The 70,161-nt window shown below is 55.4% G+C and overlaps 1 protein-coding gene across 11 annotated transcripts; it reads left to right on the forward strand.

Moving 5' to 3' along the window:
- Positions 1-7,793: 7,793 nt before the first annotated feature.
- On the forward strand, positions 7,794-52,428 carry KCNJ12 (potassium inwardly rectifying channel subfamily J member 12). Of its 11 annotated transcripts, none has more exons than XM_042966099.1 (4): positions 7,794-8,067; positions 40,157-40,278; positions 44,788-45,072; positions 47,266-52,428. In XM_042966099.1, the coding sequence occupies exons 3-4, from the start codon at positions 44,823-44,825 to the stop codon at positions 48,612-48,614; spliced, it is 1,599 nt and encodes a 532-aa protein (XP_042822033.1). In that variant the 5' UTR covers positions 7,794-8,067; positions 40,157-40,278; positions 44,788-44,822; the 3' UTR covers positions 48,615-52,428. The 11 variants fall into 11 exon arrangements, with proteins under 11 accessions (XP_042822033.1, XP_042822039.1, XP_042822034.1 ...); XM_042966100.1 differs by lacking the exons at positions 7,794-8,067; positions 40,157-40,278 and adding exons at positions 42,662-43,830; positions 44,578-44,625; XM_042966105.1 differs by lacking the exon at positions 44,788-45,072.
- The last annotated feature ends 17,733 nt before the right edge of the window (positions 52,429-70,161 follow it).

Raw genomic sequence — 70,161 nt, forward strand, 5'->3', positions numbered from 1 at the left:
TCTGGACCAGTCTCGCAGGGCAACGGGGAGCCCCAGAAGGGGGAAGCCTCCCTTTTCCCTCAGCTTTGGGCTATTTTAAAAATTGATTAATCTGGGGAGCCACAGGGACTCTTTGAGCATGGTATAAAGAAAGATACAACAGACTTACGGAGAACAGTTCACCTCCTTCCTGATGTCTCTTTCCAGAACATTCTACGAAACACCTGTGTGTGTGTGTGTGTGTGTGTGTGTGTGTGTGTGTACGTGTGTGCACGTATGTGTCTCCTGCTTAAAAATAAAAATTCCAGTGATGGCATCCATCCCCTCTCTTCTGCATCATGCTTTTCCACTCTGTCTTAAAGAACTTTCCCCGTTAGATTCAATCGACAAATATTTCTTGAGCGTCTTCTAAGTGCTTTCAGACCTCTGTCCTCATGGAGTCTGGGTCCTTGCTCTCCCATAGCTGTGCGCTGCCCCCCCAACCCCCCGCCACTGATGTGCTACCTTGTGTTTTCCTTCCCTGGGGATACCGTGCAGCCTGTTGCTATCGCAAGGTGAGTAACTTTGGAAGTACATTTGGGCACCCGCGTGCAAGCATATCAGTGGGATAAATTCCAAGATGTGGAATTCCTGGGATAAAGGGGTGTATCCGCTGAACTTGGCCAGCTGTCACCAGACTGTGGTTGAAATGTCAGGGTTTAGGTTGCAGCCAGGGAAGTGGTGCTGATGTGGATCGAGAGGGAGACTCGGGGGTCAGAAGTGGGACTCGCCTGGGGAGAGAGAGAGAAGCCCCTTCTGCCCCCGAGGAGCCCCCGATCTGAGGGAGAGGCAGGATTGGAGAGGCACAATGGCTCAGGAGAGGTGTGGGGGGGGGGGAGCCCAGGAGGCTGTGGATGCCTGGAGGAGGTGTGGGACCTGGTTTAAGAGGGTGGGGCATCCAGGGAGCAGGTCTCTTCATGAGCATCTGCTGTGTGTCTGTTGCTGTGCTGGGTGCTTTTGGGGAGCTGTCCCCCTGGAGATCTGCATCGTCCATCACTTAGCCAATGAATAACTGGGGGCCTCCTAGGCGCTGGGCACGTTACTAGGCGAGTGTCATGCCCATTGTGCAGCTGAGGAAACCAAGGCTTGGAGGGAGAAGCCAAGAGCTGAGGCTCCAGGAATCCAGTCTCCTCACCCCTCTCCCCATCCCTGAGAACGGCCCAGGATGTGGGTGCTCTTTAAATAGGAACTTCTGGCCCCGGTTGACTCCTGGGAATGGACCTCAGGATCCCGGGAAGCCTTGTCCATCCCGTTGCTGGGTTGTCAGGCTTTATTACACTGACAAGATAATTTAACTTAAAAAAAAATTGTTGAAGCAATAAATGCTTTCTATACAAAATTCCAACAAAACAGCCCTGACGAGGTACCATGAGCCCTTGTGTCCCACACTTGTAAACTACTGTCTTTCCTCAGAACAGAGGCTGAGCTCCTGCTGCAGGGAGGGACTCCCCCCCCCCCCAGGTGGGTCTGAGTCCAGAGCACTCAGGAAGCCGGTGTAGACATTTGCCTCCCCACAAAAGCGAATGCGGAAAAAGGCCCCCCTCCTAGGACACACGAGCAGCAGTTTCATTTCCAAGGTTTCAGATTTTTTTTTTTTTTTGCTTTGCAGATGCAAAAATATCTGTCGTTTTTCTTAACATAAATAGGATCATGTAATAGACCCTATTCTGCCTCTTGGTTCTTTTTGTGGCAGGGTGGGAGGGGACACTTGGCCAATAAACTCTCCATTGTCAGGCCTGACAGATCTCTTTCTGTTTCAGAGTCAGGCCCAATTCAGAGAAGAGGAAACTGAGTCGGAGGCCTCAAGCCGGGCTCCCTTGCTGAGGGTAAGGGGGGCTAGTCATGGGGGCAGGGAGAGATGGCCCCACGTGGTGACCGCAATGGGGGGGGTGCACAGAGAGGAGGCTGGCAGTGCCCACCAGGGTGGAGGGGGCCTGGGTAATTGGCCGGATTATCCCAGCAGGGAGGCCTCCTTGGGGGAAGCTATTTTTAACTCTGAGAGGCTGAAGCGACTTCCCTCCCTCCCTTTATTGCCCTTTATTCTTGTCATACTGGGGCCTGCAGGCCTTGTCCACCTTCTGTCCCTTTAGGGGAGAGAGAAAACACCCTGGCCTGCACCTCAGGGTTTATGCCCCATGTGGCAGAGCTGTGGCTCGGAAGGACCCAATGTTAGAGAGGAGGAAAGAGCTTCAGAAAGTTTGAGGGACATTTTGGAGGCCTTGCTGGTCTTCCACCCACCATGTCCACAGGCAGCCCCTCCAGGGCAAGGAGAGGAGTATTAGGCTCCATCTCAAAAATCTCTTAAATCAGAAGAGGGATTATTCAGAACTCAAAATTCCAGGGGTGGATCTAAGAGCCTCAAAGAAGCCTGTCTGGAATCTTTTTTCGCTCAATAGATCAGCTCTGGTTTCCTCCGGGTGGGTCCCCTCTCAGGTGGCTCGGCCACATAGGGGCAAAGGGGTCCCCAGGGGCCCCAGGGAGCTAGAGCTCCTTTTCCAGCTTATCCAGCCAAAGTCCTAGGGTCAGTTCTCATTGGCTGACTTCAATCACATGTCTCTCCTCAACCAATCACAGTAAAGCTCACAGCCAGGCCTGGGTGGCTTGCTCACCTCGGGCCCTGGGGATGGTCCCAGCCTCCAAGAAGAAGCACGTGGCAGAGAGGTGGGGGTTTGGGTGGGCGGGTCCCCCAAGAGAAAGGTTCCCAGAAGAGGGGCCCCAACCACGGGAGGACGTGGACCACCGATGCCTCTAAAGTCTGGTAGCCGGGACAGAAACGGCCCGATGCCCAGAAGACGCCGGACAAGCGTGGCCCAGAGTCACGGGCTCTACCTCCCTGGCCTCCATTAGCGCGTTCTCCTGACGGCTGCAGCTCCATGGAAGGCAGAGAGGAGGGACCGGGGTGACCAGGGCCAGTGTCACAGCCTGTGCAAGAGGGGAATAAGTCAGCCAGGCTGAGCGGATCAATGCCTGCTTCCTGACGGGTGGGAGGGACTCAGTGTCCTGTTTGCAGGGCCGCCACCCGTTCGTTGCTGAAGCTCTGCTTTCCTCAAATCAATGCTGCAGGGTCAGCCTGGGGCCCGACCGGCGTGTGGCTGCGAGGGCGCAGGGTAGTCACTTCCTTGACCTCCCTGGCAGGCATCACCACCCCTCCCTAGCGCCCCAGAGGAAGGGCCACCTGTCTTGGCTTGCACACCTCTGCACACGAGCAGCTCACAACCACCCCAGGCGATCCCTTCCTTTGACCTGTCTGGGCATCATGTCTTCCTCTGCCAACTGGAGTGGCATCTATCTGCTTAGAAACTGGAGTAATAACACCATGGTCCTTCATGATAAGTTCACGCAGGTGGGCATTTAACCCAAAGCATAGCACAGGCCAAATGTATAGTCAGTGGCAGCCATTGTTACCATCATTGTTATTATCATTTTGTCTTGGGGATTAAAGGCACTGAGGGAGGAGACCGAGCTGAAGGTAGGACTCCCAGGTCCAGGCTCTGCTCTGCTGCTCACTGCCCAGGTGGTCGGGGCTCTCTCCTCCCTTGGCCCCAGCAGAATGCAATCCTGTGCCTCTTGACTTCCAGTCAAGGGCTTTATGCATCCCACAAGAAATGCATATCCTGGATCAGCTAGGCACAGGTCTCTCTCCCTTCTCAGGGGTTGCAGTGAGAGGCAGGGTGAGCCCTGGACCCTGGCCACCTGCCTGGAGGAGGAGGCAAGGCTTCTGCTGAGAGGCAACCTGTGATTGTCTGGGTCTTTCCATCCTGTGTCCATTCATTCTCATTTTGCAGGCACTTACTGCACACCCACTGTGTGCCAGGCCCTGGGCCGTGAACGCTCCGGGCAGACGTAGTCCCTGCCCTCGTGAACTGACAAGCCTCGGAGGAGACCAGTAGTAAACAAGAAGTCTCAGAGAGTGGCCAGACACGAGGAAGGTAAAACGGGGGATGGTGGTAAACAGGAGACGGGAGACTCTGCTGGGCCCCCCCCCCGCCCCCGAGCTGCCTCTGAAGGAAGAGCGGCTTGGGGAAGGGAGCCTAGGGACAGAATCAAGCTGGTGGGTGGCATCCAAGAGCCCGGCTGGCTGGCTGGTGTGTCTGGAACCGGGAAGCCGTGGAGCGTAGGTGAGGTGCGGGTGGCAGGTCGTGGGCCTCTGGGGCTTTGGTTCTCACACCTGCCCTGGGCAGGGTTAAACGAGGCAGCCCGTGAGCCCATTTTATGTTTCAAGGGTCTCCTGACGTGGGGCTTGGGGCTGGGCTGAGGTCTAGGTGTGGCAGGAGAAAGCTGGGCAGGCTCGTGGGAGGAGGCAGCCCCCAGGAGGATTCTGGGGAGCCCTGGTGCAGCTGAACTGGTGAGGGACAGTCTGTTTTTCACATCTCAACCAATGATCAATTTATGCCTGACGCAAATGCATCGGCGTTGGTATATGAAGACGTGAATATTAAAAGAACTGTCAGTTCTGTGCCTGCTGCCCACCCCGACCAGCAAACCCCAGCCTGGGGGGGTGCCTCCTGCTCTCGCCACCCCCTTCCATGGTTTTGTGGCCTTGGAATCGACCTCACCTCTCTGGCTCTCACTTTTCTCAAATGAAGGAGTGGTTCCAGATGGGCCGGGGGGCTTTTTGGCCTCCTGGCTGTGGCTCTGAGGATGCTGAGATGAGCAAATATTAGTTGAACAGCTATTATGTGCCATGCCCCAGGTGGGGAGGGACTGCCCCACTCCTCAGAAAGAAAGCACTTCAGACTGAGGGAAAGCCGGGAACACTCAAAGCGTGTTACCTAAGTTGCTAAAACTCCTACTGTGTGCAGGGCACTGAACTCCCGTTCATCTCATTGGCTTCTCTCACGGCCGTGTGACAGGGGCTTATTTTACAGAGACCTCAGCAAGGGCTGTGTCCACATCTCTATGCAGCCCTGCTTGGCCCCCTTCAACCCTAGAGGGAGGCATGATCCCCACCCCCTACGGGCAGTGCCCTTATAGGGCCATGGGAGGCTCTGCCTACAGACCAGGAAGCCTTGGAGCCAGGTATGTGAGCTGGTTAGAGCAAGAGCCCCGTATGTCCCTGTCCCTCTCTGCCTTGGTCCCTGCATCTGGAACATGGTTGTGTTCACCAAAGGGAGGCTGGTGCCCCAAGTTGCCCAGCAAATGCCTGGGTGTCAGGGTGCTAACAGCCGCTTCTAGGATATGATTAAGAACTGAATTCCATTCCAGCAGGTAGGGGGGTGGGATAGGGGAGCCTAAAAGCAGTGGCCTGGGGAGTCAGGCTTTCACCTTTGCCAGATATTCTTTGCCTTGCCGGAAGTCCTGGGGCAAAAGACACCTGCTGTCTCTGTGAAATGGGTCCGATAATGGCTCTGGGGGAGGCCTGGGGCCCAGGGATAAGACCTGGCTTGGTGAGGATCTAGGTGGGGACTCTGTGTAGGGAACATTCTAGGGTTGCAGATACCTTGGGAGTTACCCTTGTCCCAGGAACTGTCAGAATCCTAGGCACAGAGATGCCCCAAGGTGTTCCTGTCCATTCCCCAGCTATGAGCTTTGGATGGAACTATCTCCCAGCTGACGGGCATCCGGGGTCCTCTGGGGACCCGCGGCGGAGCCTGGGAGGAGTGCCTTGGGGCCGGTTCCACCTGGGGCAGGACTGTGGCCTCCTGGGGCGGGACTGTGGCCTCTCTGTCTTCCGGGAAACTGGGCGGGGGACGGTGGGGAGCTGAATCAATTCCCTCCTGGGTCACTTGGAGGGAGAAGGAGGAAAAGTTTCCTGAGAGCTTTTGGTCCTCTGGGAGGCTGGTCTCCGAGGAGGAGGAGAAAACCAGGGCACGGTGTACCAGTTAGGGGCAGAGTGGGGCATTGGGCCGGACTCTCTTGGGGTGGCCCTTCTCTCCACTGCAGCCCTTAGCAGCTGTCAAGGCAAGGGGGCAGGGGCTCTTGTTCTGGGGACAGATCGGGCCCTGAGTCCTGGTACTACCTTCAACAGCCCTGTGACAGACAATGGGCCTCCCTGTGCCTCTGCTCCTTTACTTGTAAAATAGGGTCAGTGAGTGTATTTACCCTGTTGCAGTGACAGCAAAATAATTCCAGCCAGGTCTTTAGCACAGAGCCTCACACGTCTTGAGTGCTCACTCGGTGTTAGCTGTTTCACCCAGCCAGGAGCCGTATCAACTGTTGAGGTATATTTTACACGCATTTAATCCTCACTGCGGCTCCATGAGGCAGGAATGGTTACTCTCCCCACTTGATGACAGGGATAGTGAGGCACGGAGAGATGAAATGACTTGCCTCCACAGCTGGTCAATAGAGTTGGCGCAATCCAAACCCTGGACAGCCTGAGGTCGGTGAGTTCTCTGGGTGGGTTGGGCCAGGTGGTACCTACCAGCTGCCAGCGGCCTGGAGCCTGGGGCTGGGAGCCTGGGGCTGGTGGGGCCTGCAGACCGCTCTGTCTCAGCCGCCAGCAATCTGGGCGGTGGCCAGAGAGCCATCCTCCTTGGTTAGAATCCTGCAGCCAGTCTCCCTGCTGTGCAGACACATAATTATATTTCACATTAAAGGGGAAGCTGGAAGCCAAGGGGGCCAGGAAGCCCTTTGAGGCTTGTGCTCCGGGCACAGACCTGCCTCCTTGGCCCAATTCTGTGGCCCCAAGGCTGAACAAGGGGTCAGACTGGTGATAAAATGGGGTCTTCCTGGGCCAAGGCCCAGTCGGGCAGGTCTGTCTGCCAGGATGAAAGGCCTGGGCCCGGCGGGAGGCTGAGAGATCTGAGGCCCAGACAATAGGCCCCAGGAGGCTGGGAGGGTAGGGCGAGTGGGGACAGGCTGGGAAGAGAGCCTGAGCCTTGCTGGGGTGGCAAGAGAAGAGGGTCACATGGGGGTCAAGTCAGCAGAGAGAGAGAGAGAGAGAGAGAGAGAGAGGGAGTAGGGGGGAGGAGCACGGAGGAGAAAGAAGGAGATGGGAGAAGCCAAACAGAGCACAAGATGGGGAGGAGAGAGATGCTATTAAAGAGGGGGAAATGATGTATGTATATGAGTGTGCATAGAGTGTATGCCTGGTGTGCAAAAAGAAAGGATTCCATGGGAATGATGTACAAGCTAGGATCTGTGTGCACGTATGCACATGTGCAGATACCCCCCTGCATGCACACGTGTGAGTGTGTATGCACCTGTGCACTTGGAACCATCATGCATGTCAGGACATGCATTTTGCATGCTTGTATGCTGGCACCTGAGCTGTGTACCAAGGCTGTGTGGACGCGTGTGTGCAAGATTCCCTTGCCTGTCTGTGCGCTGGCCATGCACCTGTGTGTGCGCGTGTCCCTGGAGGACATGCCTCTGTGTGTGTGTGTGTGTGTGTGTGTGTCTGTGTGTGCGCGCGCGCGCCCCATTGCGCAAGTGGCTGGCGGTGTGTGTGTGGGGGGCGGCCCGGGGCTGGGGGCGCTCTGGGCCAGGCTAGGGCCCCGGTGGGCGGGGGCAGCGGCGGCGCGGCGCGGGGCGGGCGTGCTCTCGGCGGAGAGTTAGAGGAGTTGCCGAGCCCGGTTCTGGTGGCAGCGGGGCGCGGAGCTGGGTGCGCGCCGAGCCTCTGCCTCCCGCCGCCTCCTCGCCCTCCATTCCGCTCTCCCCGCCTTCCCCGGGCCTTGCCGCTGCCATCGCCTCCCTGGGAACGGTAGCCGGGGGCGAGGGGCTGGCGCGGCCGGAGCGGGCGGGGAGGCGCGGGGCGCCGGGGCGTAGAGACGAGCGCGCCCGGCCCTGCCCGGGATCAGATAACAGCCGGCGGGGGAGGGGGTGGGCCGGCCGCGCTCCCAGCCGGACGGAGGGACGGACGCCAGCCGCGCCGGCCAGAGCGAGCGCCCCGCGGCCGGGGGCGCCGTCCAGGCGCGCGCCCCCGACCCGTGGCTGAACCGGGGAGATCGGCGCCCCACACTGACGCGCCCCTTGGCATGGAGCGCCCGCGGGGGCTGCCCTGAGGCGGCGGCGGCGATGCAGGCAGCGCGGCGGCTGCCGGGGCCAGGAACGGCCGCCCGGAGCTCGGAGGACGCGGAGCGCGCCGCGCCCGGGGCACTGACCGAGGTAAGTGCGCGGCCGCCCGGCGCTCGGCCCCCCGGGGGCCCGACTCCGGCATCCCGAAGGCCCCCTCCCCGGCCCGGAGCGAGCACGAGGTGGTGCTGCAACAGGGAAGGTGGGGCGGGAGGTTTTTTTCTTCCTCTCGTTTCTGTTTTTTTTCCTCCCTTGGTGAGCCATCGGAGGAAATGCTGACTGCGAGCTTTTCTTCCCCTGCCATGTCTCCGGCTACTGCCACCAGGGAACTTTGCTCCTTGCTAACCTTCGTCCTGGGGGCGCTCCGGGAAACTTTGAGGCGCCCTCGGCCCCCCTCTGGCCAACTCGCACATGGGGGCTCGGGAGGGAGCGTGGGGAGGCACTTTCGCGCGCGGCATCAATCCTATGCGTGACCTTCCCGGAGACCCCGGGATTAAAGTGGGGGTGCAGAGGGGGCGCAGTCTACCAGCGCCCGAAAATGCCTCCAGGCCCTAGATCTGCGGGTCCTCGGAGTCCTTTCTCACTCCCACCTCCCGTGCTCTAATGGAGTAAAAATATTCTGGAAATGGTGTTTTCCGCTAGCCAGCCGGCAACTCCAGCCGCACCTTTTTGCTTTTAGAAGTCGGCCTTGATCCCAGAGGCGATGACCCCTCAGCTGAGAAGCCCCCAGGGTTTCATGGCAGGAGTGGCTCCTAGGTGCTCACCTCTGCTCCCGATGCCCTATGGGGAAGCGGCGTGGGGACCCAGGGGGCTCACTGGAGTGGCACCTGGGGTGGGGAGCTCCTGTGTGTTGGGGGGGGGTGCTTCACATGGGAGTTGAGGCCCCAGCGCATGTCTCTGCTGCCGCTCCTGATTGAGTGTGCACTGGTCATGTGAATATTTTAAAACCTGTGTTTAGAATGGGAGGTCACAGGAAAGTGTTTCTTTAGAGATGGTCTTCTGTTCTGGGAGGTTCTCCTGGCCCCTCACCCTGCTGCCCATTTCCTAGGGGGCGTACCCATCTGGGAGTGCTGCACTGCCTGTGATCCGTTCTACTTTATTCTTTGCTCCCTGTGCCCAGGTTGGAGCCCTGGGGTAAAGTGCTGGGGACCTCCTGCCCCCGCCCCCATACCTACCTTCCGGAACCCAGGTTCACAGGCTCTGTCTTCCAGGAGCACGGAGGTGCCCACATGCCGCTGAAATCAGTAGCCACCTCTGGAAGGTAGAACCTACAAGGCGTTAGCCTCCGGCCTTATCCCTGACCCCCTCCCTTAGGTGCCGAGTAAGCCCAGTCCCGCTGCCTCGGCGTGACCCCAGGCTCACTTTCTGCTAGGTTGTTCCTTTGTGGCCCCTCAACAGGGACTTCCTCCCTAGGCTGCTGTCATATGGCCAAAGGGTTAGGGAGGAGGTCCCAGTCTTGGGCCCACTGGAGGCTTATGGTCTTTTTTTTTTTTTGTGAAGTCCCCGCTCCTCTGTTCTCAGAAAATCACCCCACTCCTCGTGCTCAGAGCCCAAAGAGAATCTTCAGTAAAGTCTGCCATCAGCTTTCTGGTGGTCCCTTCTCTCCGGCCAGGGGACTAGAGGTTGGCAGCTCTAAGAAGGAGACGTTGGACGGGATCCCTTCAGGTGGGGTCAAGACTCCTTAGGGGCAATAGGGTGCAAGGAGGAGGGACTTGCTTGAGCATTCCTGGGGACAAGAACGGGCGCTCCAGTGTGCCAGATGACAGGGGTCCCCTCTTCTCCACTGGTGCGCTGCTGAATGCATATAGGTAGGGGGTGCTCTGTAAATGCTGGGTGTTGGCACAGCTCTGGGTTTATTGGCCCGCCCCTGGACCTCTGTCCCCATCATGGCCACCTGCCCCGTTAGGCCCCCGTAGGGCTTCCAGGCTGCTCAGGAAGGGATGTGGTGGAGGCTGCTGCCCGATCCAGGGATGTTCAGTGAGCTGTGCTGTGCTGCGAGAAAGATATGCCCAGAGAGGGACAAGGTCTTGCCCAAAGCCACACAGCGAGTCAGGGGTTTGAGCAGAATCATCTAGCTCTTCCCAGGCCAGGGGGCTGCCCCTGTCAAGCTTCTTGTCCCAGGGCCACAGTGTCCCTCCCCTCAAGTCTTCCTGAAGCAGAACGAGGTAACATTGGTGGCCCTGCAGCAGTGAAATAATAGTGACAACAATGAAGATAGTAATAACAGTAACAATGACAGCAGTTCCCTGCAGTTATGCGGTACTGGGACGGGTTCTGCTTGTGAACAGTTCCCTCTGGTGCCCTGGGCCACAGTTGGCAGCACCGGGCATGGCACCCGGCGGCCTTGGCACACGTCTGGGGCAGAAGCAACTGCGTCGTCACTCCCGGCAACCCCTGCGGCCCTCGCCCAGCCCCAGGCTGAAGGCTGCTGGTGCTCCCTCAGAGCCCACCCGATGGCCACTCTTGGTCTCGCTGCCTCTTGGCTCTGGGCTGGGCCGTCCTTCGACAGGTGCACCTGGTGTGCGGTGCTGGGCCCCCGCCAGGGCTTTGCTGTGAGTGACACATGGGCACACCTGCCCCTCCCCTGGGGCCTGCAGCTGGAGCCCTGCCATAGGCTGGCACAGAGAAGAGGCTGAGAGGGAGGCAGCTCGTGGGCAGCGGGAGGGTGGAGGCTGGGCCGGCCACTCCAAGGTGTGGTGGGTGTGGGCTCGGGCCCACAGGCTGGCTGTACCAGGGGAATTGGCTGCGTGATAGGAAGACAGCAAAGGCCGAAGATAAAAGAAAGAAAGCCGGCTTGAAACTGGGCCGCAGGCGGGGCAGGGAGGTTGGAGGCTTCAGAGGAGCCTTGGGGGTGGGGTGGGGGCGGGGCTGGACGAGGCAGGCGGATTTTCCAGAGGAGCCGGGCCGCAGGCGGGACTGGAGCCCTCGCCGGGCACTGGCGGAGGGCCCAGCACTCTGCCACCTGATTTAATTTCCTAATGGTCTGCCAGTACCTAGGGTGGCATTAGCTCCATTGTACAGACAGGAGATCTGAGGCCCAAGGAGGCACCGGGAGGGACAGGAACCTGTGTCCCTCTGGTCCAGAGCCCTGGCGCTCTCCCGGGGACGGAGTTGCACCCTCCTCTGTTCCCCAGACACCCTGCCCGGCTGCGTTTGTGTGCCAGGCTGGCTGCAGGGTGCCTGCTCGGCATCCCAGTGCCCAGGTGGCGGTATCCCTGGGACCTAGGGAAGGCCTGGCGTGCCCTGTAAATGTTTGGTGGGTCTGTGTCTAGGCTGCTTTCTCTGGCCGCAGAGGCCTCGCTGTGATGATGGGAGCTGTGGCGGGCCGTGAGCTCTAGTGGTGGAGACCCTGGCACCCTCAGCCGTGGTCCCAGTGTAGTGCCCGGCATACAGGAGATGCTTAATAAACTGGTGGTGAATGAATGGAGACCCAGCCCCTTCCCTCGAGAATCTCACTGTTTGGGAGGAGGCTTCAGGGCACACAGCCAAGGTGAGCGGGGCTGAGTCACTTCTCCTCGTGGTCTTCAGTTTATCATCTGTGAAGTGGGATCAAAGTCGCAGCTGGGGGGACCCCTGAGAACACCTGGGAGGGGGGGAGTAGAAACGTGAGCTTCCGTGTGTGCTTCTGGGTAGGGGGGATCTGAGCAGAAATGGGGGTGTGGAAAGGGAGCTGCACGAAGGGGGGGAATGTGGCACCAGAGCCTTGAGAATCTGTCCTTCCAGTGCAGCCTGTCCTTGGACATGTGGGGAAACTGAGGCCCAGAGAGGCTAAGTGGTTTGCTGCAGCGGGAGAGGGCCTCAGACACAGGCCTCCTGCTCCTGCTGTGTGTCTTGTACCCCCTCCCCTTCTCCACCCCTTCTCTCCACCCACCCCCACTGATGTTCCGTAGCGCAGGTCTTCCTGCCCAGCTGCTGAAGTGGCAGCTGCAGAGGCAGCGTGAGGCTGAGGGGACCTTGGGGACCCCTGGTCCAGCCCCCTAATTGGCCTTCGGCCCTGTAGCATCAGACAGAGTTCCATTTACACGGCCAGATAGGAGCGGGGGCCCCTTTCTCAGTGATCCTGGGGAGCAGGTCTACCCCGGCTGTGCATTGATGCTGCCCCAGAGTCAGTGGGAGCAGCCTCCTGGATCCTGCCAGGGACCCGTCCCCCTTCAACCAGCCTGGACTGAGCACTCCCACCACTTGGGCAACTGAAGCCTCCCCCTCCTTCCATCAGCTGTGGTCTGGGTCTCTTTGGGGGACTCAGGCTTGGGGAAGGGCCAGGGAACAAAGATAAAGCCTTCAGAGTGGCCATGCTTGCTTGAGCACCTACTGTGTACTTGACACACTCTGGGTGCTTTCGTCTTGGTCTTGGGCTCAGGATCCTCCCGTGTCCCCCCCCCCCCTTTTGTCCTCAACTCAGAATAAAAGCCACACTCCTCACTGTGGTCCACAGGGCCCTGCACAGTCTGGTCTTCAGTACTACCCTCTCTGCCCCCCACTGTCTCCCTCTCCTCAGGCCGCCCTGCCTTTCTCCTTGCTGTGCCTCCAACACCTGAGGCCTGCTCCTGCCCCAGGCCATTTGCACTTGCTGCTCCCTCTGCTTGAAACACTCTTCCCCAGATCCCCACAAAGCCTCCTCCTTCACCACCTTCAGGTCTTGTCAAAGGCCACCTCCTCCATGACGCATCTCCTGGATGACACCATGGGCTCCCTTTGCCCACATTCCCTCTCTTGCTTTTTTCGACTCGTCGAATTTAATGCCATCCACCATGTTATGTTTTATTTGCTTATCTTGTTTATTGTCTGTCTCCCCCACTGGGATATAAGTGCCTTAAGTGCAGAGGTTTTGGTCTTATTTGTTCCCAGCTACGTCCCCAGCACCTACAGCAGTACCCTGTGTGTAGTAGATGCTTGATAAACATGTGGGGGCATGAATGGGTTGGTTCCTCCATGTGCGGTGCTTGATAGATAGTGTGCTCAGTAGCAGTGGTAGCCACAGTTATCATCCCACTCTTCAGATCAGAAAACCGAGCTTCGGAGAAGTGACAACACTGTCCCCAAACTGAGGAGCTTGTCGGGGGCAGAGCCAGCTTTCAGACCTCTCCTCTGAGCCCTTGGCCTGCCATCTGTCTGTGAGGGGGAGAGAAGTGGCATTTATTTCAGGCCCCAACTCTGCATTGAGCTCTTTTTGTCTGTGACCTTATCTGCTTCAAGCTCTGAACCTTGCCGTGTTCCTGGCCTTTGGCTTGCTTGCAGCTTAGGGCGTCCCCCATCCCCACCCTGTGAGGGGCAGAAACCACATTCCCATTGCAGATCTAAGCAAACTGAGGTGCAGGGGGTCAGGGCCGCTCGGTCCTCAGCGCTTCTCTTCACGTTTATAAATCTTTGGGCCTTCAGTAGAATGTGTGGAGGCCGGCTGCAGGGGCTGGGGGTGGCAGAGGGGACAGCGTCTCCATTTCTTGCCCAATTAAACACTTTCACACGCCCATCGGCCTTTTGTTTTGTGTCGGTGTGTTTTACCTCCTCTGCACAGTCTCTGTTTTTGAGCACCACACCCAGGTTGAAACATTTTATGTTTCAAGATTGGCCATTACCAACTTCAGCAGCTTTCCAGCTGTAAAAAGAACCTATAAGCCTTCTAGCTGGCAAAGCACAGCCCCTTGGCTTCCCCAGATCACCCCATCGCCTCTGCCAACCTAAGGCTTACACTCCTTCTGTGGATGTCCAGACAGGTTCCCGAGGGGCTGGGCCTTGGCCAGGGCTGCTCGGCAACCCCAGGTGCCCAGCGGCCATTTAGCCAGATGTGCCCCAGGGCAGGGCACTGTCTCTTGAGGCCCACCCTCCGGGCAGAAAAGGGATCAGGTCATAATGAAAACCAGAGCTATCTCCAGATTGCCTGTGACTGTCATCAGCCTCTGACCTGTGAGTGGGTGTCCTGGAGGAAGGGTGAATATGACATCCCAAGGTGGGAGTGGGCCGGCTGAGGCCAGAGAGGGACAGCCCCAGCCAGAAGTGGTGAAATGTCTCAGAAGCAAGGTGGGGGGTCGTGGTCGAGACTCTCTGCCCCCTAGAGCCTCCTTGCAGCTGTTCTGAGACTTACTTAGGAGAGCTGGGGCGGGGAGGAGGGAGCGTGTGGAGATAGGGAGGTCCTGAGCTCTGTGTGTGTGTGTGTGTGTGTGCGCGCGCGCGCGTGTGTGCGTGCGTGCGTGCGTGTGTGTGTGTGTGTGTGTGTGTCATGGAGACTCTGAGAGGCTGAGGGCAAGAGAGGTCAGGGAGGGGCTGTGCGGCCCCCACCTCCTGCCCACCTCCCTCTCCTTCCAGCTGCAGCCTGAGCCCCCTGAGCTGGCGGCTGCAGCCCTGCAATTCTCCAGCACTTAAAGCAAAAATAAATCACTGCCAGCAGCTGGCGTTCTGGGTGGTAGCAGCCGCCTGCCTCCTGCCCCCGACCCTATGCCTCTGGGCTCTTGGTTCCGGGCCAAGGCCAGGCCAGGCTTCCACTCGGGCCTGTGGGGGCCTGAGGAGGACTGGGGATGGCCGGGGGGAGCTGGCCCCATCCCTTCACGCCCCATCCCTTCACGGGACTAGAGCTTGGCAAGGCCCAGAGAGTGTGAGGCCTGTCTGGGTCACGTGGAGGGCAGAGGTGGTTGCAGGGCGTGGGGATCTGGGGGCAGGTAGGGAGCTCAAAAGCGGGATTTCCTAGCGGCCTTGACTGTGGCCTCGTGGAAGCAGGGTGCGACAGGACCTGGGAATCCCGGTGCCACCCCATCCTCAGGACCAGCCCCTGGCATCTCTTTTCTCCCAGGCCCCTCCCTTCCCTTCTCGGAGAGGTCTCACCGGTCAAGTATTAGTGTGCAGGCTCTGGGGATGTCAGGATTTCGGCGCCATTCATGCTTTCCACGATTAGCTCTTGAGCGAGTACGGTGAGCTGTGCCCTGTGCCTTGGGATCGCGGCTGATGTCTTGGTGGGTGGAAGAGGATTAAAGAAACAAGCGAACAAACACATAAGGAAGCATAGACTTTGTCATGCCTTTTTTTTTTTCATGAATCATTATCGTTTTTAATTATAAGAGTGTTACATGCTCATGGTAAAGTATTAAACAAGTGTAGGGATAGAAGGTGAATCTCTCCTTCTCAGACTCTGTCTTCCGCCTCACCCCAGCCCAAAGCTTTATGTTCTTGAGGTGACCATTATTAGAGAACTTTCTGGATTGTCTGAGTGCTTACGCAAACATGTGAATGTAGTTATATAAACATGCCAACATCTATAGTTCCCTTTCCCCTTTCTTCCTTTCTTGCTTTCTGGTTTTTTTTTTTTTTTTTTCCCCCGTGGGATCATTCCATACGCGCTGTCCCTGCTGGTGCCCCAGGGCTCCAGACCCAGGGACTTCATCCTTTCTCCTTTGATGGGCATTGGCTTGAGGGCTGAGTCACAGAGTCCAGATCATAGAGTCTTAGCCGTGGAGTCTTTGAATATCCAGAGCCACCCAAGCGTACGGGTCATGGATTCTTTGAGATGGGAAGTTGTAACCTCTTTGAGACCGAGATTACAGAGGTGCAGAATTGGCGCATCTTAGCCGTGGGAGAGGTGCCGAATCCTGCACGGGGTACCTCCTTCCTCAGACCTCTCTGGGAGCATGCTCCATCCCCAGAGATTCTGGTTCGGAGGGTCTGGGGTAGAGCCCGGGAACCTGCACTTTTCAATCTTCCGAACCTCGGAGCCCCCAGCCCAGCCCCCTTCGGTCCCCATGCCACCGCGAAGCTCCCTGCCCCGGCAGATCCCACCCGCTCTGGGCCTTAGTGACCCACAGCTCATGCACCACGGGGAAGGTGCTCGCTGCCATCGTTTACTTCTTCATGGTCTTCAGAGCTGCGGTGGGGGGAAGGGGCTCTGGGGAATCGGTCACCCCTGATTCATCTCTGAGCTTCTCCATCTCAGGTGTCTACCACCTGCTTGGCGAGCCCATCATTCCCATAACCTGGTTTGAGCCTGAATCTGAAAGACACTGCCCGCCTCGGTCCACTGAGGGCCCCTGGTGGAGAGGATCTGCTAGCCTAAGTCCGAGAGGGGTGTGAGTCACCCCCACTGCTCCTGGACCCCAAGTCTCAGTTTCCCCATTTACGAAATGGGTGTGGACACCAGGCCCACATCTGGGCACCCACTTTTTCATCCCTCTTGGCTTTGGCTCTGCGGTCAAGGCAGGGCAGGGCAGGGCAGGGCAGGGCAGGGCAGTTTCCTCTCTCTCTCTGCTCCCCCGCCCTCTGCCATTCGGGCCGGAGGCTCAACCGTGCCCATATTCTTGGCCTGCTGAGCTTCAAGCTGTCGGCAGCACCTGCCTGGCTGGGGCGGCCAGGCCCCCTCCTGGGCCCTGGGGAGCCTTCAGGACCACTGGAAGGGGTGCCCCCAGCAGACCCTGGGGCAGCTCCGGAATGGTCCAGCCCCTCCCTGGGGGCTGCATAAGGAGGAGCCCCTGGCTGCCTTCCTCCTTTCCTCTGTGGACCCTGCCAGCCGCAGCCTCACAGGCACCCCTGGGGCCTGGCCCTCATCCTGCAGCAGATGCCCTAGTTCTGAAGCTCCAGGGCCAGGTGACCAGGCTTTGGGCCCTGTCCCGACCCAGCTACCTTCCTGGTGGTCGCAGGACCAGCCGTGGCTGGGCAGGCTCCAGGGGTCCTCTGGAGCAGCGATCCGAGCCAGTGGTATCAGTTTCTTCATCTGTGAAATGGGAACACTAGGGAAAATGGGTTGAATGAACACATACACTTGAAATTGTGTCCGGGTGGTGGAAGGAGCACGGAGGCAGCAGTCCAGGGGGGACAGTCAGCCAGGTCCCAGAAAGGAAAACAGACGCAGGGACAGTGGGGAGCAAACTGCACCCTGTATTAGTTTCCCGTGGCTGCCATAACAAATTACCACAAACAGAGTGGCTTAGAACGACACAGATTTATTATATCCCAATTCTGGGGGCCAGAAGTCTGAAATCAAGAGGTCGGCAGGCTTGCTTCCTGCTGAGGCTCTGAGGGAGAATCATTCCATGCCTCTCTCCCAGCTTCTGTAGCTGCCACCAAAACTTGGTGTTCCTTGCCGTATAGACACATCCCTCCAATCTCTGCCCGTTTCTTCACCCAGCCTTCTTCTGTCTGTGTCTTGTCGTGTCCTGTCTGGTCTTCTCTTTTCTTCTCTTCTAAAGACACTTGTCATTGGACGGAGGGCCCATCCTAATCTAGAATGATCTCATCTCCAGATCCTTGGGTTAATTTTATTTGCAAATACCTTTTATCTAAATAATGTCACTTTCACAGGTTCTGGGTGGATATATCTTTGGCGGGGTGGGGGGGGGGGCTTTCATTCAACCCACTACACATGGTCAACCTGGATACGCTGTCCTTTCTTTTTTAAGAAACATATTCTATTTTAGCGATGTATTTTGGAGACATACAGCATTGGGGTTACATGCCTGATCTTTGCTACTGTGCCAGCTGTGTGTCCTTGGACAAATTATTCAGCTGTTCTGTGTCTCAGTTTGCTCATTGGCAAAATGGGGATACTAGGGTCCTTTGTCTATTAGGCTGTTGGGAGCAGTCAGATGAAACACGCAGCCCTGGGATGGGGTGTGTGTGACACCTTTTGTTAGTATACCAACCAGTGAAATGGTTTTAAAATCTAGCTGGCATTTCCCATGCGAGGCTGAGTTTCCATTTAGTCAGCCCGCCTCATTCTGATACGCTTCTGTGTCTCCGCCCACCCCTGGGCTGTTCCTGCCCGGACTTAGGTCCCCATGCCTGGGTTGCCCAAGCCAAACGTTCCAGAAATGGCCCTGTGGGGTCAGAGGGCCTGTGCCTCTGTGACGTCGAGAGCTGTCACTGCTGTGCCCTCCTCCGGGTCATCCCGGCGTCCTCACCTCTCAGCAGAGCCGAGCGAGCCTGCGCCCTCGCACCCACGGCCGCCAGTGTCGCTGGCCACCCAGCCCCTGCCAGTCCTGGCTGTGACGGTGGCCCTTGCATTTCCGTTGCTTCATCTGCCCGTCTCTTGTTCTGGAGTCAGGTGGGGCAGCTCTTTACATCCAGACACCTTCCCATAGCTTTTCTGGCCGCAGCCAGCTCCTGCAAGGACCTTGTTTTCCTGACCTTCATCCTTCCCCCAGGCTCAGGTCACTGGGAGTCAGGTGGCATGCCCCTGCCCTTTCTCATCGCAGTGGGTCTTCGTGACTAACGCCAGGGACAGGAAGCGGCTGCCTCGTCTTGCAGATGCCCAAACGGAGTCTCAGAGAGGCCGCGCGCAGCCCATCGTGTCTCTGAACAGCCCAGTCTGCGCCCGGGGCCTGAGGGGTGGGCTCCTCAGGGGTCTGGGTTTCCCTGAGAGCTCGAAGTTGCCAGAGGGAGGGGGCTGGGTTTTATTCCCGCCGTCGCCCCCGCTTCGGGCCACCACGGATGAGCCGCTGCGATGCCCTGGCCTGATGCCACGTGGCCAGGAGAGCCTGGGTGTCCTCAGCCCCTCCCTTGGCTTCCGGTGGCCGTCAGGACGTTTTGGGGGCTTTAGCAAAATGCATGCCCTGGTGGTGAAATCAGCAGCCCGTGGTGGTACTGGGTGCCTTTATTTCTCAGGAAGTGACGTGACGTTTCGCTGAGACTTGGCACCCAAAAATAATAATGAAAATGACTGTTTACCCAGTGTCTTCTGGTGCCAGGTGCTGTGCTCAGTGCTTTCCCGAACATTATCTCATTTAATTCTCAAAACGTCCTGGCCAGGCGGGGCGTAGGGCTTGAGAGAGGAGCCACTGAGGGACACAGGTGGCCAAAACAGCGTTTGAACCCAGATTGACAGGCCCTATGAGCGGGCCTCAGTTTCTCTCCAAAGGCATGAAAGCCACAGGCCCTGCCGTGTTCTCCCTCGAGGGGGCAGAGATGCCCTGGCCAAGGATCCGGGAAATGCGATGTTGGGCAGGAGCCAGGTCGGCCTGGATTCCAATGGGGCTGTCGCCCTCTGCTAGCTGTGTGTCTTGAGGCAAGCAGCTTCACCTCTCTGAGCCTCACTCCCTTATTCTGAGAAATGGGGCTAAGTCAACACCCTGTTTAAACTGCGATCGTGTGTGCCAAGTGTTAGCACTATCACAGAGCTCTAGACGATGGAGGGCTCCCAGAGTTCTGTCCATTTTGCAGGGGGAGAAATTGAAGCCCCGAGAGGGAGGGACCGGCAGAGCTGATGCCCACATTGAATGACCTGCTGTCCTCTGTCCCCTGAGACCTCGGCCACCGAACACGGCGTCCATCCAATCTCCCTCATTCTTACCCCCACAGGACTAGAGCAGAAAGGTCATCGCTTGAGCACCTACTGTGTGTTGGGAGGCTCATGCAGGGGAAAGATTTAGGTCGAGGTCTTGCTAAAGCTCTCAGGGTCGGGGTTCCTCCCCTTCATCCATTTCTCACGTCTGTTTATTGGTCCCACGTCCCTGGAGCCCCAACCCCACCCACAGCTGAGTTCTGTGGGTCTGTGGATATGGGGTGGGGGCACAGCACGCTGCCTGTAGACCTGGCCACGAATGTTATTTGATGCCCCGGGATGTGATGGCAGCCGCTCTGGTGCCTGTGCAGACAGAGGAGCCGTTGATCACTTCTTCCTTCACTCACTGATTCCTTTAATTATGGACTTAAATTAACCCATGGCCTGAGGAGAAGTTTCTGCAGAGGATGGTGGGAATGGCAGAGCAGAGAAGGCACCCTCAGGAGGTGTCTCTACACCAGTGCCTCCCAGGGTGAGTTTCCAGCCAGTGGAGACCTTAGAGAGTCCTTCAGAGCCATCCCTGGGGCCCTGGGCAGGGCCCGGGGCAGAGAGGTTTCTTGCCACCTGCCTCTTGGGCACACCCTGACCCTCCTAGACACCAGGGAGAAAGACGTAAGGGACACGAACCCCTGAGTCTGTTGCCTGGGGTGGCCAGGACACTGCTGATCCCAGGCCTGTCCCCTCCCTGCCTGTTCCAGAACCTTTTCCCTCAGTTCTGGGGCCCTGCCCTTCACTTCAAGGTCCTGGACCCTTAGCTGACAGTGTGGCCTCCTCTTTCACTGAGAAAATCAAAGAAGAGGACTTCTACTTCCTCCCACCACAGCCACCCATGTCCTGGCACCTGTGCCCCTCAGCGTGCCTTCTTCTCTTTGCTGCGGATGGAATGATCTCCTGCCTTGCCCACTGGACCCCCATCCCTCGCACCTACCCAAGATCATCACTGTGGTGAGTCTCCCTCTCTCTGCTAGACACTTCTCTACACTACACTCTGCACCTGTTTCTTCCAAAGGTGGGCATTAAGGGCTCACCGTAGGCCAGCACTTTCTGCAAGTACCAGGACTCTCCAGGGAACAAAACAAAGCCCTGACAGCACCCATTCATTGTCAAAACTCCCAGCAAACTAGGACTAGAGGGGAACTTTCCTGCCTTGATAAAGACTATCTACAAAAAACCCTATAGCTAACATCGTATTTAATGACGGGAAACTTTAAGCTTTCCCACCTAGATCAGGTACAAGGCAAGGATGTCCCCTCTCACCACTCTTTCTTAGCATTATACTGGAAGTCCTTGCTAATGCAATTAGGCGAGAAAAGGAAATAAAAGATATACAAACTGGGAAGAAAGATAAAAGTGTCGTTGTTCACAGATGACATGCTTGTCTATGTAGGAACGTCTGAAAGAATTGACAGAAAACAAATAAGCCCTGGAGCAAATAAGCAATTTTAGCAATGTTGCAGGATACAAGGTTAATATACAAAAGTCAATTGCTTTCTTATATACCAGCAACGAACAAGTGGAATTTGAGATTAAAAACAATACCGTTGATATTAGCACTCCCTGGAATGAAGTGCTTAGGTTCAAGTCTAACAAGATATATGCAAGATCTTTAAGAGGGAAACTCCAACACTCTGATGAAGGAAATCAAAGAAGAACTAAATAAATGGAGAGATATTCCATGTTTATGGATAGGAAGACTCAATATTGCCGAGATGTTAGTTCTTCCCTGTCTGATCTATGGACTCAATGGAATCCCGATCAAAATACGAGTTAATTTATGAATATCAACAAACTGATTAAAGTCATATGGAGAGGCAAAAGACTCAGATGAGCCCAACATACTATTGGAGAAGAACAAAGTCGGAGGACTGACACCACGTGACTTCAAGATTCGCTATAAAGCTACAGGTATCAAGACAGTGTGGTATTGACACAGGAATAGACAAATGGATCAAAGGAATGGAGTGGAGAACCCAGAAATGGACCCCTATAAGTATTGTCAACCAGCTCTGACAATGGAGCAAAGATAGTCTTTTCAACAAAAGGGGCTGGAAGAGCTGGACATTCATAAGGAAAAAAAAAAACCTAGACAAAGACGTTGCACCCTCCATAAAAGTTAACTCATATTGGATCATAGATCTAAATGTAAAATGCAGAAGTATTAAACTCCTGGCAGATAACATAGAAGAAAACCTAGATGGCCTTGGATCTGGTGATGCCTTTTTAGCCACACCAAGGACACGATCCGTGAATGAAATGATTGACAAGCTGGACTTCATTAAAATTAAGAACTTCTGCTCCGGGAAAGGCAGTACTAAGACAATTAGAAGACAAGCCATGGACTTGGGGAGAATATTTGCAAAAGACACATTTGATAAAAGGCTGTTATCCAAAATATACAAAGAAGTCTTACAACTCAACAATAGGAAGCAAGCAACCTAATTGGAAAATGGGTCAAAGACCTGAATGGACGTGTCAGCAAAGAAGATACACGGATGGCAGGTAACATGGGAAAAGACTCCACGTTATATGTCATCGGGGAAATGCAAATGAAAACGAGATGCCACTGCACACCTATTAGAATGGCCCGCATCCAGGATACTGTTGACACCAAGTGTAGGCGAGGACACAGAGCAAGAGGAATTGTAATTGCTGGTGGGAATGCAAAATGGTGCAGCCTTATTGGAAGATGTTTGGTTCTTAAAAACTGAACATCCTATTACCGTATGATCCAGGAGTCATACTTCTTGGTATTTACCTAACAAAGTCGAGAACTTACATCCACACAGAAACTGCACGCAGATGTTTATAGCAGCTTTAGTCACGATTGCCCAAACTTGGAAGCAACCAAGATGTTCTTCAATAGGTGAATGGATAAATGGTGCATCCAGACAATGGAACGTTATTCAGCAAAAAGAGAGAGAGAGAGAGAGAGAGATCAAGCCATGAAAAGACACGGAGGACTTTAAGTGCAGATTTACTAAGTGAAAGAAGCCAGTCTGGAAAAGCTATATGCTGTAGGATTCCAACTATGTAACATTCTGGAAAAGGCAAAACCATGGAGACAATAAAAAGGTCAGTGGTTGCCGGGCGTGGAGAAGGGGAGATGAATAGGTAGAGCACAGAGGATTTTTAGACAGTGAGACTATTCTGTATGATGCCATAATGATGGATACAAGTCATTACACATTTGTCCAAAACCATAGAAAGTACAACGCCAGAGGTTAGCCTTAAGGTAAACTGTGGACTTTGGGTGATTATGATGTGTCAGTTTAAGTTCACCAATTGTAACAAATATACCACTTTAGTGAGTGATGTTGACAGTGGGGGAGGCTGTGCATGTGTAGACTCGGGGTATATGAGAAATCTCTGTACCTTCCCCTCAATTTTGGTGTAAACCTAGAACACCTCTACAAAATAGTCTTGGAAAACAAGTAGTCTTGGATGCCAACCCCCTGCCCTCACATGTCAAGGGGCAACTGAGCATAGATTTCTGAATAAGTGACCGTAGAATACACGGGAGGGAAGGGGACATCTGATCGGACACCTTCATGGAGTCAGGGAGGAGCCAGGAGCATATCGGAGGGAAGCGGGCCCGGGGAGAGGCCAAAGGTAGGTGGTGTTCCCCCATCGGGGTCAGGGACTGGTGTGGAGAACAGAACGTCATGGCTGGAGCAGCGTGAGTAAGGAGGGGGCCTTGCAGGTGGCCCGGAGGCCATGCAGTGCTCTGCTATTGTTTCCTTCTTTCTTGCAACAGCAAGCGTTTCTTTCCCACTCTCTGGGCTGTGGCCGTGGCCCCGCTGAGTGGGTGTGAGGAGTTAGCCTTGCATCTGTCAGGCTTTAGTTGGGTTCAAATCCCTTTCATGTGACTCCTCAAAAAAAATATTTTTTGAGGCGAAATTCACATGACATAAAATTAACCATTGAGAGCGAGCCATTCGGTGGCATCTAATACATTCACAATGGTGTGCAAATGTACCTCTCATCCTGTTCCAAAACGTTTTCATCGCAAGACAAAACCCTGTACGCATTAAATAATCACCCCCACCCTCCAACCCGCACTCTCCGTGCCCCCATCCCCTGGCAGCCACTGCTTTCTGCATCTGTGTATTTACCGATTCTGGACATTCATATATGTGGAATCATCCAACTCGTGGCCTTTTGTGTCTGGCTGCTTTCGCTTGGCAGAGTGTTTCTGAGGCTCATCCAGACTTCAGTGTGGCTCAGTACTTGATGGTTTTTAGGGCTGAATGATAGTCCATGGGTGAATGTACCACATTTTGGTCATCCTTGGGCAGTTGATGGGTGTCAGGGCAGTTTCCGCCTTTGGCTGTTGTGAGTCGCGCTGCTGGGAACAGTCATGTACATGGTCATGTGTGAACACTGGTTTTCACTTCTCTTGGGTCCATACTTAGGAGTGAACTGCTGGGTCATATGGCAACCCTGCGTTTAAGTTTCTGAGGATATATTATCTTCCGCCACTAAAAGCACGCTCTCTTGACCGCCCCCTCCCCTTTGGCTTCTGCTCATTTCTCTGCTCCCTGTAACTACAAAACTCCTCACTGCATGTGTCCCCAGTCGCTTTCCCCAATTTCTCCTCTTGGCCTTTGCCCCTGATCTTTGTACCTACGGTGGCAGTACAAACTGCTCAGGTCCAGGTCACCTGGGTCCCCCTTGGTCACCTCCAGAGTTCGTCTGGCTCACCGTCAGCACCGTCTGGGCCCAGGGCCCTGGCTCCCCCTGGGAAGGTCTGCGTGGCTCGACACCCGCCCCAGTGCCTTGAGGTGCGCTCACTGGGGTGCCCTCTCCTCCCTGCCAACCCCGGGCCTCAGCCGTGTCCTCAGCCAGCTCTCGGTCTCATCTCTCATCCAGGCCTGCCCTCTACTTCCAGGCTCAGCCCCCTCCCTGCCCAGCAGCATCTCCCCTGCGAGCTCTTACCTTCCCCTGATCCTCTGCCCCCTCCCCGGGTGGCAGGCGACCTCCCACGACTCCCAGCAGGGCTTGAGGTGGCCAGCGGGTTGGGGGAACTGGGCCACGGCTTGGCCTTCTGGCAGGACTGCTTCCTGGCTCCGCCGCTGTGGCCTGGACTCCTCATCTGAACGGTGGATGCAGGCATCCTGCTGTCCACCTCCTAGGACTGTCCTTACGGTGAAGCAAGACAATCAGTGGAGGGTGCCCGGTGTGTGGCCTGCATGGGGGTGGGGTGGGCTTTCTGAAGCGGCTTCCTATCCTGTCTTTCTTCCTGAGCTGCAGCAACTTCTACGGGAAGCGGTCCAGGCATGCCACAGAGCTTTGCTGACCCTCAGTTTCCCCATGTGTAAAATGGGAATAATAAGCTACCCACTAGAGGTCCTAGCAGGGCTCTGTGTCTAGGAGTTCCCACAAGTTCGGCACACAGTAGGCGCTCAACCTGTGCCTGCTTGGGGGTCACGGACGAGTGTGGTCAGCAGTGCCCAGCCTGGCAGGCAGGGCTCCTCAGGGAAGGGGGGCCCTGCCTGCTACAGTGGGGATGGAAAGGCAGGAAGGGGACAGATGCCACCTCCTGATAGGACCCCCCCTCTACCCCTCCCTCCCGAGACTGCAGCTGCTTGAGGCGGAGGCACAGACCCAGCTGATCCCCCACCCCCTCATCAGCCTGTCAGCACCGAGGATCCGGCAGGAGCCCCCCACCGGGGCTGTGCCTGGCGGCTGGATTTGGAGGGCGTCCAAGCCACCTGGCTCCCCTTGGCCTGGGGATGCTGGTACTGTTGTGAGTGGAGGGTTTCATGGTCCCTTGCCCTCCTCTCTGTTTCCCATCCTCACAACCCAGGAGTCCAGGCACATGGGGTCAGTGTGAAGCAGCCGTGTTCACAGGGCCAGGCCCGTGGTGATGAGTCCCGTTTGGGGACAGTGTAGACGGACGTGGACTGTAGAGACAGGTGGAAAGCCATTGGAGATGGGGGTGCGTGGCTCCGTGTGTGTGGTGGTCGTGCAGGGGCCCTGACCGTGGAGAGGGCATGTGCCTGAGTTCTGCGAGCGGGTGAGAGAGGTGTGTGTCCTGGCCAGTGGAGTGGATGTGGCCCGACGGCACAGGTGGGGAGGGCAGCGCGGGCGGGCGAGGGGAGTGTACATGGGTTGGTCCCCCCACCTCCCCTTTCCCTGACCCTCGGTACCTTCTGCCCCTCTTGCCCAGCCCACCGCTCTCTGGGGAGGGGCTGAGGCTGCTTCTAGGCCAGGGCTGGATTTGTAAGTCATTATTGTGTCCCTTGACATCACTCTAACACCCCGTTCCCTGCACCGCGGTGCCCGTGTCTCCCCAGTTCCCAGGTTCTCTGGCTCACCTGTCACCTGCGCTCCACCCGCAGCCGGAGGGAAAGTGCAGGCTCCTGGGTCTCTGGAAAGGACGTTTACTGGAGGCTTCTGCTGCTTCAGAGTTTTATGGGTGCTTTCACAAGATAATCATGGAAATGCTGTCCTCTTGTTATCCCCAGTTACAAAGGAGGACGTGAGGCGCAGAGAGGTTTGAGGGATTTTCTGGGCCCCCAGGTGCTCCTCTGAGCCCGGGTCCAGGGGTCTGGCTCTGGCTGACGGAGCAGCCCTCCAAAGCCCAGCTTCAGGGTCCCACACAGTCTGTCCGTATGTCACTGGCTGTTCCAGGGGCTGGCCCCGCCCCCTGCTGCCCTTCCCTGTGCAGCATCTTGCCCTTGTGCAAGGCCTCGGGTGTTTTTGCTTTCTTGCTCACAGGGCCAGCACTCTCTGCAGGCCATCGATCTGGTGTTGGGGGCCTCTAAGGTCCTTCTGGGGGCCTGGGGCCCCTGTCTGGGCTGAGCTGCCGCCACCACTAGGCGGAGGCCTAAGCAGAGGGAGGCCAGGGGATCCCAGGCTATGAGGGCCCCTCCACACTTTTCTTCAACAACTGATTGCCGAGTGCCCGGTCTGTGCCAGGCGCCAGGCTGGTCTCAGTGTCCCCACTTTACAGATGAGGCCCCAGAGGCCTGGAATGCACAGCTCAACCCCCCAAGTGTGAAGCCAGCCCCTGTGCCCCTCCTCCTCTTCTGTCCTGCCCCCACACTGAGGGCCCTTCTTTGGCAGAAGGATCCTTCTTCAAGCTGGGGCTGGGGCACTGAGGGCGCTAATGGTCACCAGTGCGGGCCTCTCTTGCCGCCCCACGGGCTGGAGCAGAGAGAGGAGTCCAGATCTGGGCTGTGACTCACATGAAGTCTCCAGTGTTCTCAGGCCACCTCCCCAAGCCTCAGTTTCTCCCCTGTAAAATTACAATATCTACCTCGTAGGACTCTTGTATAGCTTAAACAAGGAAATCTTTGTCCTTGGGGACAAGGTGTGGTATATAGTGCATTCTTAGTAAACATAAAAGCTTAAATTGTAGATTGTTGTTGTTCTGAACGCAGACACGGAGCCCTTGTACTGTGCCCGGCCCCGTGCTGGGTGACCAGAAGGTCGGCTTGAGGCAGGGGTGGTAGGGGTGCCTGGTGTGGTCAGGGCTGTGACAGAGAAAAACCCAGGGGGCTGCAGAGGGTTAGGGGCGGCTCCAAACCCAGCCTGGGAGCCTGAAGAAGAAGCCAGAGGTCAGCCAGGAGGTGGACACCCTGTGGGTTAGGGGGACAGCCTGGGCAAAGGCATGTAGGGGTACGACCTGCTGGGAGTTCAGTGTGGCCAGAGATAAACTGTCAGATAAACTGTCAATTCATTTTCTTTCCAAAAACTCTTTCCTGGCCCTGCTGGGGTCATAGAAAAGGGGTGCCTGAAAGTGCTTGAGGACCCCCGGAGCTGGCAGGCCTGGACAGAGGCCACGAACACACAGTGTGGTCAGCGCTGGGGTCCGTGGGCCTCTTCCCTCTGTATCCCCGGGGCCTGGCACACAAATGCACCTGCTGCTGATCATGTTGACATGTTAATAATATTTCTCTATGCCAGGCACGGTTCCTTTTTTATGAACTCATTCATCGTCACAGCAATCACGTCGTCTCACGCCTATGTTACAGATGGGGAAACCGAGGCCCAGAGTGCTTGAACACGGTTGGTGCTCAGGCAAGGATTGTGGACTGGTCCAGGGAGAGGAGAAGGGTGTTCTGGTTTTGGCTTAGGCAGGGTGAGTCGGGCTCTCCTGGCTGGGTCCCCCCAACCCCCCACCCTGTCCCGTTGTGTGGTCCAGGTACAGCCTGCCCTTCTCTGGGCCCTGAGCCCCTGCAGCCAGTCTGGGACACCTTCTGCTCCCCAGCTGGGCCACAGTCCTCTTGTCCCTGGGTCCCTGCCAGGCCTGGCATGGCGGCCTCTCAGGGTCTCTAGAAGGCAGGTACTGGCTGGGGGTTGCTCAGAGGTGCCTGCCACCCTGACCTTGGCGTTGAAATGCGAGTGGGGGGCTGGTTGGCTCTCAAGTGCTTGCTGAGGTCGGAGATCAGTGCTGTACACGCCTGGACGTAGTTTGTTCCCACAGTCTCATAGGGAAGGAGTGACATCCTCAGCTGACAGGCAGGGAAACGGAGGCTCAGAGTGGGGAAGCCAGGTGCCCGAGGTACATAACCAGGGAGTCACAGAGTCAGAATTTGAACCCAGAGCTGGCCCACTGCAAAGCTCGTGCAGTCTGTATTCAAGCAGGTGCGGTATCTCGGGCTTTGCAAATAAAGTGAATGCACAGTGGCCACTTGCTGGGTGACCACTGCATACCGGCCTCATGCTGGCTACCAAGTTCTCACATGTCCACCCCAGCCCTCGGAGGCACTGTCAGTTCCCATCTTATAGATGAGGACACTGAGGCTCAAAGCGGGGGCAGTCTGTCTGGCAGGATTTGGGATTCTAGCCAACTCCGCTCCCAGGGGTCTCAGGAAGATCCAGGGGTTATGGGAGCTCTGGGTTATCCAGAGCTCCCCAGCCCGATGTTGGTGAGGCCTGACCCATCCCACTGCGTGAGGGTCCCTTCTCTGTGAGGGCGATGACAAGAGGGTAGCGCTGTGATTTGAGTGCCCTTCACGCTTGTCATTGTGTTGACAGCTGGAGCTATACCAGAGCCACCCACCCTGCGCCTCCACTTGGCTTCTGGGAGGCGGGGCTGGGCACTGAGGTAGGGCCACCCCCTGGCAGGTGAGGGGACCCTGCATGGCTGTGGCTTCAGGTAGCAGTGGAGACTGGCTTCCCCGAGCCATTCTCCTTCTCCTGGGGCTGCTCCCTGGGCACATCAGTGGGGTCTCCCGGGGCAAGGATTAGAGCACATTATCAGTCAAGGTCACCTGCCTGGCTTCCATTCCTGGCTATGTGTCCCTGAGCAAGTCATTGTACTTCTCTGAGCCTTGGTGTCCTTATCTGTAAGACAGGATACCTACGACCTCATAGCGCTGCCCTGGGGCTCCGGGAGGCCAGATGCTGGGATGTAAAGGTACAGGCTCTGGGGCTGCCTGCGGTTTACTTCCCAGCTCTGCCTCTTACAGGCAGTGTGGTTCAGGTTAGTGACTTCACCTCTCTGAACCTTCGTTCTTCATCTGTTAAATGAGGATAATGGCAGAATCTTTCCGGTGGGGCCTTGTCAGGACACTGTGAGGCAGTCAAGGTAAAGCCCCTGTCAATGTGAGCCGAGGTCCTGTGCCACAGGCTCTCAGCATGGTCCCACCGTGAAAGAGTGAAAGAAATCTGGACTTCTCCTGTCTGAGAGCCAGAGTTCCCTTCCCAGAGGCCACCCATGTGGGGCTTTCAGCTCCCGGCTGCCTGCGGGAGCAGATCACCAGCGGTTTCATCCCGTGCACTCGTCTGATGAAATATAAATAGCATGCAATGTTTTCGAGCGAGGCCAGGAAAGCGTCTGTGGGTCGTCCCTCCCGGCCTAGGCAGTGAGGCCGATGAGCTGGCCGTGGGGATGAGAAGGAGATAGGAGCTCGTGAATAAATCATCGCAGGATCTGGGCTAATGGCCCGGCTGTGGGGCGGTGCACGCAATTTGTGCGTTAATTGTCCAGAGAGGGTGACTTCTGTGTGGGCACGGCCCAGGGTCCCCTGGTTTGCAAAGTGCCTCGTGTCTGGGGTGCCCTCTTCTGGGGTGCAGCGAATCTGGGAGAGGGCTCTCCCGGGGTATTTGGCAGTCGGGGTCTGTGGCACCCACCTCGTCCCTTCTTGCTTTCCTCCTAGGTGAGCTCCAGGACTCTAAAGGGATCTTACACAGGGGATGCTCAGAAAAATGGGCCTGATATGGGTCCTTGGACCCGTGTCTTGGCTCCTGGCAGCTGGCAGCCAGGGCGGGGACTGGGCCTCAGAACCAGTGGGGGTAGGAGATCTGTGAGCAGAAGCTGGGGGCTGGGGGCTGAGCCTCTCCCCATCCCGGCCCTCCACCTCCTTTTCTTTTCCCAGCCTCTTTGTGTTCAGTGGTTTGGTTTTTTTTTTTTTTTTTCCTTTGAACCAAGGCTGTCCCAGCTTAGCCAGCTCCTGCCCCGTTGCCAAGGTGACCAGACCATCTCTGCCATCCTATGGCCACTGCCAGGGTTGGGTGAGGGACTACAGTGCATGCACATGCACCCAGACTGAGCACACATGCATGTGTGTGCCGCGCCTTGTAAAGCTTAAACGTATACCTACGTGTGTGCAAGGGCAGACACGTAGAGACCTACCCCATGGTGTCCAGCCCCAGCACAAATGTAGGCACAGATCTGTCCTCGTGAAGGCACAGGTCTGTGTCTGTGTGCACACATCGGAGATTGCACAGGCACCCATGTGTTCCTGCCGAAGAGCAGGAGCGCACATAGCCCCAGCCGTACGTGTACCCCCGAGTGTGAGACACCAGCTCTCGGGGCTGCCCGCTTCACACCTCCCACTTCGCTTCTGACCACACCCTAACTGTCTGCACAAGCGCCTCCTCTGGTCACCGGAGCTGCCTGCACGTGTGGCCGGGGGATGAACATGTCCTCCCCGCACCGCCCCCACGCTCACCCCCACCCGGGGCCCTATACCCATCAGTGGAGTGGACGTCAGGCCCCCGCAACCCCCGCCTCCCCCAGCACCACTCGCCCCTTGCCCCTTGGGGGGATAACCGAGGCTCGAGTTCTGGGCACCAGCGGGCCGGAGCCTACGTGCCCTTGTCAGTGACTTGCTGCCGTCCTTCCCCTGTTTCTGTCTCCCACTCCCAGGATCACCTCCCAAATAAACTTCCTGCTCCCGCATCCTTCACTCAGGTCTTTCCTGGGGAAATGCAAAGTGGGGCCAGGTGTCTACACTTCCCTGACACTCCTAGAAAAACATGCACCCATACCTCAGGCTGTAGGTCCATGCAAGGATGTGCCCACACATGAGCACCTATTGTGTGCTGGCCCCTGATCTGGGCACTTTGCATAAACTAACTCCACTAATTCCCTAAACAGCAGTACCAGGCAGGCAATATAATTGGCCCGCGTAACCGATGTGGAAATTGAGGCAAGGGTTAATCCTGTAATTGTGTCTTAAAGGCGGAGGCAGGGCAAGCTGGAGCAGGCAAGGGCTGGGACCAAGTGTGGGAAGAATCCCCGGGCCCCTAACATCTTTCTCCTGCCGGCAGATGCTGGTGTGAGAATGGGGTCAGGAAGCAGCCTCATTCGTCCTCTGAGCTCTGGCCATTCACCCCAGCCACTAACACACACGAACTCTCCAGGCCTCCAGGCCTCCAGGCCTCCAAGGCCTCGCCTGAGGAGGAGACGGCCCTCCGGGCGCTGACTGGCTTGTAGCTTTGAGGTGCTCGATTCCCTCTCTGAGCCTGTTTCTTCCTCTTGGGGGAGGACATCAGGCAGCGTCTCGTAGGGTTGTTCAGAGGAATATAGGAGAGGTGGTAAATGAAAGCTTCAGGCATGAGAAAGCTTTTCCTGGGGTTCTCAGTGGCTTTCCCACCTGCTCTTGGGGCAGAGACCTGCTGGTCACACCCCCAGGCCCTTGCCCCGCCAGCCCTGGGCTGTCAGCGGTGCCCCCGCCCCCGCCCATCCCCCCCCCCCCGCCCCCCCGCGCGCTGTCCTGCCCCAGCATCAGTTAGCTTTCAGGAAGAGGCAGGCAGCCGCGCACAGGGAGGCTCACTGCAGGAGGTGGTCCTGAGACATCTGGAGAGACTGTGTTCTCCTGGAGACATTAGGGCCAGGCTGGCATAGTCATGTCCACGGTCTCTCTTCCCATGGCCCTGGAAGTCTTGGATTCCCATCCCCTCTGCTGTGGACCAGCTGTGTGGCTCTGGGCAAGGTGCTCACCCTCTCTGAGCCCGTCTCTGGCCTTTATCAAGAGGAACGATGCTGTGAACTGAAGCAGCATATGTCACGGTGTTGGGTGTGCCTGGTGCACGGTTGGTGCGCGGTTCCGGTTTGCTGGGGTTGGAGAAGCGTGTGCGGTGGGGGGAGTCGGGGTGAGACAGCTGTGAGGTCACAGGATCACTGCCCTCTGGCTGTGGGTCCCTTCCCACCCTGAGCTTCAGCTCATTGTGACATTGGGCCAAGAAGATCCTCTCCCTCACCCAGGACTAGACGAAGCAATGCCTGGAAGACAGTGCTGTCAATACTCATCCCTGTGTTCCAGAGAATTCCTCAGGCTCATGTTCCTGGCCTGGGCCCCAGGACTCCTGAGTGACTTTGGGACCAGGCCAGGGGGCATCACAGGTGGGTCACAGGCCGAGGCCCCGCCCATGCCCACTCGGACCTCATCTTGCCCGCCTCCCTCTTGCCAACTCTCTTCCTTCAGATAGCAACTCCTTCTTGCCTTTGGCCTGCGCGTTTGCCCTCCCTGCTTGAGCCCTGTGTCCTCTTGCAAGCCCTGGCTTCCCCCCAGGCAGCCGGACCGCACCTCCCCCCGTGGTCGTACAGCCTCCGGTGCAGTGTGAGTCTTCTCCATTCATTCACTTCCTTCTGAAGTGTCTGTCTCTTCCCCTACCTGTTAGAAACACCAAGGGGCACGGGCTTTTCACCCTGTTCCCACTACACCAATTCCAGAGATGGAGTTGGTGCTCGATGAAGACATGCTTGTGGGATGGACAGATGGACGGATGGATGATGGATGGATGAGTGAACGCGTGAATGAATGAATGAACGAATGAACGAGACGGCCCGGGTGACTCCACCATTTCACGATGATGCCCCAGTCCCGACCTGCCTGGCTGTGAATGCCTTTGATGTGCACTTGCTCAGGATAATGTTCTTGAACGCGTGAGAGAACCCACATAGGACCACAGAGGAAACCAGAAACGTGAACTGTTTATCAAAATGTTATTTTAGAATGTGTGATACGGTAATTAGCACGCTGTTGCTTCAGAATGCCTTTGCTGGCAGCACCTAGAACAGGCCCCGGGACCAGCCGTACTGAGCGCCAGGCTGCTGGGCTCTGCTGCCTCCATTTGTCACAGAGGGGATGGTACATTTTACAGAGAGAAAAGGGGAAGTTCGGGTGTTTTTCCCATCAAGTTCAGAGAGCCCTGGATTCCATTTTGGGCCCCCAGGGTAGGACCCCCTGGAACATGCTACTGAGTGGCAGGGACCACACAGCCCTGCCTCTGTCCCACGTGGTCCTCCGGACCTCCCTGCACCCCTCTCCCCTCACTCAGGCTCCCTTGCTTTGGTGTCCTTGAGCAGCCCTCGTGAGGGTTTGGGGACCAACACAGGCCATGGCAGGGAGAAAAGTTTAGCTGCACCCTCAGTGCCACCTACATGGCTGTTCTGGGTAGGCAGGCACTGGGATGTTTCCCAGCAGGGTCTTATTAGGGGGGGGAGGACCCTCCAACACCCTGAGGCTCGGCCTGGACCCCTCCCTGCTGACCTGGCAGAAAGCTGACATTTCCTGCTCCGTGGGCTTGCCCAGAGCTCAGAGGGGACTCTGACGATGACAGCCTTGCCCCTGCACCCTGCAGGGCTGCTCTGCTGTGAGCCGTTAATAGGGGAAGGAGGTGGGAGACTCCCCTTCCCCGGGCCACAGACTTCTCCCTGAGGCAACATGAACAAACCCAGAAGAGCTTCTCATTTGACAGATGGGGAAACTGAGGCCCAGAGAGAGCAAGGTCCCATGGCAAGTTGAGACTGAAGTGGTCTTGGGATGGACGGCAGCCGTGCCCGCTGCTTTGCAGTGCATGCCTCGAGGGTACTCCTGGGTCACAGTGGCAGAATCATGAGGGGCCTTCTGAGGCTTAGTCTCCATTGCCCTCCTTAGCCTCTTCTAGAACCTGGACCGTGCTCAGGGCAGTCAGACCCAGGCCCTGGCCTTAGGGGGCCCCTGGCCTGGTAGGGAAAACTTGGAGGGATAGGTAAGTGCCACCCAGCATGGTCTGGTCAAAGAGTGAAGCACAAGCGGTAGGGGCTTGGAAGGATGCATAAGAGTTTGAGGGAGAAAAAGGAAGAAAGGGCCTTGGGCAGAGGGTCTGGCATGTGGCAAGGCAAGGCGGTGGGAAGCATTTCCTCGGAGCACCATTTTTGGGACCTGGGTTATTACTGCCACTGGCAGATGAGCAAGAAGCAGCTCAGGTGCTCCCATCTACCCAGCTGGCGGTGTGTCCCCAGCCAAGTCCTATCTCTGAGCTGTTTCTGTCCCCTCTCACCTCCCCTCCTCTTCCTGGCGTACGCAGCTCCAGCCCTGCTGCCCTCCCTCCAGTTCCTTAAACACATGGAGCAACCTTCTGGCCTCAGGGTCTTCGTTCTTGCTGTTCCTACTTCCAGGAACACTGTTCCCACATTTTCTCCCGTAGGTCTCAAGTCAAATATGACAGTTTTCTGAAAGGCCTCTGGAACAGTGCCCACGTTGCCTCTGGAATTGCTTCTTTTTTTTTTCCCCTCTAACATGTTCATTGTCCGTCTTGCTCCACTTGAATGTTGGCCCCAAGCACTGTATCTGTACGTTGTAGTCTCAGTAGATACCTGTTGAGTGAGTTAGTGAGTATTAAGTGTGATTCTGGCGAGGAAGTGAAGGCCCAAGCCCTTGGCGGTGCCCCCAGACCTGAACTATAAAGAGGAGTCCTGGGGTGGAGTGATGAGCCTTCTAGAAAGCCCCCTCTATTTTCATGGACTCCTGATCTTAGAGCTCAGCCTCCTGTCCGTGCCAGAAGGAACCCAGGGCCCCTCAGAGAGGTCTGGCAGGCTCTCCCAGTGCATTTTCTGTTCTCCAAATAAAAACAAATTTGCCAAATGAGGACAAAAAAAAAGGGAAGCTAAGAAAACAACCATCCCTGTGTTTCCCCCTGCAGAGCATCGGGGTCACTGGGGGACTGAGGCCAGGGGTTCAGGCCCTGATCCTGCCCTGCCTTGTCCCGGACAGGCCCCACATTGGGCCCAGCCTGATATGAAGAAATGCAGCTTCCAAGAGGGGGCCTTTTCCCCGATGGGGGCAAGGCAGGTCTGGAGGACTCACTAGGGAGGAGGTGGCTGGAGCACAGAGGGACCAGAGGCAGGATACCTAGGTGATAGACTCAGCTCACAGTCTGGTAACCTTGGACATGGCCATGATCCTTTCTCTGCCTTATTTATTCCTCTGTCAAAAATGCTCGTGCTATTCCACCTGGAACATTCTCTGATGCAATGCCAGGCACTCAGCTGAAGCCAGGCACTCAGTTCAAGGGGCCCGCGACATGTTGTGGGGACTCAGCAAGGAGTAACAGGGGACCCAGGGAAATCTTGGAAGGCTTTATGGAGGAGGCATCCTTTGAGCCTGAAGAATGCACTGAGTTCTAGAAGGCAGAGCAAGGCATTCCACTGTCAGGGGCCATCTCATGCTGGGCTCTGAGGTGTGGACATTCCTGAGTCATCACTTGCTGGGGATCACATGATACTCAGTGGGGAGCCCAGCTCTAGCACTGGGTTCATTTCTACTCTGTCTTTTTCTGTTGTTGATTCATAAGAACTCTTTATATATTTAAGCACTCCAGTCCTTTCTATAACATTTTCATTTACCTTTTTTGCTTATGATGGATTGTGATCAACAACATCATAAATATTTTTATGTTGGTAAATTTTCCTATCTTTTCTTTCATGGTCTTCCTTGTCCCAGGTTGTTTCTTGTAACTTTATTTCAGGTCTTTGCTCTCCTGTGCACATGCTGGATGCTTAGGAAATGTCTGAGACTCCAATTAAGTTGAAGCTTGAAGCATTACAGCTGTAAGAAATATAGAGGCCATGGTGCCTTTGCTCACTGTATTCCTCTTGCTGGAGTTCCTTCCCACTCTTCCCATCTGTTCATTCCTTCCTACTTGGAGTCAGGTCCAGTCCAGGCCCTCCAGGGGCCTATGCCCCCCTTCTAGAGTGAATCAGGGCCTCAGATATATGATGATGGGAACGGGTGGGAGACCAGGAAATTTCCAGCTAGGCAACCTCCATGTATTAACTTGCTGAAACCCCACGAGATAGATAGCATTATTAATCCCGTTTTACAGATGAGAAGATGGGCTCAGAGAGATGATATGACTTGCCTAAGGACACAGAGGAAGGGACAGAGATGGGACTTGAACCCAGGTCATATTGCCCCAGAGCTCATACTTTCAGATTTCCTTCTGACATCTCATAGCCCTTAGGATCAAGTCCAAGCTCCTTAATATGTTATCTGGCGCCTCTCAGGTTCTTGGTTTCTCCATCTGTTAATGTAATGCCTTGGCCCCAGCACCTGTGCATGCAGGCACTTCTCTGTTATTAGAGTGATAAAGTATGTCCCCGCCTGTCGCTCTACACCCTCCTCAGCCCCAGATCCCTTAGGATCCTGGAATGTTGGGCTTGGAAAGGCCAGCCCCTGGGATAGGAACAGGGAGGCTCCGAGGTGGGGAGAGCCTTGCCCAAGGCTCGGTGTGTGAGGAGCAGAGCCAGGTGGGCACCCTGATTCGTGAGGCTGTCAGCGCCCCTCACTGCACTGCGGTCAGTCTTGGGCTGGGCTTCCTCCTGCTGCTCCCTCCAGGAAGTCCCCCTGCACCCTGACCGGGTTAGACATCTCCCCTGGGCTCCGAGGGCTCTGACCGTGGCTCTGATCCAGCCTTGTTGTGATTGCTGGTAAACTCACTATCTCCCTTGCTTGGCAGGGTGCCCCATGCAGACAGGCATTTATTTGCTGGTCCATCCAAGTCACTGGTGCCCAGCTGAGCCCGGCAGGAGCAGGCCCTCAGGAAAGGTTGACTGCAAGAGGGAGCCCCAGAGAGGGACAGAGACCTGCCCCATGTCGCACAGTGAATCGGAGCGGAGCAGCAAGCCCGTGAAACCCCCAAGACCCTCTAGGTGTCATCTGCTCCTGGGACTCAGTGAAGCTTGGGGACAGCACAGTGTCTGTAATGGCCACTCGAGTGGAGGGTTCCCAGGGGCCTCTGTCCTCTGCTGCTCCCAGGGGCCTGGGGCCAAGGACACCCTGTCTCCCTCCTGGCCCCGCCCCCCGTAGAAGGATGTTCTCAAGATAAAAATACCCTCAGAAACATTCCCCAGTGTCTGGCATGACCCGCCGTCCATCCTGGGGGCCAGAACCTCCTGCCCTGGCTTCACCTTGGGGCTCAGAAGGCAGATGTCCGCTTCTCCTGGCCACTTGGCGCAGCCTGTCCCTGGGATCGATGTGTCCAGCCCCTGTCACGGGCTGTGGAACACGAGGGGCCTGAGGGTTGCGTGCCAGCCAGCACTGTCCAGGCACAGGGGAAGGAGGCAGCCAGGATTCTGTCTGTGCCAGGTCATGGCTCTCCTGCTTTGTTGCCTGTTGGGATGCACTCGGAGAGGATCACGCGGGGCTGTGTGGGAGGGTCAGGGATACATATGCCACCTTTCAGTCCTGTGGGGAGTCCCCACTTCTGCTGTCAGCTGCCGGTGCCGGTCAGAGCCGGAAACCCGCTCTCGGAGAACACGGAAGGGACTCGGCACTTGTCGTGGGTCTGCACCGGGACAGGGCCTCAGTTTACTCCCTCGACAGTCTCCTGAGATAGGCGGGGTCTACCTGTTTTGCAAATGAGGAGGCTGAGGCCCAGAAAGGGCCCTTCATGAGCTGGGGTCAGCCAGGCTTGAATTAGGGAATCGGGGATCACCGGCCCCCTCGGCCGCACCCCGCCCGGGAGGACTGTTGTGCACGTTGGTGACAGCTGCCTCCTCCCAGAGCCCTGCTGTCCCAGGCCCTGTGCCCAGAGCATACCTCCCTCACCACACTGAATTGCAAGGCACATCCGCTGGGCAGGCGTCATCAGCCCATTTTGTGGAGGAGGAAGCTGGGCCTCAGGAAGGGGAAGTGCCTTGCCCCACGTCCCTGGCGATGTCAGCCCAGTGTTGGCTGACAGGTTGGCACTGACGGGGAGGAGTAGGGAAGCCTCAGTGTCCATCCAGGCGCTGCCTTCACTTGCTGGGAGACTGAGGGCTGGTCTGGCCTGTGTGGGCTCGGACCACTCTAGGGTTATGTGCAAGCCATGCCCCCCCACCCAACCTGTCCCGTCTAGGACTGTGACCGTGACCAGCAGAAGCATTTGGAGGACTTCAGAAGTTTTGAGTTCACATCATGGGCTGCTGTGGCCACCACAGGGTGGCAGGGGGACCACTGGACAGGGTGTCCAGAGACCTGGGTTCTTGTCTCCAAGCCGCCTCTCATTCAGTGGCTTTCTGACCTTGGGCGAGTCACTTCTCTGCTCTGAGCCTCAGTTACCCTTAGAATGGAGCTAATTTTGCCCATTTGTGAGAAAAAATGTGTCTGGCTTTGTGGGTCTGAAGAAAGCCCCTTCCAGGAACTAGGGCACCAGGAACAAGGTTGAGAGAGCCTGGGGCAGGCCAAGTGACCAACAGGAAACGGGGCGCGGCAGGCTGTCTCACACCCTTCTCCCTAAACTTCTTTGGCTCCCATTGCCCTGTGACACCTCCTCTTTCAGAGTTCCAGCTCCAGGTGACCCCGGAGCAAGTGACTTAGCCTCTCCCAGCCCCAATTTCCCAGTCTGTCCAGCTGGGAGAACTATCTCTCCCTCAAGGTGGGGCTGTGAAGCTTGGAATAACTGAAGCCAAGAGCTGAGCACTCAGGGCCAGACAAAGTGTAGGCCCATTCAAGGGGAAGGACATAAGATCAGGGACTTGGACACAAGTCCTTGCCATGGAGTCTCCCAGCTGTGTGATACGGCCTGTGATGGACTCTCCCTGAGCCTCAATTTCCCCATCAGTTTTTAGAGTGTAAGGGCTAAGGGAGGCACCCTGCAGACCCATGGCAGCTGCTCAGGGAATGATGAGGGACAAGAAAGCAGGGTGCTGAGGACTGGAAATCTTGAGGTGAAAGCCTGGAAGGTGAAGAGGGACGAGCAAGACATTCCTTTATGGAGTGAGCAGAGGCCCAGAAGGGGGAAGTGAGTCACCCAAGGTCACACAGCTTGTGATGGGCAGAGCTGCGACTTGAACCCAAGCCTGTGAGCCTCTAAACCCACTGCTGTCACCTGCCCCAGGAGGCTTATGATGTGGGGGTGACTCACCCACAGTTCCCTTAATCCCAGCCAGAAAAGCCAGTGTGACAGTGGACTGCAGCCAGCCTCAGCCGCGAAAGGGTGGGGCTCCACGGGCTCAGTGGCTGGGAGGTGGGGAAAGGTGAGAAGGGCCTCTCAAGTCAGTTTGCCTCTGGAAATTCACAGAGCCCCTTCCCACCACACTCTCCCCCGATCCACACGGCATGCCGGAAAGAAAAGCAGGGGCCTCCTTTGACAGTGAGAAAATTGAGGCTTATGGAATGCTGGGACCACGTAGTATATGTGTATGCCTAATACAAGTCTCTGACAAGTTACTGATGTGTACCCATCCATGTAGCCATTTATCCACCCATCCACTCATCTGTCTGTTCATCTGTCCCACTCACCCAACCACTTCATCCATCCAGGCATTCATTCACCTGCTCATCTCCCCACCCATTCATCCATCTATCCATCACCCACCCACCCACCCATTCATCCATCTATCCATCACCCACCCACCCACCCATTCATCCATCAATCCAACTATCCCTCCATCTAACTAGCCATTCATCTAATTATCCATCCATCCATAATCCACCCATACACCCATCCACCCCTTCATAATCTACCTACTCACCCATCCATACACCCACTCACTCACCCATAATCCACCCACCCATTCATCCACCATCCATCCATCCATCCATTCATCCACATATCCATCTACCCATCCATAATCCATCCATTTATCCATCCATCCATCCATACATACATACATACATACAGCTATCCATCCATCCAACTATCCATTCATCCAGCTATCCATCCATCCATCCATCCATTCACATACCCATCTACCCATCCATAATCCATCCATCTATCCATCCATCCATACATACATACATACATACATACAGCTATCCATCCATCCAACTATCCATTCATCCAGCTATCCATCCATCCATCCATCCATCCATCCATCCATTCACATACCCATCTACCCATCCATAATCCATCCATCTATCCATCCATCCACTCACACACCCAGCTACATATCCATAATTCATCCATTTATTCATCATCCATCCATCCATCCATCCCTCCATCCGTCCTTCTACCCATCTACACTTGAATCCTGTGGTTGGCACTGGGAAGGCTCTGTAGGTGGTGGCTAGGAGCATAGGTTAGGGATCTGAGTTCCTCTGTGAACTTAGGAAAATTACCACATTAGCTACATCTCTGGAATGAGAACAGCAATGGTTTCAACCTTGTGGGGTAGTTGTGAGGATTACATGAGCTGATCTCTATAAAACACCTACCACAGTGTCTGGCATGTGGTAGGCCCTCTATAATTATCAGTTGTTATTTTCTCTGGGGACCCATTTTGTTCTGCCCTTATTTGGTTCCGAAAGGTTTTATAGATAGACTCGCATTCTGCGAAGGTGTGAGGTAACAGAGGTGTGGGCTGGAGGCCTCTTCCACCTCCTGTGGGGCCCCAAGAGAAGCAGCAGAAATGTGGGTTCATGTAGAAATTTCAGACTTTTGAGCACTTGTGAGGAGAGCAGAACCACCGACAGTAACTTGGCTTTGTCCTATTAACTTTAGGGTCTTCTAGCAACTGATTCCTCTCCAGCTGGTGCCTGGGAAATGGCAACTGCTGCTAACACAGACTTGAAGACAGCCACTTGCCCCCTCAGCACCGTTACTTAGAAGATAGGATTCAAGAGGTAAGATTAAGGTCAGCAGTGTGCATCTATCCATCTAGTCATCCACTCAACCAAATACTCGTCTGTCTTGTTTATCTGTTTACTCCCCTATCCAACCACTTGTTTGACCTCTCATTAACCCATTATCCATCCACCAGCTCCACACATCCTTCCACCCATTTGCTTTCTTTCCATCTACCTATCCACTCACCTACCCAGCCCATCCAGCCATCTTTCCATCCATATATTCACCCATTTCCCAATCATTCACCCACCATCCCATCCATTCATCCATGCACCCAGAATCCCATCTGTTTTTCCATCCACCCATTCATCCATCTAGTCATTCATCTGTCTGTTTATCTGCCTGCCCACAAATCTATCCATCCATCCATCCATCATCCATCCATCCATCCGTCTCTTCATCGACCCACTAATCCATCCACCCAACCCACTGAATCATTTCCTATCCACCTAACCCATCCATCTTTCTGGTTACCACCCATCCATCCGTCTGTCTGTCCATCCGTCCATCCGTCCCATTTATTGATGCTTGTGCTCGACTACCCACCTGTGCATGTATCTGTCACCTCATTAATTGATCCATCCAGTTCCTTATCCGTCTGCTACCTGCTGCCTATCCCCTCATCCTTTTGTTTGGTCAGTGGGCGTTTCCTGGGTGTCCCCTCTGTGCCAGGCCTGCACCATCCTCTCCGGACCTCTGAGGTTGGTCAGAGATGGGGCCTGGGGAAGGGCAACTCACACAACGAAGAAGGTAGCTTCTGGCCACAAGAGGAGAAGCCCGGGGCCAGAGAATCCACAAGTGCTCCCTGGAAGTGAGGGCCTTTAGCTGATCCCTGACAGATGGGAGGATTTTAAACATTCACTTTAGCTGTGATCTGGGGGTCCGACCACATGGGGGGGAAGGTTGCCACAGCACAAGCCATTAGATGCTTGTTGGTGTGTCCAAACAGGAGTGGCCTGGACCGGAAGGAAGATGTGGGTGAGGAAATGGTGGACAACTTTGAGAATTCAGGAGGGAAAACTACACAGGACCTGGTGAGGCAGTGGATATAGGGGCTGAAGGAGAGAGAGGAGGCCAGGCAATTGGGGAAGTGGTCAGGTTACCAAATGACCCTATGAGGAGGGACAGGAGGAGGGGGATGGTGAGGAGGAGGTAAGGAGGAAGGGGGAGAGGGGGAGGGTCAGGAGGGTCAGGAGGAGGGGGAGGGAAGGAGGGAGAAGGAAGTAAAGAGGAAGAGGATGAGGAGGATGAAGAGGAGGGGGAGGAGGGGCAGGAGTGGATGTGGGGGAGGGGAGGATGGGCGAGAAAAGCAAGGAGGAGGGGGAGGAGGGGGGAAGGGCACAGGAGGAGGGAGGAGGTTTGGGAGAAGAGGGGGAGCCATAGTTGGCCACATGGTCCTGTGGAGCATCCAGGAGGGGAGGCTCGGGTCTGGGGAGGCAACAGAGAGCTGGCACCAGAGGAGGCTTGTCAGGGGCAGGGAGCTGCCCCTCAAGGAAGGCTGCCCTGGGGGCATTAGTTCCCTAGCCTGCCCGGTGCGTGAGCAGAGCGCGTGCCTGTGGTCAGAGAGAGCTCTCCGGCAAAAAGACTAGCATTAGCAGTTGGAAATCGAGCAGGTGGGCCCTGCAGTGGTGAGGCCCGGGGGATGGACGGGGCACCAGTCATCTCCAACATCATACTGGGGTGTCATCACTGTTTCTCTCCTTGGGCCTGGCATGGGCTTGCCACAGAACACCTGCACTGTGTTGACCCTGAATGTTTGCGGGCCATGGTGTGCAGTGGGGGCAACGGCTGTCTGTGCTTTGGCGGAGGGGAAGGGAGTTTGGCCTGGAAAGGTCAAAGGACACTGTCTTCTTCTTCCCCGTTGTGAGAATGGAAATGGTGCCCCCAACCCTCCATCTCCCCTCCATGCAAACTCTTGGCCCCCTCCAAGGTGACCTCGGCCTCCTCCCTGGCCCCTGAGTGTGCCAGCATGTTCTCCCTCTTGCTCCACGGTGCCCCCGACCCCCTGCCATCAGTGCCCCGCCCCCTGCCTGTGCACTCCCAGCCCTGGGTGCGTTTCGCTGCTGAGGTGCTCTGCCTGGCTGGGGTGCACCCTCCAGGCCCGGCCCTGCCTCTCACTTCCTGCGTGACTGAGCAGGGGAGCCCCTCTTGGAGCCTACAAATGAGAGATTGGATTCTTCAAACCCTCTTTATTTTTTTTTAACATTTATTCATCTTTTGATAGAGAGCATGGGTGGAGGAGGGGCAGAGAGAGAGGGAGACACAGAATCCGAAGCAGGGTCCAGGCTCCGAGCCGTCAGCACAGAGCCTGACACGGGGCTCGAACTCACGAACCATGAGATCATGACCTGAGCCAAAGTCGGACGCTCAACCGACTGAGCCACCCAGGCACCCCATTCAAACCCTCTTTCTAAGCCTGATGGATAGTTACTAGATTGAGAAAGATTCTGGGGCTGTGCCAGGACACGTGAGAAATAGTTCTCTGATGGATTAGTGATGTCTGCCATGGGTATGGGGTAGAGGAGGGGGTGCCAGTTGCGTGTAGGCCACACACTGGCTTTCCCTGAACCAAGTGATCTCCAAGGATTTCTTAATTGTAGGCTTTGGTCATGAGGTAATGAGTGCCCCATCCCTGGATGGTCCAAGCAAGGGCTGAGTGGCCATGGGTCAGGGGTGCTGGTGCGGGGCTTACCTCTGCTTTTGGTGCCGAGATTTGGGATTTGTATGTCTTCTCAGCACACGGCGTGACAAAGGCCTTGAGAACTGAGACAGGAATTCAGTGTCATGCCTGGAGTCTGGCCTCAGGGCCTGGTAGGATGGGGTGTTGGCTTCTCTCCTAACCCTGTAGACTGGGAACTTGCTGCTTAAAGGCGGTGTGACCCTGGGCGAGTGATTTAGTCTTTCTGAGCTTCCGTTTCTTCATCTGGAAAATGGGGATAATAGTTGCAACGTTGTGGAGGGATTAAGCGAGATAATTTGAGCTCTTAGAACCCGCCCTGGCATGTAGTGAGTACTCAGGATGCATTGATCAGTGTGCTCCCACCTCGGAAGGTGCTCTGGCCAGCTGAAAGCCCGAGAGGCAGGACCTTGAGCCCCTCCCACTCTGGGCTCCCTCCACTGGCTGTTGTAGTTAGTTAACGCTTTCTCAATATCTGAGAATGTGGGCCCAGGCCTCGTCCTCTTCCCCTCCCGGATGTCACCGAAACCTGAGGTGCCCAGAGCCTCAGGGGACTGGGCATGGGGTGTCCTGCTGCATCCGGAGGCACCTCCCGGTGACTTTTGGGCCCCACCTTTGGGTCATGTGGCAGCTGCCTCTCTGAAAGCTCCCAGGCCGGGCCCTGTCGCCTTCTGAACACACTGGGGGCCAGGAGTCTTGAGTCTGCAGACGCTGTGCCCGGCGAGGAAGTGGGCTCAAGAGACAACGGGGCTGGGACAGCTTCCCCGTCTCTCAGAGGTGTCTGGGTCTGTGCTGCCCACTGCTCCTTCTCTGCCTGCTGGACTTGCCTCGCTCCCTGCCTGCGGTGTTGAAGTCACCTTGGCTCGCTCAGGTAGCACAGCCCTTGCCTCTCTCCTGCTCCCCTCCGGGCAACGCCTGGGATCCCCACTGGCCAACCTGGGCATCTGCCCACAGCGGTCCCAACTGTTGTCTTTACTGTCTCCTCCAAACCCACGAGTGGCTTTGTGACCCGGGACGAGTCTCAGCCTTAGCTCTTGAATCTGGGAAATGGGGAGCCGGCCTCTTTACTTGCTAAGGCCTCTTCCAGCAAAACAAATCTAATTCCATTTCTGATCTGATCTAGCCACATGCATCCATTGAGCAAGAGCCAAACAGGCCTGCGTATCCTTGGTTGAGGATATTGTCCCACATTTCTTAAATCAAGTCTTTAAAGACCATAGAGCTGCGTAACCTTCTTGCCACACCTGTGTTTGTCTGTGTGGAGTGTCCTTGGGATGTTTGGCAAGTTTGTGGTGCTGGGTTTTCTACTCATGGGTCCTCTTCTGGGTCTTTCTTTGCGGTGCTGTATTCACCAAGAGCCTGGGAGGGGCTCCCCACACCCCTAGAATCACACACACACACACACACACACACACACACACACGTGCATGTACCGGCAGGCATATACACCCAGCAGAGGGGGGCCATGGGAAGCTGAGGACCGGACTGATGCCTGCAGCTCTAACTCTCTCTGATCCTTACTTTCTGGGTGACTTTGCTCATAGTCTCAGTTTCTACCTGAGAAACAGGGGAGCAGGGTGTGAACGTGACCTTGTTGATTTTCTCTGTGTGGTTTTAGGAGGAAAGCCGACAGAAGAGGGGTTCCCCAGCCTGTGTGACACACTCGGTGGGTCCCAAGTGCCCAGCCCGGGCACAGACACCAGGAGTCACTGCAGCAGCCTTCCCTGTCTGGGCGCTGCTGGCCAGGTGCGAGGCTGCCTGGCTGGTGGGAGCAGCGCGCCAGGCTGGGCTCTCCGGCCTTTGATTCTTCCGATTCTGTCCCTTGCAGGCCTCGAGCCGCTCAGAGCCCCAGTTGGAGCAGCCATGACCCGCTGGACATCCCTCCAGGCCTCCAGGCCACATAAACCTGCCCCCTGCGATCCGGTGGCCTCCCGCCGGCATCTAAGTACCCCGAGCCTGGCCACCTCCGCCTGGAGGGTCCAGGGACCCGGGGCTGAGCCATCTTCTCGGCGCAGTCTCCGGGGTCCCCACAATCGCCGGCTCCCTGCCTCCCGGGCTGGGCGGAAGCAGCATCCACCATTACAGCCTCAGGCCTCGGCTCCTCAGACCCATGGTGAGGTGGTCAGCTGGAGTAGCTGTGGGGGGGAGGAGGGAAGTGCGAGAAGAGGCCCCCGTGGAGCCTAGAGTCCCCCATGGCATGAGACCTTGCGTTAGACAGAGTGGTTTGAATTTCACCTCTCCTGCCTTGTGGCTGTGTGGCTGTGGAGAAGTCGCTTCACCTCTCTGAATCTCCAGTCAGAGGAGAAGTAATGCTAGTAGCCACCTTCTTGGGTTTCTGAGAGGATGACCTAAGACCAGCAAATGCTGATGAGTCTGGCCTGCTTTCTCTGCGGTTTGAGGCAATGAGAAACGAGAGTGTCACACATGTGCCACAGCCCCGGGGATCCAGAAGCACCTGGCAGCTGAGACACACCCTGGGACGGGTTTGCCGCCTGGGTGGTCATGTGAGCTTCTCCCGCACCTGTCTCCCAGGGGTTTGAAGCAGAGGTCAGATGTCACGCTCCCCCGGAGGCTCTGGCTGCCCCTGGTCACACAGACCCGGGCTGAATGCCAGTGTCGCCTCCCCCTGGCTGTGTCACTTCCTGTTTCCCGGTCTCTGGTGGGTGCCCAGCCACCTGCCTCTCTGCTTCTGGCCCGGCTACCGTGGGGGCCTTCTTATCTGGGGCCTCATTGTCTTCTGGGCATTCGAGGGCTCCCAGCCTTGTCTAGCACTGACCTAGCGTGACCAGGGGAGGGGATCAGGGGTGAGTGGGGAGGAATACACCTGACTCCTCAGTGCCTCAGCCAGGCCGGCCGGCCAGGGTTCTCCCCCTCCTTCCAGCCCAGCCCCGCTGAGCCAGGCTGGGGGCCTGAGCACTTGCAGCCCCGATGCTAATGGCCAGATGGCCTCAGTGCCCGCAGGGCCGGGCGGCACCGTGGCCTCCGGCCCGCAGATGCCTCAGCCTGGCACCAACAGGCCAGCCCGGAGCCAACGGGGCACTGGGGGAGGGGCGGCCGCCAGCCTGTGTGTCCGGGGGCTGAATGCGTGCTACCCGCCATGAGAGCAGTGTTTGTCCGGCCACGGGTGCTGTGCAGCGGGGCACGCCCTGAGACTTGTTGGTGTGCGTGAGTGTATGTGTGCGTGTCTGTGGCAAGTCAACCACGTGCTCCCCTGCGTGGGCCCAGGACAGTGATGCTTCTGAGCGCTCCCTGAGTGCTGTCATTTGGAGCTGAGAAAGGCAGGGATAGGGAAGGCCCCCAGGCCGGGGTCAGTCAGGGACCTCCCTGGGCACTGAACTCGTGGACCCCCTCCTAGCTACCGCTGGGGACTCAGAGGGCGTGGAGAAGGGGTGTTGGGAGTGGGTGCCCTGGGGCAGAGCCCGTGAGCATCAGGAGGGTGTCCTCGGGGCCAGGCTGTGTCCCAGACCCTGGGCATGAGACAGCGGCGAACGAAACAGCACACCCCCCGTGTTCCGGTGGCCGGGGATCTCGTAGTGGGAACGGCAGCCGAGCCAACCCCGTGCCTGTCATTGCTGTCATTACCACCATTATCAGGTCACCGGTCGGTGCTTTGGGGTTACAGTGAGGACCTGGGTGAGGTGGTGCGGTCTCCCGAGGGTGCAGGAAGACCTCTGGAGATGCTCCTGTGGCATTGAAGCCAAGGACCGAAGGAGGTGAGGTGTCAGGAGGGTGTCTGGGAGGAACGTCCAGGACGGGCTTGAGGAACAGCGTGGAGGCGGTGGGCTGTAGCCGAGTGAGCGAGGCAGAGGCGGGAGGTGGGTTCCGAGGGGTCCCGGGCTCCGCTCACGCAGGCCTTGCAAGTGCCAGCAGGGACTCTGGCTTTGAGCGGAGGACGGACAGGCGCCCCCGCCGCGGCTGCCTCTGGACTGGGGTCGGGGCAGGAGCATCGGGGTTGGCGAGGTGGCCGCCGTACTGGTCCGGGTGGGTGATGATGGGGACTCGGGCCACGGAGGCGGGAGAAGAGGCAGGATCCCAGATAGATTTTGAAGTCAGAGCCTTTGGGGTGGGACCAAGACGAGTTGAGGATGAATGCAAGGTTTTTGACCCGAGCTGCTGGGAGGACGGAGTGTCACTTTCCCAAGCCGAGAGGGAGGATAAGGAGCCGGCTTAGGAGGGGAAATGGAGAGTCCGGTGATGGGTGAGTTAGGGCGAAAGTGTCCGCCCGCCACGTCCGAGGGCTGGGTGGGGGCGGAAGCTCGGGCCGGAGTGGCCCGCTCCGCCAGCCATGCCGTCTTCTCCATTACAGGAGACGCCCCACCCGGAGCCGGCCTGGGGGCGAGCCAGGGCCCCCCCACCCCCGGGATGACCTCGGCCGGCAGGGCCAACCCCTACAGTATCGTGTCGTCAGAGGAGGACGGGCTGCACCTGGTCACCATGTCGGGCGCCAACGGCTTCGGCAACGGCAAGGTGCACACGCGGCGCAGGTGCCGAAACCGCTTCGTCAAGAAGAACGGCCAGTGCAACATTGAGTTCGCCAACATGGATGAGAAGTCGCAGCGCTACCTGGCCGACATGTTCACCACGTGCGTGGACATCCGCTGGCGCTACATGCTGCTCATCTTCTCGCTGGCCTTCCTCGCCTCCTGGCTGCTGTTCGGTGTCATCTTCTGGGTCATCGCCGTGGCCCACGGCGACCTGGAGCCGGCAGAGGGCCGCGGCCGCACGCCCTGCGTGATGCAGGTCCACGGCTTCATGGCGGCCTTCCTCTTCTCCATCGAGACGCAGACCACCATCGGCTACGGGCTGCGCTGTGTGACGGAGGAGTGCCCCGTGGCCGTCTTCATGGTGGTGGCGCAGTCCATCGTGGGCTGCATCATCGACTCCTTCATGATCGGCGCCATCATGGCCAAGATGGCTCGGCCCAAGAAGCGGGCACAGACGCTGCTGTTCAGTCACAACGCCGTGGTGGCCCTGCGTGACGGCAAGCTCTGCCTCATGTGGCGCGTGGGCAACCTGCGTAAGAGCCACATCGTGGAGGCCCACGTGCGGGCCCAGCTCATCAAGCCGAGGGTCACCGAGGAGGGCGAGTACATCCCGCTGGACCAGATCGACATCGATGTCGGCTTTGACAAGGGCCTCGACCGCATCTTCCTCGTGTCACCCATCACCATCCTGCATGAGATCGACGAGGCCAGCCCGCTGTTTGGCATCAGCCGGCAGGACCTGGAGACAGATGACTTCGAGATCGTGGTCATCCTGGAGGGCATGGTGGAGGCCACGGCCATGACCACGCAGGCCCGCAGCTCCTACCTGGCCAACGAGATCCTGTGGGGCCACCGCTTTGAGCCTGTCCTCTTTGAGGAGAAGAACCAGTACAAGATCGACTACTCCCACTTCCACAAGACCTACGAGGTGCCCTCCACACCCCGCTGCAGCGCCAAGGACCTGGTGGAGAACAAATTCCTGCTTCCCAGTGCCAACTCCTTCTGTTATGAGAACGAGCTGGCCTTTCTGAGCCGTGATGAGGAGGACGAGGCAGACGGAGACCAGGATGGCCGCAGCCCCCAGGCCCGGCATGACTTTGATAGACCCCAGGCCGGTGGCGGCGGCGGCGGCCTCGAGCAGCGGCCCTACAGACGGGAGTCAGAGATCTGAGCCGCCATCGGCCAACGTGCAGCATCCGCCCCGCCAGGGAGAGGCCCGGTGTCCCGCAAGGGCCCCGGGTTTGAGCAGAACGGGCCAGGTGCCCCGGTTGCAGACTCAGTAGCGTTTTAGATGTTTTATGTTTCTTCACAGTGGCCTGGCAAGGTTGGCGGGAGAGTGGGCGGCCAGTGGGCTGCCCCTGGCCTCAGGGGCCAGAGCAGGTGCAGGGACAGGGAGGTGGCCTCTCGGGGTCCAGGCCAGGAGCCGGGGGCTTCTGCCTGAGGCTAGAACTGCAGCCTGCCTGGAAACGGCTCCACAGCCACCCAGCCTCTGTGGGCGAAGGCTGGCAGGCTGCAGTGCGCCTCGCTGGTTTTTAACTTGGGGAGAAACACCAGTTTTGGCTTTCTCAACCTTAGCTTGAGTAAGACTGTTTACAAAAAAAAAAAAAATAACAACACGTGATTGAAAACAATTTACTTTGTGGGGGTTATAAGAAAGGACAGTTAGAATCCCACTATCTGCTGAGATGGAAGCAGTCAGATGGAGGCTCCACGAGGTTCCCTGAGGCCGAACAGGCCTCTCCTCTGCGAAGGCGGGCGTGTGCCGGGCGGCGCATCCGCAAGGGCGCGCGCGGTGCTCACCCGTGGTTCTTCATGCTCACGGGCGCATTAGATGACGTTTGCGATAGGAAACCAAGACCATGTGAATGATCGTAATAAAAGCTTTCCGGTAGAGGTGGGGGTAGGGGCTGGGAAAAAACCAGTTTGAGCTTTTTGAGTTTGACTTTTGTACCTTAGAGGTGCGTCTCAGGGCTGGATATGGGATCTGCCTGCCGTGGAGGGTCCGCTCTCCCCCCACCCGCCAGATTTTCCTGTTTTACTTTTCTCTCCTTTTGTGCCCAGTAGCCCCCACCCCTTCCACAGTGAGGGATACTCGGAAAACGTTGGAGGAGATGGCCCCGTGGGAAGGGAGGCCGGGTTCCCAGACTACAAGGAAGCAGATCAGCCCCGTTCCCACGGGACCCCAGTGAGTCGTGCCTTAGAGACCCGGGTGGGCCAGCTCCGGTTGTTTCTGTTCTTATCGGACTCGCCCCTCCTCCCAGCCGCCCCTGACTCCACCGTGAAGTCCCCACCAGCCTGTCTGCAGAGGCTGGGCCGTCCTGGTGCTCTCTGCACACCTGGGGCAGCACGGGCTGTACTCTGCTGCTGAACGGCAGAGGAATCATCTTAGAAAAGGTGTGGCATCGTCAGCAGAGGTGACTGGGGGTGGCACATGCAACCAGGCACCCTCGTCAGGAAGGGGTTTGGGGCGCTGGGCTCTGTTGGCCCAGAGCAGGCCCCTGGACCAGGAGCTGCCCAGTGTGGGCTTGCTCTTGGTGGAGGACACAGATGGCACAAGATGGAGCTGGGGCCCTTTCCAGGACAGCTGAGAATGTTGTCCTCCCAAATAACCAGGCCTGGAAGGAAGTCCTTAATTAGAAAGCCCATGTGTGTCTCCCCAGCCTGCCTGTCTAGGCCACTCCAATCCGCATCCCCCGAGACAGCCAGGCACCAAGGACTCTGGCCCAAGTGGGGAAACAGGTAGGGTGCAAGGTCACCCAGTGAGTGGGTGGGTCCTGGGAGGCAGGGAGAGGCCGGGGGCCTGGGCTGGGGGCCCTTGCCTTTTCTCTCCTTCTCCGGCCCTCAGGGAAGCCGGAGACCTGGCCTGCAGTCAGAGGGCCATGGAGGGTCTGTGCACGAGCTGTCAGTTCCCACCCATAGACACCCTGGGCCCGTGCCCTCGGGTATGCCTGACTCCCAGCGTCCTGCCCTAGCCTCAGGCCCCACCCTCATTTCTGGCTGGGATGATTCAGGCCGCGGAGGCAGCTCTTTCCTCTCAGGATCTGCTGGAGGGACCTCAGCTCCTTCTCAGCCCAGGGCCTGGCTTCCAGAGCTGGCTTTCTCCATTTGAGCCCTGGGGTGCGAGGGTGGAGTTGATGTGGGAGGGCTTACCTGCCCACCCCCGCCCAGGTTGTCAGGGAGCCAGGGAGGGACGAGGTGGTCCTGGTCACTTGGGGCTGGCATAGGAGCCTGCATTCTGCCGTGCCCAGCAGCTGGAGATCTTTCCCCGGGCCGGTGTGTCCAGCTTCCGCTCCCACCCTCCGGAGCAGGGGCCAGGGACTCTGGGTGCCCTCAGGCCCTAGCCACCTCGGCTTGGTGCGCCTCCTCTCAGGCCTGTCCCCCTCCCGGGCCCACACCGGATGGTTCAGCCCCAGACCCTGCGGGAGAGCAGCCCTGATCTGCCTTTCATCTCTTGCCAAAGGCAGATGCTGCGTTTTCAAACTCTTCTGCCCTCTTTTTTTCCTCCCCTGTATTTATTTATTTATTTATTGCTTGTGCTAAAGACCAAAATAGTCTCCCTCTTTAGTGCACTTGAAACGGGAGGGTGGATGGGAGGAGCCGTGTGTGTGCAGAGCAAGGATTACGTGGTCCCTGGGAGTGTGTGCCGCGTGTGTGCGTGTGCGTGTGCACCGATGTTTGTGCACGTGTGTGTGGCGTGTGGTGAGCACGTCAGTCCTCTGAGTGTGCCACATGCCCTGCGTGGTGTGTGTGCTGAGCACAGGTGAGTGGGGAGCGTTTGTGCCCGTGTGTGTGGTCTGTGTGCCGTGCAGGTGCGCGTACCAATCCAGTCCCTCCCTTGCCTTCCCCGGCACTGAGATCTCCAAGGGGTTTCTCGACAGCCTGAACTAGGAGGTGTGGGGGTTGCAGTTGGCCCAGAATGTGGCCCCTGACGCCCTCCCGCCTGAGACACCGAGCCGCTTGTGTGGGAAAGGGGCCGTGCTGGCAGTGTGCTCAGGAGCGTGAGTGTGTGAGCCCCGAGTGGGGGAACTGACGTGGACAATCATCCCATCTCATCTCTGTTCAAGCGGATGTGTGCAGTCATAGCTTTGCCTGAGTGCCCGGGTGTGCGGATTCACCCCGTCATGGGAGCGTCGTACAGGTGTGTGCGCACGGCGATCTCCATACGTGTGTGAATCCGGGCTGATGGTATCCATGCGGGATGTGTACGCGTGTGTACGCAGATACACGCAGAGACTCGTGTGTGCGTTTACCCGTAGGCGTGGTTGTGGGTGTGCGTTCCATACGTGGGCATTGGTTTAACTGTTAGCCAGGCTGGAAGGCTGGGGACGCACCGCTCAGGACGGATGCTGGCTCCGGACGTGGGCACACAGCTGAACGCAGTAGTCCTGCTGACCCCCTGCCCTGATTGTGTCCGCAGGGGAATGTGTGGAATGTGCGTGCCGGAGGCTCCGAGGCAGTGTCTTCGTGTGTGCGTGAGTACATGGCATCCAAGGATGGCCTATGCGTGTGTGCATTTGTCCCAGTGAACACGTATGCACGTGTGGAGCATTTGCGTGGCAGCTGGGCCAGGCTCTGTGAGCAGGGCTGGCGCCTGCCTGCTGGGGGCAGCGTGTATGGGCACGTGTGAGCATGTGCAGGTCCCAGGGGTGTGTGCACACGGATGTCAGTGGAAATGGTGTGTCTGTGCACGCTCGTGCGTGCTGCTAGGAACATGCTGGCCGCCCCCCCGTGCCCTGCTGGTGCTGTGCCGCCCCGTCCCCGCCTGCTGAGGGTCCCGGTGGGGGCCGGGGGCGGGGGCGGGAGCGGGGGCCTGATGGGAAGGAGGCCCCTGCACAGGGGTGTCTGCCCTGCGTGAGGTCATAGAATGTCAAATCTATTTTAAATGGTGAAACTGGAGAATTTTCATGTTATTTTCAATACATAGCAGTATCTAAAGACATAGGCCACGAGACTAGACCACATTAAATGCATTTTGATCTCTTTGAGTGCCACCGTGTGGAGATATGTGTTTGAAAATCCCTGCCTGGCATTCCGATGCTCCCTCAGCCCCCTGTGTCCTGGGGCGACGGGGCTCCCCAGGGGCCTTGGGGGCGGGGGTGGGTGGGTCACGGTAGGAGCTCTGGGAGAGAGGACAGAACACAACCTGCTCGCAGCCCCCAGCGGGCTCTTCCAACTGGCACATAGACCCTCATTCTCCTGTGACCGCACACCCTGTCCCACATGGACCCCCGGGGGCACACCACCCACTCGGACCGGTTGTCACACTTCCCCAGCCACGTGACCTTGGGCCACCGCTTTGTCCTCCCTGGGCCCACACCTCCCCGCTTTGCGTTCCTCCTGCAGAGATTTGAGGAGCGCGTCCACATGCACGCGTGTGCCGACTGCAGGGAAACTAGCTCTTTCCTGGGACTCGGGCGCAGAGGAGCCCCAGCTGGACAGCAGCCCCGGTTCTCACCACCGTAGGGGAGAGAAACCCCTACTGCAGCCTGGCGCCGTGAGGTGACAGGGAGGACCTGGAGTGGTGTCCCCCCTAGGGAGGCTGGGCCGATGCGGGACAGAGGGCAGAGACAAGTGCGGCCAGAAGGGGGAGCAGGAAGGCCAGCAAGGCCCATTCTGGGGAAGGGAGAATTTTATCTGTAGGAGGGCTCAGTCTCTGGGATTTCAGTGGCTTTCTAGCAGAGGGCCCACAGGGAGAGAATTCTTTCCTTTGCCCAAACTAGTTCCGTGGCCGGAGAACTCTTCTGCATCAGTGAAGGACCCCAGGGGACCTTCATTCTGTAGGATTCAGATGATGATTCCAGACCACAAGGTAGGAAGCCTGGGTAGTGGTGACGTATGCGCTGATGAAGGACAGGAGGTTGGGAGGTGTTGGGGGCAGGTCATGAAGGCTTCTTGGAGGTTATTGTTCCCTGGGGTTGAACCTGGAGACAGGGAGAGCTGAGGGTGGTTACGGCTTAATCTGGGGGCGGGGTTGGAGCTCATCCTCTCCTAACCCTGGAGCCCTCCTTGGCACCGCAGTACCTGAATCTAAGCCAGTTGAGGCCAGGGAGCGATGGCCTCCCCCAGCCCCCCCGAGTGCTAGTTCCCACAGACAGGTATGGGGCCCCAGTCAGCGCTTGATAAATATTTATTGTTCAAACTTCGTAGCACTGAAGCTCAGGAGCCTTGAGATACCCCCTGTCCTGGCTGTGACCCTCGGGCAGACCCCAGGCCACTCCTTTGCTTGGTGACCTATATTGAATTCCTTTTCTCCTGTGGCCTCAGCCTCCTGGTCTCTAAAGAAGGGGTGTCCATAATCGTTGCTAGCTCTCACACTTGTCGGAAAGAACGAGAAGGAGAAAGAGGACCTTTAATTAGCAGATGCCTTGCACACATGCTGCATATACAAGCCCACGAGGTGGGGCCGGTGCACGTGGAAGGAGCCCGAGGCTCGAGGTTGTAGCAACACCAGGTCTGACCTGCCTCCCAAGGATGAGATGAGCCCAACTCAGAATCTGCTTTTTAAAAGGTAGAACGGCGTGGGGGGTGGGGTGATGAGTGTTTAATGAGAGCTCACGAACTTGAAGTTTGAGGTCTCTAAGGTGCCGGGTTTACCTGCTTTAGAGGAAATCAGTCCAGGGACATTAAGGGACTTTCAAGGGAGGTTATATGAGCTGGGATCTGATCCAGGCCTTGGGTCCCCAAGCCCTCCTGCGGCCTTCATTTCACCCAGACACCACTACCCTCCCAGGCACCGGACCACCCAGGACCTTTCCTCTGTCTACCAGTGGCCAGTGCTGGGGTTAGATTCTCGGCCAGTGGAGGGATGACAGCCCAGCCAGGGGGCCTGCCCTGGACTCCGTTTATCCTTCCAATCATCTGTCTCCTGCAGTGAAGGGCCCCACTGGCTCAGGAAGGACTCACAAATGGGTTTCCCTTCAGTGTGGACGGTCGACATCATTGCTGTCCGTTTGCCCCTCGGGGATAGTGGGGGCTTCAGAGGACATACCCTATCCCACTACGGCCCACCAGCCATCCAGCACCAGAGTGACCTTAAAGCCAGAATCAGACCTTGTAACCCCATTTCCTGCAGCCCTCCCTGGCTTCCTGCTACACTGAAAATAAAATTCCAACTACTTCTCCGCCCCTGAAGCCCCATTCCATCTTGCCCTGACTTCAGCCAGCTCATCTCCCCCTTTCCCTGTGCCCCTCTGCTCCAGGCACCCACCTCCTTCTACTGTTTTGAGAACACTATATTTTCATCTTCACCCCAGGACCTTTGCACATGATATTCCCTCTGTCCGGAACACTTCCCCCTCAGATCTACCTCCTCCTTCCCGTCTAGGCCTTCCCTGACCCAGTGTCAGAGAGCTCCATGAAGGCAGGGATTGTCCTCTCTTTCATTCACTGCCGGGTCTCCGGTGCACGGCACAGTATGTGCCTCATGTGAGTTTGCCTAATGGATGGTTGAGTGGAGGGGGGGGCGGGTCCTTTGGGCCTCCCACCCCGAAAGGGATCTGCAGGTCTCACCAACCTACAATCTCCACCTCTTCCCATCGCCCCAGCTTGGACGGAGCCTACCGCACCAAGCAGTAACAATACGGAGTGATGCCTGAGTGGTAATGGGACGCACGCAAGGTGCCGTGGGAAGAAAAGCAAAGGGAGGCCTGGTGAGAGAGGGACCAGGGTGGGTCCCCCAAGGAAGTGACACTTCCTCTGAGATCTGAGGGATGAGTCAGGCTTTGCCGAGTATGTGAGGAGGAGTTCCCAGGCCCTGAGTGGGGAAAGAGCACAAGGAGAAGCAGAAGGAACCGACTCCGTTGGGGGAGGGGCAGGGAAGACCGCGAAGGGCCCCCATTCCCCGCACTCGGCCTCTCAGGCCTGTGCCACAGCCTCACGGCCTCGACCTCCCGGAAGGTCAGCCTCTGTAGGGCCGGGGAAGCCCTGTTCCACCTGCTTCACGACTGTGCCCAGCGCCCAGAGACGCAAGACCCGGCACCCGCTAGGTGCTCAGTCAGTTGAGTAGGTGCTCCATCTGGCTGCTCTCAAGCTGTGGAAGAGCCACCGAAGAAAAAGGTCAGTGGAGCTGCCTGTTGGCATTCTCCGCGCACGAGCAAATCTCCAGCCTCGGGTCGTAGGGAGCCGCCGCCCAGGGGCTTTGACGGTTTCCTGTGCTGTGAAGTCGAATTTGATAAAATAAAAATTTGAAATGTACCACGTAAAACACACAGGGTTGCATAGGAGATCCATTTCACTGGAATGCCGTCATCAAAACGGGAACGAGTTAACTTGTGGCATGCTAGCGGCTGTTTCCTCGCTAACCACCGATGGGCGAGCGCCCCCCGGCGGTGGCTCCGCTGCTGTCATCTCCCCAGTGAGGAGCACAGCCTCGCTGCCAGGGGGTCCCACAAAACTGAGGGGCGGGGTCATGACCCCCACCGTCGCCTCCATTATAAAAGGAAGAGAATACTTAATTTGTGTTAGTGGTGAAACAACGTGGGGATATAGTCTTCGCACCCAGATGCATGTGTCCTTCATTTTATAATTTTTTTTTAACGTTTATTGATTTTTGAGAGAGACAGAGCATTGAGCAGGGGAGGGGCAGAGAGAGAGGGAGACACAGCATCCGAAGCAGGTTCCAGGCTCCGAGCTGTCAGCACAGAGCCCGATGCGGGGCTCAAACTCGTGAATGATGAGATCATGACCTGAGCCGAAGTCGGACGCCCAATCGACTGACCCACCCAGGCGCCCCATGTGTGTCCCTTTAAATGGGGGCCCTTGAAGAGCTGTGGTCCGGGCTCAGGCCCCTGTGGTTTCAGTGGCTAGGGGACTGGCTTGCTGCTGGGAGGCAGGGCAGGCAAACTTTGTCTGCAAAGGACCTGATGGTAAATATTTTAGACTTTGCAGTCGTGAGGCCTCTGTGGAAGCTGCCAGCTGTTGTCATACAAAAGCAGCCGTGGGGGGCGCCTGGGTGGCTCAGTCGGTTGAGCGTCTGACTTCAGCTCAGGTGACCATCTCACGGTCCGTGAGTTCGAGCCCCGCGTCGGGCTCTGGGCTGACGGCTCAGAGCCTGGAGCCTGCTTCGGATTCTGCGTCTCCCTCTCTCTCTGCCCCTCCCCCGTTCATGCTCTGTCTCTCTCTGTCTCAAAAATAAATAAAAAACATTTAAAAAAATTAAAAAAAATAAAAAATAAAAAAACCGAAAGCAGCCGTGGACAGTATATCCACTAATGGGTTCCAATAAAGTCCGTTAGTTGTTATAGGGACCGTGTTCCAATGAAACCTCATTTATGGACACTGAAATTTGAATTTCATGTAATTTTCACATTACATGAAAAACTCTTCTTTTGATTCCTTCCCCCATCGTTAAGAAATGCAACAACGCTTCTTAGCTGGAAGGCCATACAGAAGCAGGCTGTGGGCTGCGTCAGAAACACCCAGAGAGCGTCTTCCAACTCCCATGGCTGGGCCTCACCTTGAGACTCAGCAGGTCTGGAGTCAGGCCTGAAGCGTGTATTTCTTTTTTATTTCTTCTTCTTCTTCTTCTTCTTCTTCTTCTTCTTCTTCTTCTTTTTTTTAACAATTACTTATTTTTGAAAGACAGAGAGAGAGAGAGCACAGGGAGGGGAGGGGCAGAGAGCGAGGGAGACACGGAATCCGAAGCAGGCTCCAGGCTCCGAGCTGCCCGCCCAGAGCCCAACGCGGGGCTCGAACCCACAAACCGTGAGATCCTGACCGGAACCAAAGTCGGAAGCTTAACCGACCGAGCCAGCCAGGCACCCCTGAAACGTGCATTTCCGACAAGCTCCCCGAGGAGGCTATGCTGCGGTGGGGGCTCCGCTTGCAGAGCTGCTGCTGCTTGTCCAGGGACACGTCCTGTAACGCCAGGCAGGATGGAGCCCCAGAGGTATGACTTAACCCCCTAGCCGAGGCTCTCATCGAATTCCGGGTGACCTGGCATCCGCCACAGAGGTGCCAGGCCGCGCAGCCCCTCTCTGGTGTGGGAGAGAGAACATTCTTCCTTCTCTCCTCTTAGGTTCTCCACCTGGTGCCCCGCGAATTAGATGGACAAAAGACAGAGTAACAAGAGAATGCAGGCATTTATTAGCCCGAGCTTGGCACATACACAGGGAGAAGTCAGGCATGAGTAATTCCAATGGATGCTTGCTTACACAGCGCCTCGAAAGAGTTCTATGGATGAGGAAACTGAGGCTCAAGGAGCAGAGGAATGGGCCAGCAGCCTATCTTGTGGCTCAAGCCAGATTTCTGATGCCCCTTTTCTCTCCTCACGCCCCCCGTCTGGCGCAACATGCTGACCCTTTTAATCTCTAAAATTTGTTTGGAGCCTGACTGGATTTCTCCATCCACTGCCGCTGGTCCAGGCCGCCATCGTTGCTTCTCAGATGACGGCCACTATCCCCTCTCTGGCCCACTGGGGCTTTCTTGCTCTCTTCTTGACCCGGGCAAGTCTTTGGGGCCCCCTGGCTTTGGGACTGGGGGATCTGGGCTCTCTGACCCCCATGAATCCACTGAGGCACTGGCAGGGATGGCGTCCTGGCAAGGCAGAGAGTTTAGCTGAACAAACCTGTGCCTGGTTCTAACCTCCCCGACTCTGCCAGCTGTAGCTCCTCCCTGGGCCTCAGTTTCCCCATCTTCAATCTGACCTACCAGGAACGGTGTTTTCTCATGGCCCTGAGTGCTGGGCCAGTTCTGTGGGCCCAGGTGCTAGAGATCTTCTTCCTTTCCTGGATCAATGCTGGGGTCATTGCTGAGGCCTGGGACCATTTTTAAAAAAATGTTTATTTATTTTTGAGAGAAAGACAGAGAGTGAGCGGGGGAGGGGCAGAGAGAGAGACACACACACACACACACACAGAATTTGAAGCAGGCTCCGGGCTCCCAGCTGTCAGCATAGAGCCCGACGCGGGGCTTGGACCCATGAACTGTGAGATCATGACCTGAGCCAAGTGGGATCCTTAACTGGCTGAGCCACCCAGGTGCCCCTATTATTATTATTTTTTAAAGTTTATTTATTTTGGGAGAGACAGAGACAACACAAGTGGGGGAGGGGCAGAGAGAGAGGGAGACACAGAATCCCAAGCAGGCTTCAGGCTCTGAGCTGTCAGCACAGAGCCCGACGCGGGGCTCGAACTCACGGACCGCGAGATTGCCAAAGTCGGACACTTAACCAACTGAGCCACCAGGCACCCTGGCGGTTCCCAGCTGAGGCTTGGGATAGAGGTTGAGCTGGAACTCTGAGACCACAGCGTTGGCCCAGGGCAGGGCTGCAGGCCGGGCTCTGGAGCGGTGCAGTTGCCCAGATGGTGTATTACACAAACCCAGGGGTGCCATTCACAGCCTATACAAACATGCAGTCTCTGAGGCCTTTTTCCTGTCCTCACTGCCTCAGGGCTCCAGAGAGGAACTGCCCTGGATTCAACGTAGTGGGGCGGGGGGGGGGGGGACCCACAGCACAGGTGGAACATGTGGCATGGGACGGCAGGGATGGGGGGCAGAGATGGGGGCTGCTTTTATAAGCAGCTTTTATAAGTTGTTTTGTGAACTCACTGACTAGCTAGAAAATGTTTGAAAGGTGGTGCAGCCTCAATGCCAACACACAGACACACACACAAACACCCACACACCAACACATGCACACACCCCCAAGATGCACACAGCTACACGCACACACTGAGCGAATATTAGTTACGTGGCCACGGAGAAGATAGCCTCCCGCTGCGGGGAACAACGCGGCCAAACCTCACAGACACAATGTTGAATGAAAGGATCCAGACACAAGAGGGCACACGGTGGTGAGGTCCATCCACATGAAATTCTAGAATAGACATTAATCTGTGGTGATAGACATGGGGGCAGTGGTCGCCTATGGGAGCAGGTGGTTCCTGTTGGAGCAGGGGGCTGGGTTTTGGCTCAGAGGACAGGCAGTGCCTGGATCGAGAGGAAGGGCCTGACAAGGGGAGGTCCTGTGTCCATACGGCCTGCCCAGCAGAGAGTGGGTTTCACAGGTGAAGGTCAGAGGTGACTTATACCCAAGGTTGCACGGTGCTGCCCTCTCAGCCGGCCACCGCTGACAGCAGTCATCCTGGAGGCGGAGCCTGCAAGGGACAGGCAGACAGAGGCCAGGGGGCTGACGGGTGGGGTGGGCTGTGCCGGCTGAGGGTGAAGGAAGGTGAGCTGGCAGTCAGAGGGCGAGTTGGGAGGGACGGGGTGGGCGGTGAGCCCCTCACTGAGGCGGGTGTCAGCCGAGGGGCACACGACATTCAACACCCTCACTGCTCAGAGACACCGACAGGCTGCTCGCCGCGGGCTCTGGCCCTCCCAGGAATGGCTCAGCACAAACAAGGACCCCCACCCCCACCCCAGCCCCTCAGAATCAGGCCCCACTCGCCCTGTCCCCTCGGAAGAACAGCGGGGCTCCGCTGCTGGGGCCAGACGGGCAGGTGATAAAAGGTGTATTAGTGAACTCTGCTAAACAGCCTTGTTTGGGGTGGGGAGTCGTGAGCCCCAGCTCCTCCCAGGGAGGAGCCCCTGGGTCCCAGTTCTGAGACGAGGATCCCCCCCAAGTGACCATGAGGCCCCAGGTCCTGGGGTTCCGATCATAGAGGGTGGACTGGGCTGGGGTCATTTCTTGAGCCTTCTGCTACTTCAGAGACAGAGCGTCCCTCCGTCTGCCCAGCCAGGTGGCCACAAAGGGGGAGCACTAGGAAAGTTCAGGTGGCTGTGATGTCTCCCCAGGACCCGCTCAGCGGTGGAGACAGTGAAGTGTGACTTTCATTCATTCAGTAGATGGGTACTCCTTCCATGCCTGGCCTAGGATGTGATAAACGCCAGTGATGCTCAAACTAATTGGTTGGCAGAGAAAAAGGGCAGTCGGAAGGACCCTTGGAAAGGTCACCTTCACAGTGGCCCTGAAACCACCGGGAGAGTGTGAACGGGCTCTCAAGTCCAACACCCTGGCTGTGAACCTATCTTCGCCTCTCCCTAATTCTGTGCCCCCAGCCCAGTGAGCTAGTTTCTTTGTGCCTCAGTTTTCACCTCTGTGCAATGGGGCTGATAATCACGAAGAAGCATGGGGATTAAATGAATAAGAAATAGCAACACACAAAGGGGCCGTGTAAGTATGGGCACTGTCTCTCATCGCCATTATCTGGGGATGTGCACCCAAGGTGGGGGCAACCTTGGGCTGGTGCTCCATGGGCTGGGGGAGCAGAAGGAAGGCAAGGGTGGCTGGAGCAGTTAGAGCCAGGGACAGAGCTTGGACAAGAGGAGGGATGGGCTGGGGCTGGGGTCTGCCGACCGGGTCCAAGGTGTCCACGGTGGGAGCAAGAAAGCCCTGTGAGATGGTTGGCGTCTTAAGAAGATCACACCCGCTGCCGTGTAGGAAGTGGACAGTGAGGCTAGTGTGCTGTCTGGGAAGAGAGGAGGAGACCGGGGCCGCGTTTAGGAGTCTGCATGGCCGCTGGGCTGAGGGGGGCTCATGGGGCCACTGAGGCATCTGGCTGGCCCTATTGATTTTGATGTGGGCCGCCAGGTGGGTGGGGAGGAGCGAGCTTCGCCCAGAAGGATGGCATCTCTGGGCATTTTAAGATGCCACCAAATGACACAGCCACTTTGGAAGGCAGTCTGGCAGTTTCTTATGAAATTAAACATACACTTAGTGGACGATCCAGCCATTCCCCTTCTGTATGCTGCTCAAGAGAAATGAAAACTCATTTTCACACAAAAGCCTGTAAGTGGATGTTTATAACAGATTTATTTGTAATCGCCAAGACCGGGAAGAGACCCAGGTGCCTCTCACCTGTAAGTGGGTGAGCAGACTGTGGCCTGTCCCCACAACGGAATCCTCCTGAGCAGGGAGAAGGAACAGATGTTGATGCATGGTGTGACAGGATGCGTCCCAAAGGCATGATGCCGAGTGACAGAAGCCAGACTCAGGAGTCTCCCATTTATGTGACACTCTGGAAGATCCCAAATGATATGGATGGAGAACACATCCGTGGCCAACAGGGCCTGGGCGGGGGGTGGGGGGTGGGGTGGGGGTTGGTCAGGGAGGCAGGGTTACAAAGGGATGGGAGGGAGGGCTATGAAAAATGCTGTATATCCTGACTGTAATGACGGTCACACGGCTAGGTGCAATTTGTCGAGACTCGCAGGACTCCACACAACGAAGGATAAATGTGGGTCAGTTATACTTTATTGAACAAAATAAAGGGGAAGAAAAAGCAGTTGCCAACAAAACCTGTGTGCAGAGACATCGATGTGCTGGGTTTTGGAGAAGAGATCAGGCTGAAGGTCGAGACCGGGGACTCACTGGCGTGTGGATGGAACCGAACGGTCGCAAGATGGTGGAGACACAGGTGATGCAGCAGGATGTGGTGGGAGGGAGGGAGGGAGGCACCGAGGATGACTGGGGCTTCTGCTGTGCAGATAAGGCATCAGAATGACGCCATCTCCTCCTGCCACATCGTCCCGCTGGGGCGCACGGCACCCCCACCCTCTCACCCTCAAGAGACCGGGACACGAGCATGAAGGGAGAGGCGATTCACATCACCTCCGCTCAGGGCTTGGCCCAGCCTCGGTGGTCCGTCTACAGATGGGGTTGTTGGATCAAAGAGCTCAGAGGCCCCCACAGGCTCGAGGTTTCAAAAGGAAGACTTTTTAAGGTGCCGTCACCTACAGGCCACATGCACCCAGGTGAGGTGCTCACACACGTACCTCTGCACACGGCATCTCACACGCTTGAGTCTCTCACACGCATCACTGAACGCAGTGCCACACACATGTCAGTGAACACGGTTCGCCACACTCACACCGGTGACCCAACTCTGTCTCATACACACACTGGCACCAGTAAACGTGGCATCTCAAGCAAATACATCACAAGACATAGCTCCTCACAGACACAATGTTAAGCTGATAAACCGAAAGACGTTTGGAGAGATAGGTACACATATCTACAGAAGACAGACAGATATTCAGATAGAGACAAAAAGGCCGACAGACAAATTTTATATGTATGTATACACAGAGATATACTGAGAAAAAATATAGTCAGAGAGACAGAACAGACAGAGGGGCGCCTGGGGGGCTCAGTCGGTTGAGTGTCCGATTTCGGCTCAGGTCATGATCTCGCGGTCCGTGAGTTCGAGCCCCGTGTCGGGCTCTGTGCTGACAGCTCAGGGCCTGGAGCCTGCTTCGGATTCTGTGTCTCCCTCTCTGCCCCTCCTCTGCTCACACTCTATCACTCTCTTTCAAAAATAAATAAACATTAAAAAAATAAAAAATAATAAAAACAGACACAGAGACAAGATAGAGAGTGTGACAGATGGCCTGAAAGACATAGCCTGATAGGTGGACAAATAGATGCAATCAGAAAGATGGACATGTTAACAGACACGGATGGACAATACATAGAAAGACAGGAACACAAATAGAGAGATACATGTAGAGAGACAACTACAGAGACAGAAAAATAGGTAGACATACAGACACACATATGCACATAAGACTCAGACAGACAGACAGACATAGAAAATAGAAAGAGACTGATGCACAGCCATTCAAAATGACAGATGTCGGGGCGCCTGGGTGGCGCAGTCAGTTAAGCGTCCGACTTCAGCCAGGTCACGATCTCGCGGTCCGTGAGTTCGAGCCCCGCGTCAGGCTCTGGGCTGATGGCTCGGAGCCTGGAGCCTGTTTCCAATTCTGTATCTCCCTCTCTCTCTGCCCCTCCCCTGTTCATGCTCTGTCTCTCTCTGTCCCAAAAATAAATTAAAAAAACGTTGAAAAACAAATTAAAAAAAAAATGACAGATGTCTACTATCTACCTATCTACCTATCTGGACAGAGGGAGATAACCAGACATATAGATATATGGATAGAAAGGCAGACTGGCAAATAGAAAGATAAGGGGACATACAGAAAAAGATTCAGATGGACAGATGGAAAGACAGACTGGGAGTCATACAGCTAGGTAGGTAGACAGAGGTAGATAGATTTACAGGAAGAGGGTCAGATAAACAAACAGACTGGGAGATAGATTGGTAGATGGGCAGATAAAGATACAATCAGAAATATAGAAGGAAAAACAGAAAGGAGGTGAAAAATAGATAGGCAAGTGGATGGGTGGATGGATGGATGGATGGATGGACAGATGGACAGGGAGATAGACAGAAAGATAGGCAGATAGTCAGATAGACAGACTGACAAATGGATAGGTAAAAAGATAGCTTGAGAGACAGATGGACAACATGTGGACAAATATATAAAAAGAGATAGATTGGGGCGCCTGGGTGGCTCAGTCGGTTGGGCGTCTGGCTTTGGCTCGGGTCACGATCTCGCGGTCTGTGAGTTCGAGCCCCGCGTCGGGCTCTGTGCTGACAGCTCGGAGCCTGGGGCCTGCTTGGGATTCTGTGTCTCCCTCTCTCTGCCCCTCCCCTGCTCATGCTCTGTCTCTCCCTGTCTCAAAAATAAATAAAAACATTAAAAAAAAAATAAAAAAAGAGATAGGTTGAAAGATTGACAGGCATACAGACAAATATTTATAGAAAGACAGATACATGGATAGACAGAGAGTGAGACAGACAGAAAGACACTATCTGTCTACAGACAGGTAGAAAGAGAGAGAGAGAGAGAAACAGACTGATGGAAAATGGACAGTCACATATACAGAGAGAGCAGCAGACAGGCATATAGACAGATAGATGAACAAATGGATAGGCAGAGAGCTGGATAGAGAAATAGATCACTAATTAAGAGATAGAAAGGCATACAGACACAAGTAGACACACAAATAGATATACACATATCTCTAGAGGTAAGTAGTTATACAGACAGACCGGTAGAAGGATAGACAAATATACATATAGAAAGACACATAAAAACCCAAAGAGACAGACAAACAGAAAGGCTGTTAGAGAGACAAGTAGATTTATAATATAGATAGATCAACAGAAAGGCAGACAAACGGATATTATATAGGCATTCAGACAGGTCGAAAGATGGTCAGATAGATAACTGACAGAAAGATTGGCAGACAGGCAAAGAGATGGCCAGATGAATATAAAGACAGGCAGAGAAAGTTATCAGAAAGACAGAAAGGCAGACAGACAGACATGCACAGAGCTAGAATGACATACTGACAGATATGCAGACAAAAATTCAGGCAGACAGAACGACAAATAGAGAAACTAATTGAGCAACAGGTTGACAGACAGACGTAAAGAGAGGAAGGTAGATAGAGAACAAGATAGACAGCTCATCAGCAGACATAGAGGCAGGCAGACAGAGGCGCGGGACACACAAGCAGTCAGGGGACAGACGAGTAAAGAATGCATGAAAGCAAGTCCTGACTTGCTGAGAGACAGTGGGGAACACAGAGTCAAGGTCACCTTGATTGTTCAGGTGAAAACAAGAAACTCTGTTTGGGCCATGTGTGAGTCCTGAGAGAGTTTGGGCTACCTGGGTTACCTACGAGGAGCTTCTATATCATCTTGTGAGTGTGTGTGTATGTGTGTGTGCTCTTGTGCATGTCCCCCTGTGCGTGTGTGTTTGCCTGAACCAGGTGGAAGTTCTCTGGTTCCAGTGGTGAAAATCTTGGTGCCTACATGAATAAGATCACATAAAAAGCATTTGGAATATTAAGACTTTGTCAGCTTGACTTATGTTTAGATGTGTCACACATGGCTTTTTTTTTTTTTTCCTGTCTTTGAGAAAAGTTACTCTATTAGGATTTGCAGCTGAGACAGTCTGTTAAGCAAATGGCCTGGGGAAACCACTCCCACGAAAGGAGTCACTATTGACCTCTACTATTAACTGAGAATCTCACGTTCTGGGTAAAATGTTGCAGAGTTTTGATTAAGTTGAAATGGCACCAAGAGCCAAATAATGTAGATTTGAAATATTCTTTGGGATCAGAATACTTTTGCCTTTTTAAATATTTGACTAAGTGTATATACATCAAGGATTTCATATCTTTATTTATTTTTTTTTGTTGTTGGTTTTGTGTGTAGGTAAACTTCTATAAAAATTCTACCATAAAGCGGTTTTCTTGGAATGTATCTAAACAAGGGCTTCCAACTGGAACCAGCAGAGGGCAGCAAGAGATCAGTCACTAGACCGTTGCTTGGTCTGGGGATAGGAAACGCCAGGTATTCTTGCCTCTTTAGTTCTTGCGCATTTGTGTGGAAACATAATCCACTCAAAACTGATTTTATGAAAGATCCAGTGAAGTCAGATTGAATAGTATAAATAAGAATACAGAATGAGGGGTGCCCGGGTCGCTCAGTCGGTTAAATGTCCGAATTTTGATTTAGGCTCAGGTCATGATCTCATGCTTCCTGAGATGGAGCCCCGTGTCCAGCTCTGCTCTGGCAGGTGGGAGCCTGCTTGGGATTCTCTCTCCCTCTCTCTATGCCCCTCTCCCGCTTACTCTCTCTCTCTCTCTCTCTCTCTCTCTCAAATAAATAAACATTAAAAAAAGAATACAGAATGAATACCTTACTGAGATTTCCAATTTTAAACTTATTCTTTTTCCTTAATATGGCACTATTTACTAAATTCTGTACTCAAAAAAAAATACTGTGTTCCGAGAGAATGATGTTTGGAAGATAAGCGATCAAATGTGCCTGAAGTAGTTACAATGACAATGCCACCAGGAACATGGCTTCTTCATCCAACTGCTGGCAACAATTGGACATCTATTTATCAGCATTTAACGTGCAAAAATAAAACTGTCATCTCAAATATAATTTGAGATAGTTATAAATACATCTTTAAAATTTTAAGACTCCAGAATAAGTAGGAATAGATTGACCCATATGTACGAGGGTGTTTTCCTTTAAACGGGGAAATTACGAAGCAGAAGTATGTCCTTTAAAATTAGCTAAGGGGCAATAATGTCTGTTCCCATCCATGTTATTTGCTATTGTGCTGGAGTATTGGTGAAAGCAAAGTTAGGAAACAAACAGGAGCAATCAAAGCTAGAACAGTGATGAAAACATACATTAGGTACTTTTCTTACTCTAGCTTGTTCACTCAAGGTCATGTCTGTGAACTTCATCCATATTATTTCATGTAGCAATAGTTGATTTCCTCATTGCTATGCACTACTGTTGTTCGAATATATCAAAATATACGTATGTCCTCTATGATTGATGTAAAATTGCTTTGTGTCTGACTTTTCTAGCTTTTGCCTACTTCCACGTCTTTCAGTGGGCATTAGCAATAACCGCTGTCAGGCTGTGTCATAGGAGGTGTGTTATGTATGGTTAGATTTATAGATACTGCCAAGCGATCTTCCAAAGTTGTTGAACTAATTTACACTCCCATTAGCAACACTTGTTTTACTAGTCTTGTAAATTTTTGACTTAGTCTTTTTTTTTTTTAAAGAGAGAGTGCGTGTGAGCAGGGGAGGGGGTAACAGAGAGAGAGAGAGAGAGAGAGAGAGAGAAACTTAAGCAGGCTCTACGCTCAGCAGAGAGCTCAACTTGGGGCTCAGTCCCACGACCCTGGGATCATGACCTGAGCTGAAATCACGAGTTGGGCCCTTAACTGATTGAGCCACCCACACACCCCTTGGCTGTTGTTTTTTTACTCAAAGTTCTTAATCTTAATGAAGTCCGATTTAACAATCTTTTATTTATTTTTTTTTTTTTAAAGATTCTTTACTTGTTTTGTTTTGTTTTTAAGTAAATCTATAGCCAACGTGGGGCTGGAACTCACAACCCTGAGATCAAGAGCCAGATGCTCTACTGACTGAGCCAGCCAGGCATCCCTAACAAACTTTTCTTTTATGGCTATTGCGTTTTAGGGGTCCCATTTAAGAAAGCACTTCTTATACCAAATTCATAAATACCACAACATAAAGAAGACACGCTCCTATGTCTTCTAGAAAGTTTATTGTTCTACTTTTCATCAAGACCTTCTTCTGGAGGTCTGGGTCCCAGCTCAGGATAGTGCTCTGCCTGCCCGCCCCAGAGGTATCCCCATGGCCAGGGGGTGGCTCCTCCTCAGAAGTCTAGCCCTGCCCCATCTTTTTAAGAATGTGGATTCTGAAAACAGGTATGGGGACATTTGCACAAATACATGTGTGATAAGAATATTGATTTTAGCATTACTTATATTAAAACAAAAAAATGAGGAAAACAATAGCCACTCATTAAGAGGGGAGGGGTTAAATAAATTCCAGCATATCCATAAATGCAATACTATAAATTTGTGGGGTTTTTAAGAATTAAGTAAATGTTCATGATGAACAGTCAAATGAAAAAAAAAAAAAGCAAGTTGTAGAAATTTCTTTGGTGTTACAAAATGTACACGTTTACCTTAAAAATATTTCCACAAATAGGCAAAGAAACTAGGACTACAGAAATTTGGAAAACCAAGAATAAAGTTGCCCCTAATTTAACACTTGTTACAGAGCTGACAGAGGCTGGATGATGTTGGCAGGTGGAGAGACATGTTGATCAATGGGATGGAACAGAGACTCAAACAAATATGCCCAAGCTCAACTGATTTTTGGCAGATGTGCAAAAGCCATTGAAGGGAGGAAAGATGTGACCTCTCCATCAAACAGGAGCAGGGCAATTTGACATCCCCAGGCAAAACACGCAAGCCAGCACACAAAAATTTCTTAACCTAAACAGCCACACTTCACAGCTCATACAAACATGAACTCATACTTCCATGTAAAACATAAAACTAGAACACGCTTTGGCGGGGGGGAATTCCGGAAGAATTTATGATCTAAGGCTAGGCAAAGAGATTTTAGATTGACACCAAAAGCGTGGTCCCTAGAAAGAATTGGATAAATTAGAATTCCGCAAAATTAAGAGCTTATGCTCTGCGTAACACCCTTAAAAGAGGAGGGACTGACAAAATACAGATGGGGGGAAATATTTGCCAACCATATAGCCAACCAAGGGCTGGTATTGGAATGTATAAGGAACCCTCAACATTCTAGGATGATCGATTGGACCAGGGTCTCTCTGCCTGGCCTCCCAGCCTATTGGAGCAGTTCTCAGCCTCCCAGGCCCTCCCACACACTTAGAAAATTCTTCAGGGTCTACAAAATGACCTTCCATGTGCATGAGAGGCATGGCAATTCAAACTTGAAAAAGACACTGTCCTAATGGAGTCAGGCAACCCGCCTAATGGCGCCACGGCTCATCGCATGAAGCACGCCACCAGCCACCGCCCACTAGCAGCGAGAAGACCGCAGGGACAAGAGCAATGTGTTACACTGGGTCAGGGTAGGGCGACAGAGTGCCAACCATACAGCTTAGGGGGTGGCCTCCTGGGGGAGACGGTGTGTGAGCTGAGGTTGCAGAAATGGAATGTCAGGAGTGAAGGGAGGGGCGATGTCAGGGAATGTGATCAAGGACAGTCTTGAGATGGTGACGTGGTGTTGAAAACACCTGCACGCTTTATGTATGTGACTGAGCCCAGTTAGCGCCTCTCTGCAAACCTTTTAATAGCTGGAGGGTGGGGGCAGGGATCCTTCATCTTTCTGCTGCCCAAGACAAGCCTCGTATGTAAGTTCCCTTTGCTATGATTACAATTGCCACCTACCGATCTGGAGTGGCCTGCCTTTTCCGTCAGTCTCTCCCTGCCCTCTGAATATAGGTGCCAGATTCAGATTTCATCTCGGAGGCTCCAGGGAGGGTGTCGAGCCAACAGATAGATTTCCAGGGAAGGAGAAGTGCGGGCAACGCCTTCCTCACTCTCCTTTCTGGTCCTTGGGCTTTTCCTCCTCACTCCTCACTCTCACAGGGGTTGAATCCTTGGATTCCTCACATTTCACTGCTGCCAGAGGACTCAGTGGCTAGTCCTGACCACCTCTCCAGAAGGTTCCTTCCCTCCCTGGCCGCATCTATGTCTTGGAAACTTCTTTCCACCTAGATACTCCTCCCACCCCAGCCCTGAACTGAGCACTGACTGGTGGTTAGAACCGTGCAGCCACCAGCCCTGAAGTTTGACTCAGGAAGCCGAGACTTTACTGGGACATCAGCCGGAGGGGATCCGGGGGAATGTAGCTCAGTCCGTGACCCAAGAAAGAAAATTCATCTAGGGTCTAAGGACCAAATTAAACTCTGTTTATAGAAACTTATTCCAGGAGGATTTAGAGGAGGAAATGAGTTAAATCCTGGCTGTTGGAGCAGGAAGGAGGCAGAGAAGGAGGAAACTGATCTTTGAGGATCATGAAGAGAGGTCTGGGCAAGTGGAATTCTGGAAGACAGGGACAGTGGAGAGAAGGCAGGAGTGCTTTAAGTATGTGCGACAGTGCGTGGCCTGGCTCAGCAGGGTCCTAGGGGTTCCGTGTCAGCTCACAGTGAGGCCCCAAATAACATGTCTCTGCAGACAGTAGGGAGTCACTGCAGATGTGGGAGCAAGGGAGGGGGCAAAGTGAAGACTGTTTCCAGTGGTTTGGTGGGAAACGTGATTTCTTCCCCCTCAGGGTGGGTGTGAGCAGCCCCTGCTCACAGACCCCAATGAAGTCGGGTCTGTGTCTTGCTCCTTACACAAGAATAAACTGCATGTTGACCAGAGATATAAATGGAGACACCGAGACCATTTAAGAACTGGAAGAAAAAATCTGGGTAATTCCATTGCCACCTGTGCGTAGAAAAGGCTTTCATAAGTACGCTCCAAAAATTCGGATTCAATAAAAGAACAGACTGATAGGTTAATGCGTAAGTGCTAAGAAAAAAAAAAACCAA

The sequence above is a fragment of the Panthera tigris genome, chromosome E1 (assembly GCF_018350195.1).
Source record: "Panthera tigris isolate Pti1 chromosome E1, P.tigris_Pti1_mat1.1, whole genome shotgun sequence".
NCBI lineage: Eukaryota > Metazoa > Chordata > Mammalia > Carnivora > Felidae > Panthera > Panthera tigris.

What these genes read in the sequence shown, in the direction of transcription:
- KCNJ12 (XM_042966095.1), top strand. Translation starts at nt 44,448, where the DNA reads ATGCCTGCAGCTCTAACTCTCTCTGATCCTTACTTTCTGGGTGACTTT. An exon ending in CTCGGCTCCTCAGACCCATG is followed by an intron (nt 45,073 to 47,265) that starts GTGAGGTGGTCA and finishes TCTCCATTACAG; the next exon opens with GAGACGCCCCACCCGGAGCC.